Source organism: Rhododendron vialii, chromosome 2a (assembly GCF_030253575.1).
Source record: "Rhododendron vialii isolate Sample 1 chromosome 2a, ASM3025357v1".
NCBI lineage: Eukaryota > Viridiplantae > Streptophyta > Magnoliopsida > Ericales > Ericaceae > Rhododendron > Rhododendron vialii.
The window spans coordinates 15,253,258-15,323,931 of NC_080558.1; the positions used below are offsets into that span (position 1 = coordinate 15,253,258).

General features: G+C 37.8%; 8 protein-coding genes and 2 long non-coding RNA genes across 11 annotated transcripts; 6 read left to right on the forward strand and 4 right to left on the reverse strand.

Annotated features, from left to right (window-relative positions):
* Window positions 1-8,348: 8,348 nt before the first annotated feature.
* Window positions 8,349-11,456, forward strand: LOC131310550 (disease resistance protein RPM1-like). The gene has a single exon (XM_058337622.1). It carries the CDS (start codon window positions 8,920-8,922, stop codon window positions 11,125-11,127), a length of 2,208 nt encoding a protein of 735 aa, XP_058193605.1. The 5' UTR covers window positions 8,349-8,919; the 3' UTR covers window positions 11,128-11,456.
* Window positions 11,457-15,414: 3,958 nt separating this feature from the next.
* On the forward strand, window positions 15,415-16,285 carry LOC131317204 (putative F-box protein At3g10240). Its single transcript, XM_058346775.1, has 2 exons — window positions 15,415-15,792; window positions 15,953-16,285. Exons 1-2 carry the CDS (start codon window positions 15,415-15,417, stop codon window positions 16,283-16,285), a joined length of 711 nt encoding a protein of 236 aa, XP_058202758.1.
* Window positions 16,286-23,205: 6,920 nt separating this feature from the next.
* On the forward strand, window positions 23,206-26,163 carry LOC131310562 (disease resistance protein RPM1-like). Its single transcript, XM_058337649.1, has one exon. The coding sequence runs from the start codon at window positions 23,314-23,316 to the stop codon at window positions 26,107-26,109; it is 2,796 nt and encodes a 931-aa protein (XP_058193632.1). The 5' UTR covers window positions 23,206-23,313; the 3' UTR covers window positions 26,110-26,163.
* An 11,531-nt stretch (window positions 26,164-37,694) lies between these two features.
* Window positions 37,695-41,292, reverse strand: LOC131316587 (uncharacterized). The gene is made up of 3 exons (XM_058346008.1): window positions 41,241-41,292; window positions 38,480-38,871; window positions 37,695-38,397 (listed from the first exon to the last, which is right to left on the reverse strand). Exons 2-3 carry the CDS (start codon window positions 38,867-38,869, stop codon window positions 37,879-37,881), a joined length of 909 nt encoding a protein of 302 aa, XP_058201991.1. The 5' UTR covers window positions 38,870-38,871; window positions 41,241-41,292; the 3' UTR covers window positions 37,695-37,878.
* On the reverse strand, window positions 38,073-41,226 carry LOC131316586 (uncharacterized). Of its 2 annotated transcripts, XM_058346006.1 has the most exons (4): window positions 40,170-41,226; window positions 39,860-40,085; window positions 39,536-39,772; window positions 38,073-38,199 (listed from the first exon to the last, which is right to left on the reverse strand). In XM_058346006.1, the coding sequence occupies exons 1-3, from the start codon at window positions 40,704-40,706 to the stop codon at window positions 39,585-39,587; spliced, it is 951 nt and encodes a 316-aa protein (XP_058201989.1). In that variant the 5' UTR covers window positions 40,707-41,226; the 3' UTR covers window positions 38,073-38,199; window positions 39,536-39,584. The 2 variants fall into 2 exon arrangements, with proteins under 2 accessions (XP_058201989.1, XP_058201988.1); XM_058346005.1 differs by lacking the exon at window positions 38,073-38,199 and having other exon boundaries at window positions 39,221-39,772.
* Window positions 41,293-41,588: 296 nt separating the features above from the next.
* LOC131316588 (uncharacterized) lies at window positions 41,589-43,661 on the forward strand. The gene is made up of 2 exons (XR_009197188.1): window positions 41,589-42,223; window positions 43,293-43,661. It is a non-coding gene; the product is annotated as an uncharacterized LOC131316588 (long non-coding RNA).
* Window positions 43,662-54,449: 10,788 nt separating this feature from the next.
* LOC131316161 (uncharacterized) lies at window positions 54,450-56,328 on the reverse strand. The gene is made up of 3 exons (XR_009197021.1): window positions 56,030-56,328; window positions 55,680-55,868; window positions 54,450-55,579 (listed from the first exon to the last, which is right to left on the reverse strand). It is a non-coding gene; the product is annotated as an uncharacterized LOC131316161 (long non-coding RNA).
* A 230-nt stretch (window positions 56,329-56,558) lies between these two features.
* On the reverse strand, window positions 56,559-59,519 carry LOC131316062 (disease resistance protein RPM1-like). The gene has a single exon (XM_058345331.1). The coding sequence runs from the start codon at window positions 59,461-59,463 to the stop codon at window positions 56,662-56,664; it is 2,802 nt and encodes a 933-aa protein (XP_058201314.1). The 5' UTR covers window positions 59,464-59,519; the 3' UTR covers window positions 56,559-56,661.
* A 5,299-nt stretch (window positions 59,520-64,818) lies between these two features.
* LOC131317205 (disease resistance protein RPM1-like) lies at window positions 64,819-66,966 on the forward strand. The gene is made up of 3 exons (XM_058346776.1): window positions 64,819-65,273; window positions 66,150-66,458; window positions 66,543-66,966. Exons 1-3 carry the CDS (start codon window positions 64,819-64,821, stop codon window positions 66,964-66,966), a joined length of 1,188 nt encoding a protein of 395 aa, XP_058202759.1.
* Window positions 66,967-67,017: 51 nt separating this feature from the next.
* On the forward strand, window positions 67,018-68,401 carry LOC131317206 (disease resistance protein RPM1-like). The gene is made up of 2 exons (XM_058346777.1): window positions 67,018-67,264; window positions 67,350-68,401. Exons 1-2 carry the CDS (start codon window positions 67,018-67,020, stop codon window positions 68,399-68,401), a joined length of 1,299 nt encoding a protein of 432 aa, XP_058202760.1.
* Window positions 68,402-70,674: the final 2,273 nt, after the last annotated feature.

A 70,674-nucleotide genomic window follows, 5' to 3' on the forward strand; every position in this document is an offset into this window, starting at 1 on the left:
GGTTTTGGACAGTGTTCACACGTTGGAGGGTGTCCCCTTTAATCCCCTTCAATGAAACGGAATCAAGTCCATGTAGTAAAATAGGGATCAATAATTGGAGGGTTTGTTCAATTCTATTTCTAACCCAGAGTTTCTCTCTCTAATGGAAAAAGCCCTAGTAGTTTTCTTCTTTTCTTCCCCTCCCTCTCCCAAGGATTTTCAATAATCTCTCCTGTCTAGTGAGGCTCTCTTTTCTCGCTTTCAATAATCTCTCCTAAGGGTCTTTCTCTCTCAATCTCAGGTCTGAGAATTAATTATTTGTTTTGTTCCTTCTTTTTCATTTATCTTGGTTTCTCCTCCATGATCATCAAGATTTGTTTTGAGTTTCGACAATTGTGGTGGTGATTAGTTAGAGTATTGTTATGCATGCATTGATGTATTGTTAACCTTTTTGATGTATTGTTATGCTGAATGAAAGTATCGTACCATGTTGGAAAAAAAAAATATAGTAACCAATAATTGTGGAGATAATAAGGGATTCAGACTAACTTTAGAAGGTGACCTTCTCGTGGTTGATGAATTTTTCTTTTAGCTTTCAGGGAGAGTATTTAGAAATTAAGTGTCAAAAAATATAAGAAGATGAATCAAAGTTAAAAAAATTTCAGAAATGGCAAAAAAATAAAAGAATCCACTTGATTTAAGACAAATTTAGGCTGTAAATAAAAAAAAAACAAAAAAAAAAAAACAACGTGTCTCTTGGGTTATTTTTAACAACTACTCCAAATAACTCAAAATGAATTTGGCTGATCTTAGCAGGTTGGCCTCAACATAAACAAGCAACGGAAATTTCCTCAATTTAAGCGGCTGGTCATCGATAAGTGAGAAGGGCTGTAACTTCAAAAGGGGAAAAAAAAAAAAAATACTCCCTCCGTCCCTTATTTAGAGTCTAATATTCTATTTTGGGCTGTCACTTAATAAGTGTCCATTTTGTAAAGTTAGTGGGTAAAAATTAGTGCATTGTCTATTTTATCTCTAAAGTAGATTCCATTTTGAAAAGTTAGTTAGTAAAAGTGTAATGATGATGGGTAAGTAGGGAAAGTGGAGGAAAAAGTTGATGTGAAAGGTATAATGATGATGTCTTTTTAATAAATTGGAGTTACGAAACAGAAAACTTAAAAATGGACGGAGGAAGTACTGATTTGGGAACTTAACATAAACACCGATAAGAAACAAAGCAATGAGAAATGATATCTCAAGGTCCACCAAAACCCACGGAGAGTGTGTATTACTGACTTTGGAAAAAATTACTACTCCCTCCGTCCCTTTTTTAAAATCCAGTATTTCATTTTGGGTTGTCCCTTAATAAGTGTCCATTTTGTAAAGTTAGTGGGTAAAAGTTGGTGTATTGTCTATTTTATCCCTAAAAGTAGATTTCTTTTTAAAAAGTAAGTGAGTAAAAGTGTAATGATGATGGGTAAGTAGGAAAAGTGGAGGAAAAAGTTGATGTGAAAGGTATAATGATGATGTCTTTTTAATAAGTTGGAATTACGAAGCAGGACACTTAAAAAGGGACGGAGGGAGTACTAATTTGGGAAGTTAACTTTTGCTGAATCTTTTACTGATGCTGGTATATGTACATATATTTACACCAGTGTTTTTTTTTTTTTGATTTCTCGCGGGTACCCTTAAAATCACGTTTTAATCACATTGAGCGGCTTGGATCATCGAACTTCAATCGGGAAAAAAGAGGTGCCAATGGTCCTAACCGTAAAAGGTGTGGACTTGATCGGGGACGCAATCATTTTAAAACGAGAGCCACTCTATTTCTCCCATTTTCCATTCGAATTTCGATGATCCGAGCCGCTCAATGTATTCAGAACGTGATTTTAAGAGTACTGGCGAAGAATTGGCAAAAAAAAGACCAGGAATGGCTTCATCTAAGCAGTTTTTATTTGAACCGTTCGATAAAAAATAACCAGAAAGGGCTTCATCCAAACAGTTTTGTTTGTGCATGTGTTTAAAAAAAAAGAACCTAGAGAGAGTAGATTGATAGGTTGGACACCAAAGCTAATTCGTTTCTTTTTCTGTGTACTTTTGTTGTTGGTTTTTTTTGTTTTTGTTTTTGTTTTCTTCATCTTGCTGTAATTGTTTTAGTATTAATATAATATATTTTTGTTTCCTTAAAAAAAACGCAGAGAGGGGAGAGATATATCCGTGCATCACCCCAAGTCTTGAAAGCAAAATTGACCTCTCACCCACCATGTGGATTCTTTTCCACATCCTTCTCTGTTTTCACACTAGTGGGGTCCATTCCAGTGTTGTCAATTCCATACGGTACCGGCTCGTACCAATCATAAAATGGTACACATATCTTGGTGTTACGTATCGGCCAAAATACCAGTCTATATCGGTTGATACTGGGCATACCGGTCTGTACTAGGCTTGTATCGGGATCTCGGCCGGAACACAAGTACTTGCATGTATTTTTTTCTTTTGATAAAAAGACATGAATTTTAAGGTATTTTACCAAAATTTGGAGTTCATTTAATATTAATCATGTTAATTTGTTATTAGAACTAGTATTAAGGTGAGTCAAAATGTTAGAATTTATTTATTTCTCCATTTTTTAAGTTTTTAAATTGTATATAAGTATATTAAAAAAATCTAAAAATGTAATATTGCAATAAATAAAAAACGGTACCAAGATACAAGCCGATACCGGTACTTACCGTCCAAATAGAGAAAATAGTATGCTAGACTGTACGGGATTGATAACTTTGAGCATCCATCTCATTTGCCCGAAAATTTCTGCCATGCTCACGAGTGGTATGGGAGCATGATGCTCGAATTTAAGCTTGTTCATCCTCTTTAAAAGTGGGTAAACAGTACCCTCTTTCTTATTAATTGGTTGAAATGGTGTGAATCTCACTATAAAGTGATATCATGCTTATCAAAAAGTGTATTACAGAGATGAAACCTATAATATTTCAACCAATAAAAATGAGGGTTAACGTTCACCCTCTTTTTTGCACTCATGATGCTTACATTGTTTATGGACCCTTAGATTGAAAATTGTGTAAATCACGACCGTTAGATCAAAATCACGTACAAAAAGTAAGGTGGATATGTTAACAACAAGATGATTTTACTATTTTTCCGCCAAAAAAGCGCAATATTACTTATCACAAAAACAAGATTTATATACTCCCTCCGTCCCCTTTTTAAAGTTCAATATTTCATTTTGGACTGTCCCTCAATAAGTGTTTAGTTTGTAAAGTTAGTGGGTAAAAGTTGATAAATTTTCCATTTTGCCCCTGAAAAGTAGATTCTATTTTGAAAAATTAATGGGTAAAAGTATAATGATGATATCTCTATAGAAGGTAAGTAGGGAAAATGAAGGTAAAAGTTGATGTGAAAGGTGTAATGATGATATTTTCTTAATAAGTTGGAGTTACGAAGCGGGATACTTAAAAAGGAACGGAGAGAGTACCATTTACTTAGGCAATACTTACTATATGTATGGCTACACTTATTACTGAGATATTTTGACATTCAATGGTTGATATTAATTATTGAGATCAACTCGTCCAATTCAATGGTTTGGAACAATTGGGAGAGCATCATAGCCATTGCCCTTTGGGAAAATAACGGCCAAGGACGTGTTTGATAATTAATACCCTCCAAGGACATTTTCAGTATTAACAAATGTTCTCAAATGTTCTCAACATGTCCTTGGCGGGTATTAATTATCAAAACACATCCTGGGCCGTCATTTTCCCTTGCCCTTTTGCCCCCTTTCTGTCTAAGAATTAATAATTAAATCAACATTGTGCAAAAAAAAAAATACAGTACTCCCATACACTTCGAAAACAGAAAGTCTAGGATCACCGTTCCATGCATTTTACCCCTCCTTTCCACTTCTTCATGTGGAGCTCACTCTGAACTCCACAAAAATATCTATAAATTCTAAAATATTTTTTATTTAAAAATCATCTCAATCGCATGTCGGTTGGTATGTTTTCTAAATTCGTAGGCCCCTACGAATTCAGAAACATACATATTAATATGCGATTGAACTGATATTTAAAGGACCCCATAAAAAATGTTTTAAAATTTGTGGATGTTTCTTTCTAAAATTTATGGATGTTTTTTGTATTTTTGTTGGATCTGAAGTGTGCCCCACATAGAGCGGTGAACATAGCACTTTGCCTTCTATAACAGATAATCTAGGATCACCGCTCCATTACTAATGCTCTTATCAACCGCTCCATGTGAAGCCAACTCCGGGCCCTACAAAAAATTATGCCATATATAGCTTTGGAAGACATGATCAACCAGTTCTTGGAATAAGCTTGGCAACCACTCCCACAAGGAGCGGACAATATGGATGAAAAGAACTTGAAAAGGATAATTATTGATTTCCTAGTGCATGAAATGACTACAATTTCCCAAAGCAAATTAACCAACTCACAATGGCACCGTTCTTCATAAATTTTTGTTAGGTTTGATGTAAGATTTATAGGATTGATCATTCCCCTAAGCAAAAAAAGTCTACAAAGTAAATTATGGCTAGAATCATAAAGAATATATATACACTAAGGGTATGTTTGTTTTGATGGAATAAAAATTGAAATGAAATGGCCGTTCCAATGACATACTTATTCCTATGTTTGGTTGATGATGAAATGATTCTTCCAAATAAGATTACTATTCACCTTAGTAAAAGAATTGTCATTCCCCTAAAAAATTAACGAATTACCATTCCATTTCTTTGCCACTCCAAAAATTACTATTGTCATTTCAAAAATTACTATTGCCACACCAATTCATTGCGGATGAGAATATGACTATTCTTAAGTACAACCAATTTTCTCAACTTTCTCCATTAGAATGGTACTCTCCCACATAGATCTTGTCCAGGTACATCCCAGCAAAATGGTCGTGCTAAACGTGAACACCGCCACATTCTAGACACAGTTCGTGCTCTTCTTATCTTAGCCTCGTGTCCTGAATATTTTTGGGGAGAAGCAGCTTTCACAGCTGTATCTACCATCAATCGCATTCCATCCCCAATCATTGACAATATGACACCTTATGAAAGGTTGTATGGTATCTCTCCCAATTATGACCATCTTCGAGTTTTTGGATGTGCATGCTTTGTGTTACTTCAACCTCATGAACATACCAAGTTGGAGCCTAGAGCACGTCTTTGTTGTTTCATAGGTTATGGAATTGAACATAAAGGTTATCGCTACTGGGATCCCATTTCTCGTCGTCTTCGCATATCCCGTCATGTTATTTTTTGGGAACACAAAACCTTTTCTTCTCTCTCTATGTTTCACTTACGCACCACTGACATCGCCTCTTTTTTTACTGACTCGTCCATTGAGTTATTCCCTGATGAGCTTGATACAGGTTATCTCCACACGTCTTCTCCGCAGCCTATCCCAGATGCCTCTATTCTGTCTGCTGATTCTGCACCTGCATCTTCTGGCTCCTCCCTCCTAGAGCCTTCCGAGTCATCTCCTAATCATAATGTCACTGCTCCTCCACCTCTCCGTCGTTCTGATAGGATAAGGAAATACCTATTCATCTTCGTGATTACCATTGTTTTTCCACTATCCTTTCACATTATGAGCCACACTCTTATCATGAAGCTAGTACTAACCCTCTTTGGTAGCGAGCAATGACAGACGAGCTGTAGGCTTTGACTAACACTCCAACATGGGATTTGGTTGATCTTCCCCCAAGCAAAACTCCCATTGGCTCCAAATGGGTGTACAAAATTAAGACCCGCTCTGATGGCTCTATTGAACGGTACAAAGCTCGCTTGGTGGCAAAAGGGTTTAACCAAGAATATGGCATTGACTATGAGGAGACTTTCGCTCCAATTGCTCGTCTTACCTCTGTTCGGAGTCTAATTGCCGTTGCTGCTGTCCATAAATGGCAACTCTATCAGATGGATGTCAAAAATGCCTTCTTCAATGGTGATCTCGTTGAGGAAGTGTCTATGAAGCCCCCTCCTGGGTATACTCATCCTCCAAACAAGGTCTGTAAGCTTCGTCGTGCCCTCTATGGCCTCAAACAAGCTCCTCACGCATGGTTTGCCAAGTTCAGCACTACAATTCAGACATTCGGATTTTCATCTAGTCCACATGATTCTGCCTCACGCATGGTTTGCTTATGCTGTTCATCTTGTTAGCCAATTTTTATCATCCCCACGGACGACCCATTACGATGCTGTTCTTCATATTCTTCGCTATGTCAAAGGGACTTTGTTTTATGGTCTCCACTACGCTGCTCATTCATCTTTAGAGCTGCGAGCTTACTCTGATGCAGATTGGGCTGGAGATCCTGCCGATCGTCGTTCTATCACAGGCTACTATTTCTTTCTTGGTGATTCCCTCATCTCTTGGCGCAGTAAGAAACAAACTGTTGTTTCCCGATCAAGTACTAAAGCCGAATACTATGCTTTGGGAGATACCATCCAAGAACTCCTATGGCTACGATGGCTACTTACCGATATGCGTGTTCACCATTCCACTAGTACTACCCTTTGTTGTGACAACCAGAGTGCCATCCAGATTGCTCGCAATGATGTCTTTCATGATCGCACCAAGCACATCGAGATTGATTGTCACTTTGTGCGTCAACATGTTGCTAGCGGCACTCTTCGTCTTCTATCAGTATCGTCATCTGATCAGACTGCTGACATTTTCACCAAGGCGCACCCTTCTGGGCATTTTCATGACTTAGTTTCCAAACTCAAGTTGGTCTCTACTTTACCACCCTGAGTTTGAGGGGGGATGTTATAATATTCTAGATCATAAGATCAAATCATATATGATCAAATCATATATTATTATGATTTTATATGATACTGATTTTATATGATTGTGATTGTATTTTCCTTTATTGTATCATGGCTCACACTATATAAATGAGCCCTCTCATTTGTACAGAATATACAATTCAATACAAATATTATTTCTTTCTCTTACATCATAACATCCTCTAATTTCATTCCAACCTTAGTTTCATTCAATTTGGCAATTCTACTTGATCGAACCAAACATACCCTAAAGATGAGAATAAAATACCAAAGGTAGTTCGATCACCAGTCAAACCACACCTTGAATTAATCCAATCGAATGGGACTCGTTTGGAATCCGTCGCGATCGAAATGCCCAAACAACACGCAATGGAAATGCCCCAACAATTAAACATATCTTTTTCTTTAGTGTCGTTTTATATAATAAAAAATTCAACTTGGATCCGCATTTTATACTTTTTTGGCGACATGGGGACGTATAAGAGCATGTACACAAGACTAGTTAAACACCCAATTTTAGGTACTTTGCCTATGCAAAGTGAGAAAATTAGGGTACAACAGACTAGGTAAAAAGAAAGGTAAAATACATTTGAAATTTTTGCTCTGTAGTTTTGGCGATGTACTGTAGCACAGGTATAAGTAAAATACTATTGGTTCTCTCTCTCTCTGTGACTAGGTAGTCAGCACTTGTGTGCAGTGTGGGTAGGTAAAGTAGGAAGACTGGTGCAGTGTGGGAGAAGAAAATAAATAGGTAAAGTAAATATTGGATACTGTTCATAGATATTTTTGCTCACACCGGTGTACATGTTCTAAAGGGGGACAATGGACATGTATTTTCCACTCTCAGTCTTATCATTAATAAAAGAACACGGGGACGTAAAAAAGGGGACAGTAAAAAGGGGGACAATGGACATGTATTTTCCCACTCTGTTTTATCATTAATAAAAGGAATCAACGCTATGCCAAGAAAAGACAGACAAAGAAGACTTTCATCACGAGTAATGCTATATGTACCGATTGGGGAGGAGGGAAAATGTACCACCGGCCGCCGGCGGGCCATCTTCGGCCACCAGACGGTCAATCCGAGCAGTTCAAAAATTCAAAAAAAAAAAAATTGATGGGGCTTATCCGGGAATTAACGGCATTCGAGGTGTGTAGGATGCTTGATCCGAGCACCCCTTTTTTATGTATATACACGTATATACATATATACATGAAAAAGGGGTGCTCGGATCAAACACCTTACACACCTCGGATGCCGTTGATTTCCACCTAAGCCCCATCAATTTTTTTTTAGAATTTTTGGACGGCTTGGATTGGCCGTCCGGTGGCCGGAGACAGTCCGGCGCAGCCGGTCGGTACGTTTTCCCTCCCCCTTTTCGTACCTATATCTTTACTCCTTTCATCACAGACGGTCCCATGACATGCACTTGGACAATAACATACCGGTTTTCCCCACCATCCCCTTCCTCTACAAATCCAAAGCTACTCCGTAAACCACACACAAAAAAAAATATAAAAAAATGGCAGAGGCGGCTGTGCTCGGACTTCTATCCACCTTCGAACCCTATCTCCGAGAAGAGTTGAACTTGTTGAGCGGAGTACGGGAAGACATTGAATACATAAGAGCCGAATTCGAGCGCATGACACATTTCCTCAGAGTTGCTGATGCTATAGAAGATAGAGACCCGAAAATCAAAGTATGGGTGAAGCAAGTTCGAGAAGCTGCATATGACACTGCAGATGCTCTTGAAATGTACTTGCTTTGCCTCAGACATCATCATAGCATTGGATTCCAAGGGTTTGTCCGTAAGGTTTCTTTCTTTGTTAAGACTTTAAAAGCTCGCCACCAAATTGCTTCTGAAGTAAAAGGAATCAAGTCCAGAATCATCAATATTTCTGAGGGACATCAGTGATATAGGGACATATATGGCAAAATAGAGCAAGCCTCAAGCTCTACTCATTTAGACATAGCATGGTATGATTGTCGTGGTGATGCCCTTCTACTCCAAGATGCTGACCTTGTGGGCATTGACAAGCCCAAATCACACTTGATTAAGTGGCTAGTGGATGAGGATCCTCGACTAAAGGTGCTTTCTGTAGCAGGAATGGGCGGATTGGGCAAAACCACCCTTACAAAAAAAGTATATGACAACACAACAGTGAAGAGGCACTTCCAGAACCATGCTTGGATAACTGTTTCTGAATCATTCAAGGTTGAAGAGCTTTTAAAAGACATGATTCGAGTTCTCTTTGAAGATGTTAGGCAACCACTCCCACGACGAATGGACAATATGGATCCAAACAGCTTGAAAGGTACAATTAATGCATTTTTGCAGCAAAAGAGGTATGTGCTTGTTTTGGATGATGTATGGGGAATTCACGCATGGCAAGTTTTAAGAATCATACTTCCTGAATGCAATTGTGGCAGTCGAGTAATTTTGACAACAAGAAATGTAGATTTAGCTTCTTTTGCTAGTGAAGAATATCATGGCATGGTGTATAATCTCAAGCCCTTGCCTCTCAGAGAGTCATGGGCCCTGTTTTGCTCAAAGACATTCAAGGAGAATTCTTGTCCTTCATATTTGGAAGATTTGTCAAAAGACATCTTGAAAAAATGTGAGGGGTTACCACTTGCAATAGTAGCAATTAGTGGTCTGTTATCAACAAAACATAAGAGTTTGAATGAGTGGGAGAGGATTTACCGTGGCCTTGGTGCAGAACTAGAAGGAAATGACAAACTCATGAGCATGACTAAGATATTGTCCCTTAGTTACTTTGATTTGCCTTACTATCTCAAGTTATGTTTTTTGTACTTAAGTATTTTTCCAGAAGATTGTCTCATTGATTACTGGAGATTAATTCGGTTGTGGGCAGCGGAAGGATTTATAGAAGTGAAAGAAGGAATGACAAGAGAAGAAGTTGCTGAGGGCTACCTCAATGAGCTAATTAACAGAAGTTTAGTTCAAGTGGTAGAGGTGAGGAGGGACGGGAAAAGGTTCAATGCTTATCGAATCCATGACCTTTGGCGTGAAATGATAATTGCGAAGTCAAGAGAGCAAAACATTGTCATAATAACAAGTGCAAGAAGCCGAGCATGGCCTGAGAAATTGCGACGCCTCTCGGTCCACCACAAATTGGAAGATATTCAACAAAGCATTTGTTTCACTCGCCTTCGTTCTTTGCTCGTGTTCAGCGCAACAGATTCGTTGTCCATGTTGTCAAAGGTTGCATCCTTAGGCAAAGGTGTAAGGCTACTAACTGTGTTAGACTTGAGAGGAGCACAATTAGAAACATTCCCGCATGAAGTTGTGAAACTCCTTAATCTTACTTATTTAAGTTTGAGGGGGACAAATGTAAAAGTGATCCCGAAAGCGATTGGAAAGCTCAAGAAGCTAGAAACGTTGGATCTGAAAGGTACGAATGTCATTGAGTTGCCTGATGATATCTTGAAGCTCCAACATCTTCGCCATCTCTTGTTGTATCGCTACAACGATGCCCATTGTTATTCACCATTTCATGGTACAATTGGCTTCAAAGCCCCGGCGGGAATAGGAAGTTTGTTGTACTTGCAGAAACTATGTGCTGTTGAAGCAAACCAAGGGAGTAATAGTGGCATTGTGCTAAGAGAGGTGGGGAAGCTAACTGAACTTAGGAGATTGTTCATTTTAAGGCTACAGAAGGAAGATGGGACGGTGCTATGTTCATCCCTTGAGAAGCTAAACAACCTTCGCTCGTTGTGCGTTGTGGCAATAGAAGAAGATGAGATCATTGATCTAGATTCTTTGTCTTTGCCGCCTCGACTTCTTCAAACACTCTATCTAAGAGGACGTTTGGATAAGATACCGCACTGGATACCATCTCTTCATAACTTGAAAAGGTTAGGGTTAGGGTGGAGTAAGTTAAAAGATGTTGTTCCACTGCAATCTGTTCAAGATTTGCCCAATTTGCTTGACCTTGAACTTGGTTCTGCGTATGAAGGAGATGAATTACTTTTCAAGGCTGGTTGGTTTCAGAAGCTTAAATATTTGCGGTTGGTTCACTTTGTAAGATTGAAATGGGTGAGAGTGGAGTCTAGCTCGATGCCTCTTCTTGAAGAGCTAGTTCTCCAAGACTGTAAATTGATGATGGAGTTGCCCTCGGGTGTTGAACATCTGGCCAACCTTAAATATCTTAACTTGAGTGATATGTGTGAAACATTCATTTCGAGCTTGAATAAAGACTTACAAGGTGGGGACTATTGGAAAATTGCACATGTCCTTGAGGTTTGGATTTGGGACTCAAAATCTGGTTTTTGGACTGGTGGTTATCTATAATAAGGTTGACAGCTTGTGCAGCGACATACATACTATTAAGAAGTCTTTTCTACTCAATAAAGAGCTTATCAAAGTTGAAAATTTCTAGCTGAGGGGAGAAAGTGAACTTTGAGAATTATGAACATGTAGCTCTCCTCGGTTGTATTGAGGTGAGGTATTATCTTCTTGCAATACACCTGAAACCAGCTTCCACAATCTTATAAACATAAATTTGCTTTGTGAAATCGTAGATAAATAACACATGCTGCAAATTGTGAAATGTTCACCTTATAGGGAAAGACAATTGAAATGCATCACTAGTATACATATAATGAACTAATTAATTTTTATCTCGCTGCAAGAGTAGGCTTGAACTAAACATGACAAGTTAACGATGGATGCAACTAGAAACAGAATCAATAGCTTATTGATTTTGATTAAGTAGATTTTTTTGGTCAAACAGAAATGATTTCTATGTGATCAGGTGAGATCTCTTCGAATGAGTGGCTCTTGTGCATTGAACTTATGAGGGATTGCATGCGGAAGATTTGACGTATTCTATGAATTTGGCTTTGTTGGCCCTTGGTATGGTTCTGTCTTTTGAATTAAATGAATCATAAAGCTACATAATATTAACAGGCTTGACTCCTTTTACGGAGACGTGGCAGGTGGGGCTGTGATTGTTCGATCGGTAAGAAATATATTTGTTCATGAAATTTCCTTTTTAAAGTTTGTTTCTGCTCCTCGGAACTTATTCAAAAAGGTTTAGAACTGTTAGTTAATATATCTGATGACACCGTGATTTTACTGTAAGAATTAAAATCAACTTGCATCCATTTTGATGTTCGATCAAGCACTTAAAAAAGATTATTATTACTGTAGTTGATTGGTTGTTTCTCACATATTTCCTTTGATCTGGATAGTGGTAAATATCAAAGTAGCGAGACGCATTTAAGTACATAGTTAGCTTAAAGCATTTTCCTAATTCGAATATGCAATGTTTGTTTTGCATCAGATCTGGCAAGGAATTTGACATCACAGCTCAGCGAGTTGCAGCTTCAAATCCACTTCTTAAGGATGCATTTATCGAGGCATTGCACCAATCCCAGTGAAAGTCTATGAAAACTGAAAGCCTCATCAAAATGGTTTTCAGAAATTGAGTTACTGAGAGGATTACTAGGCGATTCTAATTATTGTTCATTGGCCCGGGGACTTAAACCATTGCCAAATTATCTGTTAAAAACCCAATTGATCTGACAAATTCATAGCTGATAATAGCACTATGAGTTTGTGGTATTTTGAACCATTTTGAGTCTGATCTTACATTAGACTTCCTGAAAGTTATCATATTTCACGTACAAGTCTTCGCCGCCGAATTCCGTTTGGTGTTTGAGCTGTGGTTTTCAGAGTACAGATTGCAGTTCCTATAAAAAAAATCTTTTGCTTTGAGACCTCTCTCTCTCTCTCTCCGAAGTTCACAAAATCGAATAGACTAAACCTAAGTTTTGACTCTGATACACTATCAAGGCAGATCAACCATCATAATGAAATGTAAAGCTTCCTTTGACTTTTTGCAATCGAAGAAATAATAAACTACTGCCGTAAAGCCAATTATCAAACCTTGACCATGTGCATGGAAGTACGAGGGAGACACTAACTGCACTTTACTCCATTTGCATCCATTCCCCTCCCCAAATTCCATGGAATATAGTAGATTAGGTTTAACGAATGAAAAAGATGAAGAAGAAAAAGAGCCAATTATCAAAGCAGTCAAACGCATCAAAATAGCAAGCTAGTGATCAAAGGTTAATATCAAAGTGAAATACATTCGGTTTTTTACCTGTGGGTCTAGGAAAACCGAAAAAATATTTCCCATTATGGAATAGCGCACTTTTTAATTACGTGCATGCAAGCAGTGATGTACGCACAATGGGGCACGTGGGGTCATGTGCGCTCACTCAATAGGTTTTTTTAAATACAAATAATCAAAGCTGTTCGATTTGTGTAAATGTATTTTTAAGAAAACCCAAAAAAAAAAAACTCATTCAAATATCAGGAAGAGCTTATCAATTTTCTTTCTTGAATTTGAAGAGACAAAAAGTGAATGAATGGATACCTAGTCAATATTTAAATGAGCTGAATTTTTTAAGAACTCTTAAAAAAGTATCTTTAAAACAATTAAACGGTTCTAATCATTAATGTGAAATCTCAAAATGAATATGACTCAATATGATGTATATTTGGTGTGTATCCATAGTTGTACTACGGGAAGGGAAAGCACATCTATCTAAATATTTAAAAGGCGCTGCTATTCGAAGCCCTTTATTTTCTTTTATAGCTCATTACATTTCGGTAAATGATTGTTGAAAATCATACATAATATTTCGGTAAATAGCTGTTGAAAATAAGATTATATTTCGGTAATTACATGTCGAAAATATGTTCAACTTTCGGTAAACAACTGCCGAACATACATTTTCGGTAAATAGCTGTTTAAAAAAATATTACATTTCGGTAAATAGCGCCCTATTTAAAAAGGGCGCCGCTATTCGCAGCCCTTTATTTTCTCCCGTAGCCCACTACATTTTGGTAAATGGTTGTTGAAAATCATAAATAACATTTCGGTAAATTGCTGTTGAAAACAAGATTATATTTCGGTAACTACATGTCGAAAATATGTTCAACTTTCGGTAAACAACTGCCGAACATGCATTTTCGGTAAACATCTGTTGAAAAAATATTATATTTCGGTAATTGGATGCTGAAAATATATTTCAATTTCGGTAACTAACTGTCGAGTATAATTGAAAATTTTTAACGGGCTATGGGAGTAAATAGAGGGCTGCGAATAGCAGCGCCCTTTAAAAAAGGGTAAAAGTCACTAAGGTTTTTTTGTAAGTACAGATTCTCCCTCCAGGTTTGAAAAATAATTTTTACCCCCCTGAGGTTTTGTGGCGCATTTCAATTACACCCAATCATTCGAAATGCTTTTACTAAATTGTGTTAGACCCATCTCGGAGTCCCACATAAACGATTCAAGCCATTTAACATTTTATAAAACCTGATTTTAAGGATCCTCATAAAAAATTGGCTTAGTCAAATATCAACAAAGGTTGGATTGACTTGTCAAATTTTTACTATCTAAATTTGCGGGGCCCTTAAAAAAATGTGTTAAACAAATTCAATGAGTCTGATAATTTGTGTGGAATTCTGAAGTGGGTTCAATCAACGCAATCCAGTGTAAGCATTTCAAACATGTTAGAATTTCAAACAATTGGGTGTAAGTGAAATGCATTACTAAATCTCAAGGGGTTAAAAATTACTGTCAAACCTGGAAGGGGAATTCTGTACTTAAAAGAGAGACCCTAAAAATACTCCAACTGAACACTGAAGTCCAGACCTGGAGATTGAAGGAGAAGGTCCCTGCTTGCTTTCCCGCCCGATCAACGAAAGGCCCCAAAAAGTTGGCCCCGCTCATATTTACCGATTGCGTATTTTCTGTGTGTCTTAGCGAGAGAAAACCCTACCCTCGCGCAGCATATTTACCGATTGCATATTTTCCCGGGATCTGCTCTACGACCAAATCCAGTGGGTTCGTCGATAGATTTCGCAAGAATAGGTTGCGTCGCCCAGACAGTACGCCGCCCAGACAGTACGCCGCCCTTTGCCGCTTTCATCTTCGCATTCGAGTAAGAGAAAACAAATACCCCTTGATTATTCCGTTTCTAGGGTTTAATGTGTTTTGTGGTGAAATTCAGATTTTATGATTCATGGGCCTATAAATAGTTTACAGCTAATTTCTAGACTCTGTTCGTATAACCAAAAATCTTTGATGGGGAAACAAAAAAACCAATGCTCCATCTTTGCTTTTATTTTGTTTTTGTTTTTGTTTTTGTTTTTTGTTTTTTGTTTTTTTTTCTATTTCGTTTCGATAGCAAATTGCTCAACTTATCCCAACTATCTCTTGTAGCAATATTTGATTGGAGAAGAAGACACGAACTTTGTTATCCCTTGATTTAATAGTACAAGTTTGATTACAGGATTGGAGATCCGCTCTTGAGATTTATAGACTGTTCCCTCTTTCATGATTCTTGCTTAATCACGAAACGACTTTACCATAGTCCAGACCCCCCCCAAATGATGCATGAGTTGAGATTGAGACTGTTTCTCTGTTTTATGACCCCACCCCCTGCCCTGCTTATTATGAAAACTTTTTGCTTTGCGTTCTATTATGTGTCCGTTTGCTTTCTGGCTATTTTGAATTTTATTCTTCCTTTTGGTTACTCGGAAACATAATAGAAATTGATGATGAAGAAGAAGAGGATGTTGATGACTACTAGTGGAATTGCTTCATTGACGGATGGTATATTAGTGGACATTCTATCGAGACTCCCAGCAAAGGTGGTTGGCCAATGCAAGTGCATATGCAAGCATTGGTGTTTACTGATTGAGGACCCCTCTTTTGTGCATTCGCACTGCGCTTGTTCCAAGTCTAGACAGGACTGCCGCTACCTTTTCATCTCCATAATTGACTGTCACAGAAAAAATGTTTATTTTTATTCGGCAAATTACCATGGAGGACCGGGCCACCACTTGCGCACCGACTGGGATATGGGACATGCTTGTTTGAAGCAGTCTGTCGAGGGCCTAATATGCAGGGTTCTTGCGCTTGCGCGGTCTAAAACTGTCTTCATCACGAATCCAACCACCAAAGAATTTTGTTACCCTCCCCCCTTTTGGTTTAATATCGTATGAGAATACCTGTTAGGATACCCCACTTTTATCGTTTGGGTTTGATCCTTCCACTAAACAATACAAAGTGTTGAGGATGAATTGTGTGGAACAGTGGACCAAAAGAGACCACCTTGATTTGCCGATCAAAAAAAATAAAAGAGACCACCTTGATGGCTTCAAGGAGATGGACGACAAGGTCTACGACTACGAGTCTGAGCTTGATGACTTTGACAAGCTCTACGACTACGAGTGTGAAGTTTTCACTTTGGGCACACATTCATGGAGGAAGCTTGATGATGTTCCCTTCCACTTTGAATTTGGTGCTGGTAGTCGTTGTGTTGATGGTGTCATATTCTGGAGAAACACTAGAATTAGGTTGGAGGAGAATCATACTCCAGGGGAGGATGTGACGGTGGCGTTTGACCTCAAAGATGAGAAATTTTGAGTAATTTCAGTTCCTAGCGGTCTCTCATGCATGGCTCGTCTGATAGAACTTAATGGCCATTTGGCAGTTGCCAATAGATACCGCCTAGATGGTAATTTGGAGGAGCTTTGGGTATTACAGGACTATGAGAAATGGATTTGGGTTCAAGAAAAGATCAGGCGTCCATGATTGGGTTCGAGATGATGATCCTTATACCGCTTGGGCAATGGACAGCAGTATTAGCAGAAGTTCGAAATGGAAGTGTGGAAGATGAAATGTGGTAATTTCTTTCTTCATTTAGCCGGTATGGTAAATGTAGCTGTGGATGACTTCAATTATGCTTACTCTTTTACATATTTCGTGGCTACGGCTGTACTGTATATCCAGTTGTTTTATTGCTATGCAACAAGCAAATCAAACTAAACCTAAAGCACATTACCCCCACCGCCCACCAGAGCTGCTCCGGCCCCAGCAACCATCAGGCACCACCTTCCCCTCCCCCGGCCCAGGCAACCACCCCGCCACCATTTTGATCTCCTTCCTCCTCCTTTCCAGGCAACCACCCCTCCACCATTTCGATCTCCTTCCTCCTCCTTTCCAGGTAACCAACCACATCTCCTCCATGTCCATTTGCGATCTCGAAGGAGAGAGATGAAGAACCACCATGCGAACAAGATATGTATTGTCAGCATCCAGTCGAGATAACGAGGGTTCTTCCACTCATAAGCCCTCTCTCATATCCTCCAACAAACCGAACATATACATACCCTTCTACTATCACTTATCCCTCTATTAATAATCGAAAAGTCTGAGGTTCCTGACGGGGAAATTCGGACCAAATTCCCGACGGCCCGCCGGGCCCACTCTGGCCACTGGACGGATGATCGGAGCCGTCCAAAAATTCTATAAAAAAAAACCGAGTGGGTCCACGCGAGAATCAACGGCATCCGACATGTGTAAGTAGTCGATCAAAACACTCAATTTTTGTGTGTATATGCATAGGAATTCGGTCGGGATTTCTCCGTCGGGAACTGTAGCACCACTAATTAATAATTCTCCATTTTACTACAAGTCTATATCACCTGATTTTTATATCAGAAACAAAGAGCATATGAAAATAGCATTCTGAAAAAGATACAAATGAATGGAAATCATACAAATTAACAAAAAAAAAAGGGGCAAAAACATAGGCATAATGTAAAACAGGGTTAATTTATTAAAACCAAGCTTAACAAATTCATGTTTTTAGCACAAAGAATGAGACTCTTCTCAGAAGACACAAAAAACAACTAGGATTTAAGCAAAATCTTTTACAATGCATAGGCATCAACAACAATAATGATGTCGAAACAATCATGATCTCGAGTTTGTTTTCTGCACTTGTGGGAGTTGCATTGACTTGTGCTCCATTGGTCTTTCCATCTCTTGTCATCTTATTCCGAACTTCTAAAATCAGCAAGGTAAGCATGATTGCACCGGAGATAGAACCATATCTGATCATCCATCCCTTTGCAAGCTTCAAAATGGTAAAGCCTACCCATATGTTGACCACGCCCAAGAGAAGAACTAAGTAGCCAGTGAGATGGTGTAACCAATTCCAAATATGTCTGCGCTTGTGGTCCTTTGCAGGTCGTAGAAATAGAGCAGAAATCTAAACCCAAAATAAAGAAATTTGTTAGCATGACATATACAAGTTACAGAGTAGAAAATTTTATAGCATTGTGCATTCAGAGGATAAGAATGGCATAAGTTTCGATACCTGAAGTAGTCCGAGGGTAAAAAGTGAGATCCCAATACCCATGTGGCAAGGATGATGATTTCCAGATGACATGCTGCCAAGAACAAGCCCAGTTGCGCCTCCCGCCATGCCAAGAAAATAGCCAGAGAGCTGAAGAGATACGTGAGTGTAGAACCAAAGAGGGTCTGCTCATGGTCTGAGGGCCATAAGATACCTTGCCGCCATAAATCCCAAAGGCATCATAATACCCCAACTAACAGCATTTAGAACTCCATGTGCCTACAAAATTAATTCAAAATCACCATTAAAGAAATTCAAGCTACTTTTTTTAGGAAAAAGAAACAGGCTGCTCCTATTACATAATTCTAGAGAAAGATGACCAAGATGTTTCCATGCAGTACTCAACTCATAATCTCTCACTGTTGTAGGCCCTCTACTGGAAGTTCTTTAGTTAACCTTTCTTTTTTTTCAAGAATGTAAAAGGAAAGATTAATCCTGGTTTTTAACTCATGTATGTAAACAGTAAAAGTGACGCTGGCTACCATTCGTTAATATCAAATCTTATAAAGCAACTAACCGTGTAGCAATAAAAACCGAGAAGGTTGATCAACTTACTATCTTCAGTTTTGTTTTTGAATTGCCTTCATGAGACCCAGAGGCTTGTCCTGATGAGAGATTCAGATTTCCCATGGATTGGAGGTGGTTTCCAGATACACCATGCATTCCAAGATTTTCACCCGAGACTGGTCCGTCTTGCCAAACATGATTAACGCTCATAGTGTTTTTGGGAAGCTCGATGGTTGCGAATATAACCATCTCGTTGTCTAAAAGCATGGCTGACAAATCAGAGACAGGGGCCTTGAGATACCTTGCCGCCATAAATCCCAAAGGCATCATAATACCCCAACTAACAGCATTTAGAACTCCATGTGCCTGCAAAATTGATTCAAAATCACCATTAGAGAAACAGAAACAGCCATAGTATTAACAAAATCTAGAGAAATATGGCCAAGAGTATTCCACGCAGTAACCAAGTCATACTCTCTCACTATGTTTGGGCCCTCTACTACGGTATTTCTCCATTTAGTTTTCTTTTTTCCAAGAATGTAGTAAAAGGAAAGATCAATCCTGGCTTTTTTAAACCATGTACGCATTAACAGTAAAAGTGATCAAATGAAGAAATACTTAAAACTACTAGCCATGTAGCAATAAAAACTGAGATGGTAATGTGTAAAGGCCTTAATTTTGGAAGGGCTTAATAACTTAATTTTAGTCTTACCCGAGCAGCTACCCATTGAATGATAGCCCACCTGGGGACATGTCTTTTGAACCACACTAATTTCCACCAAAGAACTTCAGAATGAGGCTTTCTGAATCCTTGCCAGGCTGACTTGATAGAGAAAGTGCCCTTAGGATGCTATCAATTATTTTCTTAACCACTAGATTTCTCCTACCAGGCCACATCCAGGAATTGTTGCTAATAATAGATGCAACTTTGGATTGAAAAGTCCTTACTAAATTTCCAGTTAGTCTACCCTCAAACCTGTCTTTGAGAGGTTACTATGAGGCCAATCTTTTTCTTACTTTGTCACTCACAGGTTTCCTTGTTGACTTCAGTCTCGGACTGACACCCAGAGGCATTCCCAAGTACTTTATAGGAAGTGATTGGGCTTTTCATTTGAGGGCATTAGCGAAAGATTGAACTTCAGCCTCCTTGACGCCCACACCACACACGGCAGTTTTGTGGTAATTTATTCTCAAGCCAAACCTCACTTCAAAAGTTCCAAGTAATCTCTTCCCCATTTGAATGTCTTCCAAGGTTGCTTTGCAAAATATTAGAGTGTCATCTGCAAAATGCAGACGATTTATCTTTGGACCATCTATTTCAAATTCCAGCCCACTTATCAGACCATGGGCCTCAGCTTGTTTAAACATCCATTTCAGACCTTCAGCTGCAATAATAAACAGAAAGGGGGAAAAAGGGTCCCCTTGTCTAACACCCTTGCGCATTTGAAATTCCTCTGTGGGGGAGCCATTCACCAATAGAGAAATCCTTGCAGATTTTATGCATTCCTTCATCCATAGTATCCATTTATCAGGAAGACCCATAAAGTTCAGCATTTTTAGGATGTGTACCCAGTTGAGGTTGTCGAAGGCTTTTTAAAAATCCAGCTTGATGATTAAGCCTTGCTTTTTATTTCTTTACCATCCATCCAACACTTCATTGGCAATCAAAATACTGTCTTGAACATTTTTCCCTCCCGAAAAAGCAGATTGCATCTCGCCCATACAACCACCGGAATGGTAGTTTTGAGTCTGGTAGCAAGTACCTTCGACAGAATTTTGTACATACATCCTAGCAAACTGATAGGTCTGTAGTCTTTCAAGTCAGTAGGATTTTCCACCTTTGGGATTAATGTTATAAATGATGAGCTGATTCCTCTTGGCAGCTTGGAGTTCTTTTGAAATTCTCTAAGGAAATCCATAATATCCTTTTTCATGAAACCCCAACCTTTTTTTATGCTCAGCATGTTCAACCCATCAGGACCAGGGCTTTTGTTTCGATAACATGACTTCATCACATTCCAGACTTCTTCTTCTGAAAAGCTTTGAATAAGAGAGGATCTCATTCGTTCATCAATAACAGGACCCCATCTTTCAGTGAAAGTTGGTCTGATCTCCCAATCCTCCACACGTATTGAATGTGCTTCAGCAAATGCAAAAGCATGTAAATGTGCTTCAGCAAATGCATATATATCATCTGATTGCATTAATCATAAAGGGTTTTTGGTCATTTTTTTTTTCACATTTTACGTTATGTATATCAAAAGATAAATGATTAACTCAAAAAAATGATGCGAATCCCACAAAATTTCAGAAAAAGTGACCAAAACGGCGTTACTGACTATATTAAAAATTCAAGGAAAGATACAATTTTAATAAAAAAGCTAATATACCGAAGTGGAATGTGATGGCCGAACCATGATATGTGGGGAAAAAGTCCACAATGAAACATTAATAAAAATTGTAATGAACATGCATCCAACAATCATTTGAAAAGTAGAAAGCCCTGCAACTGAATGGAAGAAATAAAGTGGCAGTATTAGAGTGGCAGGAATCTTTCTGGAATCACATTCCCATTCCACCCGAAGATGCCTGCCATCCAAAATCAGCCATGGGGAACGGGGCCTAACTTTCTCTTTTGCTTTAATTTCTACTAACTCTCTCTGTGGACCAAGAAAATTAGTAAGCTTTTCCTAAAAAAAAAAAAAAATGCAACATCCTCATGATTTTTAAATTTTTTTTGCCAAAAGGTTAACCAGTTTCATTGGTAATCAAACAAATAAGGAAATTATCAAAGAGCATGTCTATACTTTATCAAAGGCGTGGACAGCCACAATGGCGGATATGCTTCCCACGTGCAAACACCTACTCCATAACCTTCACTAGCCAAACAGTGAGCTACACCATTACCATTGCGTCTGACAAAACTAAACTCACACTAAAGAAAATTACACGCCAAACTCGTATCTTCCACAAGAATCCCAACATCCTGGTGAATAATCTGCTCCCCCTTAATCATCCTAATCAAATTCAAGGAGTCGCCCTCCAACTGGATCCGGCTAAGGCCTAGCATTGACACGAACAAAATACCTTCTCTGGCTGCCATCTTCAGCGACCAACGGGAGAGAAATTCCTTCAAGTGGCATAGATCTAGCAGCAACGAAATCCCCATTCGACCCTCACACTACCAGACCCACACAACCTTGACGAGCACGGACATCAATCCCCGCATCAAAATTAATCTTGAACACCCCTAATTTGGTTGTGTCCACCGTTGAAACTCCTCCTAGAGACCGCCCCTTCAAGCATCCGACGTTGACCAATTAACTTCTGAGCCTCCAAAAATTCTGATGAATCCCGGATAGCCACTGCAAACACATGATCACATGTCTTTCCAGAAAAATTTGCATCATTCCTGCATTTCCATATCCGCCATACAATTGCATAAATCAACGCTATCTGCCTCTCGTTATCACGCCTGCCTGCCTTTTGCGCCTGCCTTTCGTTATCGTGCCTGCCTTTCCACCTTGCCTTTCATTATCGCGCCTGCCTTTCCACCTTTCATTCCCCCTCCAAGTACAGAGTCCAAAAGAAGGGGGAGAACTTTCACATGGAATCTGTGATTTCTTCAAGTTCATATTCAAATATTGCAGTGGCAATTTGGAAACTAAATTCTTAAATAAAGCATGCTGCAAGATCTTTCAGTTGTGTAACTTGGAAAATTATTGAAAAGGATAATTAATGATTTCCTAGCGCATGAAATGACTCCAATTTCCCAAAGCAATTAAATTAACCAATTCACAAAGGCTTCGTTCTTCTTAAATTTTTGTTTTCGTACTTTTGTTTGTCTTTTATGAATTTTTGTTTAATTCACGTTAGATTTTTTTTGGATTGATCATTTGTTTCTAGAAGAAGAGTCTAAAAAGTAAATTATAACCAAAAGAAAAAAAAAACTAAAGACAAGAAAAAAAATACCAAACAATGGATATTTTTTTCTTTGGTGTCATTTTATGTATAAGAAAATATTCAACTTTGGTCCACATTTTCATACTTTTTTTATAACTCTTGCCAAGTTGAATGATTACTCAAAAAGCTAAACAAAAATTTGGAAAAATTACAAATACCAAATAAAAATTTAGGGACAATGGACATGTATGTCTATGTGAGTGCTTGATCTGTGTCATATATACCTTGAAGGTGGTCCCCTTCAACAAAGCAAAATCAAGTCTTTCTACTAAAATATGGACCACTAATTGTGGAGATGATAAGGGGTTCAGACTAACTTAAATTCTCGGTATTGATGGTTAGTTTCTCATGGTTAACTAATTTTTTATTTTAGCTTTTAGGGAAAGTTTTTGGAAATGAAGTGTCGAAAAATGAAAAATTACGAATCAAAGTTGAATTTTTCAGAATTTGCAAAAACAAAGAGAGACTATCCATTTAATTTAAGATACACCCCGTGTATTTTTTTTCCACATCCGTCTCATTTTCCCACTACCTATCTAATAATTGATAGAAGAATCAACATTTTGCAAACAAATAGGGGACCATTAAGGTCCAGTGGAGAAACTGAAATAACAAAAGAAAGATACAGAAGACTTTTCATCATAGACTATTCCATGCATATAACCATCAAATTCAGGACTCCCCTCAAGAAACTAAGACCATCCCAGTTTTCCCTCGCCATCCCATTTCTCTTTCAAATCCAAAGCTACTCCGTAAACCAAAAAAACAAAAAAATAAACAAATGGCAGAGGCTGCTGTGTTGGGACTTCTATCCAACTTCGCACCCTATCTCCGAGAAGAGTTGAACTTGTTGACCGGAGTACGGGAAGACATCGAATACATAAGAGACGAATTCGAGCGCATGACACATTTCCTTAGGGTTGCTGATGCTATAGAAGATAGAGACCCGAAAATCAAAGTATGGGTGAAGCAAGTTCGAGAAGCTGCATATGATACTGCAAATGCTCTTGATATGTACGTGCTTCGCCTCAGATTTCATCATAGCACCGGATTCCGAGAGTTTGTACGTAAGGTTTCTTTTTTCATTATGACTTTGAAAGCTCGCCATCAGATTGCTTCTGAAGTGAAAGGAATCAAGTCCAGAATCATCAATATTTCTGAAGGACATCAACGATATAGTGACATGCATGGCAAAATAGAGCAAGGCCCAAGCTCTACTCATTCAGACATCACATGGTACGATTGTCGTGGTGATGCCCTTCTACTCCAAGAAGCTGACCTTGTGGGCATTAACAAGCCCAAATCACACTTGATTCAGTGGTTAATGGATGAGGATCCTCGACTCAAGCTGCTTTCTGTAGCAGGAATGGGCGGATTGGGCAAAACCACCCTAACAAAAAAAGTATACGACGACGCAACAGTGAAGAGTCACTTCCAAAATCATGCTTGGATCACCGTTTCTGAATCATTCAAGGTCGAAGAGCTTTTAAAAGACATTATTCGAGTTCTCTTTGAAGAAGTCAGGCAACCACTACCACGAGGAGTGGACAGTATGGATGCGAACAACTTAAAAGGTATAGTAAATGTCTTTTTGCAGCAAAAGAGGTATGTGCTTGTTTTTGATGATGTATGGGATATTCATGCATGGCATGTTTTAAGAATCATACTTCCTGAATGCAATTGCGGCAGTCGAGTAATTTTGACAACAAGAAATGTAGATTTAGCTTCTTTGGCTAGTGAAGAATATCATGGCATAGTGTATAATCTCGAGCCCTTGCCTCCTAGAGAGTCTTGGGCCTTGTTCTGCTCAAAGACATTCAAGGACAATTCTTGTCCGTCATTTTTGGAAGATCTTTCACTAGACATCTTGAAAAAATGCGAGGGGTTACCACTTGCAATAGTGGCAATTAGTGGTCTGTTGTCGACAAAAGAGAAGAGTGAGAATGAGTGGGAGAGGATTTACCGCGGCCTTGGTGCAGGATTAGAAGGAAATCACAAACTCATGAGCATGACTAAGATATTGTCCCTTAGTTACTTTGATTTGCCTTACTATCTTAAGCTATGTTTTTTGTACTTGAGTATTTTTCCAGAAGATTGTCTCATTGACCACGGGAGATTAATTCGGTTGTGGGTGGCCGAAGGATTTATAGAAGTGAAAGAAGGAATGACAAGAGAAGAAGTTGCCGAGGGCTACATCAATGAGCTAATGAGCAGAAGTTTAGTTCAAGTGGCAAATGTCACGAGCGATGGAAGGTTCAAAGCATATCGTATCCATGACCTTTGGCGTGAAATGATAATTGTAAAGTCGAGAGAGCAAAATATTGTCACAATAGCAAGTGAAAGAGGCAGAGCGTGGCCTGAGAAATTACGACGCCTCTCGATCCACCATAATTTGGAAGATATTCAGCAAAGTATTTGTTTCACTCGCCTTTGTTCTTTACTTGTGTTCAGCGCAATAGATTCAGTGTCCGTTTTGTCAAAGGTTGTATCCTTAGGCAAGGGTATAAGGCTACTAACGGTGTTGGACTTGAAGGGAGCACAGATGGAAACATTCCCGCATGAAGTTGTGAACCTCCTTAATCTTACTTATCTAAGTTTGAGGGCGACGAATATAAAAATGATCCCGAAATCGATCGGAAAACTCAAGAAGCTAGAAACATTGGATCTGAAGCAAACCAATGTCACTGAGTTACCTGATGAGATCTTGAAGCTCAAACATCTTCGCCATCTCTTGTTGTGGCGCCTCAACAGGGACGCCTATTGTTATTGTCCTTTTAATGACTTTGTAATTGGCTTCAAAGCGCCGGAGGGAATAGGAAGTTTGTCGTACTTGCAGAAACTATATGCTCTTGAAGTAAACCAAGGGAGTAATACTGGCATTGTGCTAAGAGAGATAGGAAAGCTAACTCAATTGAGGAAATTGTATATTTTAAGGCTACAAAAGAAAGATGGGACGGTGCTATGTTCATCCCTTGAGAAGCTAAATAACCTTTGCTCGTTGACCATTGCGGCAATAGAAGAAGATGAGATAATTGATTTAGATTCTCTGTCTTTGCCGCCTCGACTTCTTCAAGCACTCCATCTACATGGACGTTTGGAGAAGATACCGCACTGGATACCATCTCTTCACAACCTGAAAAGATTAGAGCTATGCTGGAGTAAGTTAAAAGATGTTGATCCACTGCAATCCCTTCAAGATCTGCCCAATTTGCTTACCCTTGGACTTCGTGATGCATATGAAGGAGATGGATTATTCTTCAAGGCTGGTGGGTTTCAAAAGCTTAAAGAATTGTGGTTGGCTGGCCTAGTATGTTTAAAATGGGTGAGAGTGGAGTCTAGCTCGATGCCTCTTCTTGAAGAGCTATATCTCAAAGATTGTAAATTGATGATGGAGTTGCCCTCAGGTGTTGAACATTTGGCCAACCTTAAAGATCTTAAGTTGAACGATATGTCTGAAACATTAATTTTGAGCTTGAATAGAGACTTACAAGGTGGGGACTATTGGAAGATTGCACACGTCCCTAATGTTTGGGTTGCAGACTCCAAATCTGGTAGATGGACCGGTCGTTATCTATGATACGACAGAACGAGAGGGGATGAGGATCTTCGAGATTGGTTTATCCCCACTATTAATGTGCCATTTTTTCCTTATAAATTTTTGGCATTTGTACATGAGAGCTTGAAAACTTGTTTGTAATCTTGCGTACTTTTTTGTTATGAATTAATTACTTTATCGGTTTGCAGCAATCTTTATTTTTTGAGGAAGATTAGGTGAAGTTCAACACATCTCTAGAGGAACCTAATTTCCCTTGGTGCTGTTTAAAAATATTTGATATGTTATATCATTTATACCGTTAATTTTTCCCCACTTTTCTATGTACGCAAAAAGCATTTGCTTTTTTGTCTAAAACTCTTTTTCATTAATTTTTATTTTTCATAACTTTTTATTAAAAACCCAATTGATCTGACAAATTCATAGCTGATAATAGCAATATAAGTTTGTGGTATTTTGAACCATTTTGAGTTTGATCTTACATTAGACTTCCTGAAAGTTATCATATTTCAAGTACAGTGGTGCTAGACGTACAGCAGAAGCTGTACACACAGCTTGCACAGATCCATTTTGGGCCCTATTCGGGTCCTGCAAAGATGATCGGAGCCGCTCATTTTGTTCAAAATTTGTTTTTAAGGGTCCTTGAAAGGTAAGGACGTTTACGAATCATCCAACTTTGCTTCAGAATTTAGGACTGTAAAAATCATCTCAATCCGACATCGGTAAGGGCGTTTACGAATCATCCAACTTTGCTTCAGAATCATCCAACTTTGCTTCATAATTTAGGATTGTAAAAAATCATCTCAATCTGATATCGGTAAGGGCGTTTACGAATCATCCAACTTTGCATCAGAATTTAGGCTAAATTCTGAAGCAAAGTTGGATGATTCGTAAACGCCCTTACCGATATCGGATTGAGATGATTTTTTACAGGGACCCTTAAAAACAAATTTTGAACAAAATGAGCGGCTCCGATCATCTTTACGGGACCTGAATCGGGCCCAAAATGGATCTGTGCAAGCTGTGTGTACAGCTTCTGCTGTACTTATATCATTTCTGTTTCAAGTACAAGTCTTTTCCTCAGTGTTTGATCAGTGTTTTTCAGAGTACAGATTGCAGTTCCTATAAACAAGCTCTCTCTCTCTCTCTCTCTCTCTGAAGTTCACAAAATCGAAGAGAATAAACCTAAGTTTTGACACTGATACACTATATATCAAGGCAGAGCAACAATCAGAATGAAGTGTAAAGCTTCCTTTGACAGTCTATATTTTCTCTTGTAGTACAAGAAATAACAAGTCAAGGTCACTGTTTTAAAACATTTCTCAGAAATAATGTTAGTCCAAATTCAAAAGTTCTAAATATTCCAAATACCTTTACAGTTAATGTTCAGAAGTATATATCACAAACAGAGAGCATACTAATATAGCATTCTGAAAAGAGACAAATGAATGGAAATCATACCAACTAAAAAAAAGGCAAAAACATAGGCATAATGTAAAACTAGGTTAATTTATTAAATCCAAGCTAAACAAATTCATGTTTTTAGAACAAAGAATGAGACTCCTCTCTAAGAAGACACAACAAACAACTAGGAATTAAGCAAAATCTTTTACAATGCATAGGTATCAACAACAATAACGATGCCGAAACAATTATGATCTAGACTTTGTTTTCTGCACTTGTGGGAGTTGCATTGACTTGTGCTCCATTGGTCTTTACATCTCTTGTCATCTTCTTCCAAACTTCTAAAATCAGCGAGGTAAGCAAGATTGCACAGGAGATAGAACCATATCCGATCATCCACCCCTTTGCAGGCTTCAAAATGGTGAAGCCTACCCATATGTTGACCAAGCTCAAGAGAAGAACTAAGTAGCCAGTGAGATGGTGGAACCAATTCCAAATATGTCTGTGCTTGTGGTCCTTTGCAGGTCGCAGAAATAGAGCAGAAATCTAAACATGAAATAAAGAAATTTGTTAGCATGGCATATACAAGTTACAGAGTAGAAAATTTGATAGCATTATGCATTCAGAGGATAAGAGTGGCGTAAGTTTCAATACCTGAAGTAGGTCGAGGACAAAAAGTTAGATCCCAATACCCATGTGGCAAGGATGATGATTTCCAGATGACATGCCGCCAAGAACCAGCCCAGTTGCGCTTCCTGCCATGCCAAGAAAATAGCCAGAGAGCTGCAGCGATATGTGAGTGTAGAACCAAAGAGGGTCTGCTCGTGGTCCAAGGGCCTTGAGATACCTTGCCGCCATAAATCCCAAAGGCATCATAATACCCCAACTAACAGCATTTAGAACTCCACGTGCCTACAAAATTGATTCAAAATCACCATTAGAGAAACAGAAAAGAAACTGGCTGCTCCTATTAACAAAGTCTAGAGAAAGATGGCCAAGAGTATTCCACACAGCAATCAAGTATCTCTCACTATGTTTGGGCCCTCTACTACAGTATTTCTCCATTTAGTTTTTTTTTTTTCAAGAATGTATTAATAAGAAAGAATATTAATCCTGGCTTTTTTAAATCATGTTCGCATACAGTAAAATTGACTTTTGGAAGGGTTTAATAGCTTCCTATCATCAGTTTGGTTTTTGAATTGCCTCCATTAGACCCAAAGGCTTGTCCTGATGAGAGATTCAGATTTCCCATGGATTGGAGATGGTTTCCTGATACACCATGCATTCCAAGATTATCACCCGAGACTGGTCCGTCTTGCCAAACATGATTAACGCTCGTAGTGTTTTCGTGAAGCTCAATGGTTGCAAATATAACTATCACGTTGTCCAAAAACATGGCTGACAAATCTGAGACAGGGAAAGTTCGGCTGGTTCGTACCGGAATTTGAGGGTTCCGATTCGGATATAGGCCGGTATAACGGGGAGAGTGGAAATCACAGGTGAACCAGCCGATTTTCGATACGTATCGGGCTTTAACAGATTTTGTGGACCGGTTCAGGGAAAAATGTTCAGGAAGAAGAAAAAATTTCAGAATTTTAGCAAAACGTGGGCTTAAACCGTAGTCATTCCATATGTTGATCATTAACTACCGGATAATGATGAACTTATGGGCTTAGCAAGGTTGGTGAGTTTTGGGCCGATCCCTGTCTGGCATTGATGACTGGGACCGTTAATTTGGAGTTGGAGGTTTTTATCGGATATTGTTAGCGATATGAATGGATGAAATTCAGTTTCCTCAATACGGACGGTTTACTTTGAGAATTATACTTGTCACCCAGACATGTCATACGGTCGTCAAACTACATATATATATTTGATCATTATTTTTTTTTAAAAATGAATGATCATATGAAAGAGCTCTAGAAGTGAACGATTCGTATCACAATATTGAGCCTAGAGGAAAACTAGGATAGACCTACTAAATTCTACTAAATTGAACTTTATGGTAATTTACTCCTTTTTAAGCTTATGAACAAATCTATCACATGCCGCCATGTCATTGTCTTAGTTTTAGAGTAGTGGCGAACAATGCTGCTTCGGTGCCGGAGATGCCCGCCTGTAGGCCCCGGCTTACTTCCCACCCAAAAGAAGTGCTCACTAGCTAGCCAGACTAGTTGGGCCTGATCGACGAAAGGTCCAAGTTACTAATATCAAATATGTTTATATGCCGGCAAATGGATAAGACTTCAGGTGTACATATGTGGAAAAGAAACAGGCTGCTACTATTACAAAAGTCTAGAGCAAGATAACCAAGATTATTCCAAACAGTTATCAAAGCCATATTCTACCACTATGTTCAGGTTCTCTATTGCTCATTGTAAGGCTACAGAAGGATGATGGTACTGTGCTATGTTCATCCCGGCCTTGAGAAGCTAAACAACCTTCGCTCGTTGATTTAGATTCTCTGTCTTTTCCGCCTCGACTTCTTCGAACACTCTATCTAATAGGACGTTTGGAGAAGATACCGCACTGGATACCATCTCTTTACAACCCGAAAAGATTACAGTTAGGGTGGAGTAAGTTAAGAGATGTTGATCCACTGCAATCCCCTCAAGATTTGCCCAATTTGCTTCACCTGGACTTGCTACTGCATATGAAGGAGATGGATTATTTTTCAAGGCTGGTGGGTTTCAAAAGCTTAAACAATTGGTGTCGGTTAGCTTATTAGGATTGAAATGGGTGAGAGTGGAGTCTAGCTCGATTCCTCTTCTTGAAAAGCTATATCTCGAAGACTGTAAATTGATGATGGAATTGCCCTAATTAAGGTGTTGAACATCTAGCCAACCTTAAATTTCTTGGCTTGAATGATATGTCTGAACATTAATTTCGAGCTTGAATAGAGACTTACAAGGTGGGGACTATTGGAAAATTGCACACGTCCCTAAGGTTTGGATTTCGGACTCCAAATCTGGTAAATGGACCGGTCGTTATCTATGATACGGTAGAACGGGAGGGGATTAGTGAATTGAATACATTCTTTCTGAAAGTATAACAACTACCTCTCTTACAAATTGTACAATATGTACCATATAGCCTGTATGGGAAGACAAGTGAACTAATGCATATAAGGAACTAATGATGTCTTATCTGACTGCGAGGGCAGGCTAGAACTAAACCTGCTATGTTAATGGTGGATGCCACTGCAGAGAGAATGAATAGCTAACTTTTCAAGGTAAAACCAGAACATGCAGGTGCAAGTTGCTGAATATGTTGGCAAACAGAATTAAGGGTACTACTTTGTTGTGCGATCAGGTGAGATCCCTTCGGATATATTCAATCATCTCAAGAAAAACTTCCCTAACAATATGGTTACCCCTCGTGAATTTTCAAATAACTGAATATGTTTGGTGAAAGTATAGAATGGGCGCTTAATATGGCAGTGCTGTTGTGTACTTTGACTACTTTCACAGACTGGTTTCTCACGAAAATCCTGCGTGGATAGTTGATTCTGGTACTTTATATATTCATACGAGCTTATCTCTTATGAAGTACTTTTAAATCCATTTTTACAGGCCACACGAAGTAAATACGTGAAGAACTTAGTTTTCTTCTCTGAAGTTTTCGTGAACTCTTGCGCCACTTCAGCTACAGAGATTTAGAAGTCACAAACTATTTGACTAACGGTTGTATATATTTATTTACGTTCAAAATTTGGGATATTGTGATTATCGGGCTTTGACACTTCATGTTGTTCAATTGATACAACTCGTGCGAGTTAGAATGAAGATTGTTTGGTATTTATAGTTTTGAAAATGAAGATTGTTTTAGATAAGAGGCCTTAGGAGGATGTTAATCACCTGGCCAGTCGGGTATTACAACCCATCAATTGATTGATTGATGCCATATAGCTTTCAGAGACATGATCCATTAGCTCTTGGAATAAGCCTGGCAACCGCTCCCACAAGGAGCGGACACTAAATGGATATACAAAGAACTTGGAAAGGATAATTAATGATTTCCTAGTGCAGGTTCATCTTTTCTGAATTTTTATTTGACTTATGTTAGATTTTTAGGATTAAATTCTTTTTTGGTACTTAGGAATGATATTTTTAGGATTAATGATCATTCATCTCAGAAAAAAAGTCTAAAAAGTAAATTATGAAGAGAAGCAAAAAGAATATACACTAAAGACGAGAATAAAATACCAAATAATGGATTTCTCTTTCTATAGTGTTGTTTTATGTAATAAAAAAATTCAACTCCACTCCGCATATTATACTACTCTTTTTATTACTCTCGTTGAGATTAATGATTAATCCAAAAAAATTTAACGAAAAGCTAAACAAAAGATTAGAAAAAACAAAAAGCTAAACAAATTTTTTTTTGTAGGGACAAGACAATGGACATTTACTTCTATGTGCGTGATGTGTGTTCATACCTTGAAAGTAGTCCCCTTCAATAAAACGAAATCAAGTCTGTGTAGTGAAATATGGACCACAAATTGTGGAGATGATAAGAGGTTCAAACTAACTTAAATACTCGGTATTGATGGTTAGTTTCTCGTGGTTAATTAATTTTTCTTTCAGCTTTTAGGGAAGTTTTTGGAAATGAAGTGTCGAAAAAATATTAAATTATGAATCCAAGTTGAATTTTTCAGAATTTGCAAAAACAAAGAGAGACTATCCATGTAATTTAAGACGCAGGCTCTAAAATAAAATAAAAACAAACAAACAACGTGTCTCTTGGGTTATCTCTAATCAAATTCTCCGAAATTACTCAAAATGAATTTGGGTCTTAGAAGGCTGACAACAAGCACTATTTAGCAATTTCCTGAATTTTGATTAACTTCAAAAGAAAGGAAAAAAAAAACTGATTTGGGAAGTTGAGATAATTAAACACCCATAACGCCATAACCATAAGGAACAAAGCATTTCGAGAAAAGTGAAAACAGCCCAAGGTCTGCCAAAACCCACGGAGAGGAGAAAGAGAGAGATATTGGTGCGTCGCGCCAATACCATCAATGCAAATAACAAATTTTCCCACTATCTAGCCGTCTCATTTTCCGCATCCTGCTCTGCTTTGACACCTACTAGCCGTATCATTTTCCCACTATCTACAACTAATAGGAGTAATAGGGCCCGGACCATTAAGGTCCAGTACTGGAGAAACTAAAATAACAAATTAACAGAGGGTACTAGAGAAGACTTTTCGTCATAGACAGTCCCACATGCTCCCAGTTTTCACACTCTATCCCCTTTCTCTTCAAATCCAAAGCCACACCGTAAACCAAGAAAAACAAAAAACAAAATGGCAGAGGGTGCTGTGTTCGAACTTCTATCCAATTGAACACCCTATCTTCGAGAAGAGTTGAACTTGTTGAGCGGAGTACGGGAAGACATCGAATACATAAGAGCCGAATTCGAGCGCATGACACATTTCCTCAGAGTTGCTGATGTTATGGAAGATAAAGACCCGAAAATCAAAGTATGGGTAAAGCAAATTCGAGAAGCTGCATATGACACTGCAGATGCTCTTGACATGTACATGCTTCGCCTCAGACATCATCTTAGCGCCAGATTCCTCGAGTTTGTACGTAAGGTTTCTTTCTTTATTAAGACTTTAAAAGCTCGCCACCAAATTGCTTCTGAAGTAAAAGGAATCAAGTCCAGAATCATCAATATTTCTGAGGGACAACAGTGATATAGTGACACATATGGCAAAATAGAGTAAGGCTCAAGCTCTACTCATTCAGACATCGCATGGTATCATTGTGGTGATGATGCCCTTCTACTCCAAGAAGCTGACCTTGTAGGCATTGACAAGCCCAAATCACACTTGATTCAGTGGCTCGTGGATGAGGATCCTCGACACAATGTGCTTTCTGTAGTAGGAATGGGCAAATTAGGTAGAACCACCCTTACAAAAAAAAGAGTCTACGACGACGCAACGGTGACAAGGCACTTCCAGAACCATGCTTGGATCACCAGTTCGATCTGAATCATTCAAGGTCGAAGAGCTTTTAAAAGACATGATTCGAGTTGTGTCTTTGAATAAGTCAGGCAACCACTCCCACGAGAAGTGGACCATATGGATACAAACAACTTGGTATAATTCATGCCTTTTTGCTGCAAAAGACGTATGTGCTTAATTGGATGATGTATGGAATATTTATGCATGGAAAGTTTTAAGAATCATACTTCCTGAATGCAATTGCAGTAGTCGAGTAATTTTGACAACAAGAAACGTAGATTTAGCTTCTTTTGCTAGTGTAGAATATCATGGCATGGTATATAATCTTGAGCCCTTGCCTCCCAAAGAGTCATGGGACCTGTTATGCTCAAAGACATTCAAGGAGAGTTCTTGTCTTTCATATTTGGAAGGTCTTTCTAAAGACGTCTTGGGAAAGTGAGAGGGGTTACCACTTGCAATTGTGGTAATTAGTGGCCTGTTATCAATAAAGGAGAAGAGTTTGGATGATTGGGAGAGAGTTTATCGCGGTCTTGGTGCGGAACTAGAAGGAAATGACAAACTCAAGAGCATGACTATGATATTGTCCCTTAGTTACTTTGATTTGCCTTACTATCTTAAGTTATGTTTTTTGTACTTGAGTATTTTTCCAGAAGATTGTCTAATTGATCACTGGAGATTAATTCGGTTGTGGGTGGTGGAAGGATTTATAGAAGTGAAAGAAGGAATGATAAAAGAAGAAGTTGCTAAGTGCTACCTCAATGAGCTAATGAACCGAAGTCTAGTTCAAGTGACAAACGTCACAAAAGATGGAAGGTTCAAACCTTATCGGATCCATCACCTTTGGCGTGAAATGATAATTGCGAAGTTGAGAGAGCAAAACAATATCACAATAGCAAGTAAAAGAGGCAGAGTGTGGCCTGATAACACTACAAGAAATTACACAATTGCCGACTAAATTTCCCGACTAAATAAAATTTAGTTGCCAATTGTCAAACCATTACCGACTAAATAAATTTTAGTCGGGAAATGTAAATTCTAACTCCGACTAAAAAATTTTAGTCGGTAAATATTAATCAATTCCGACTAAAACTATATTTAGTCGGGGAATATCGATTTTTTCTGAAATTAAAAATCCAATAAATGAACTAAATACGCCGACTAAAAAGTTTAGTCGGTAAATATTAATAAATTCCGACTAAAACTATATTTAGTCGGGGAATATCGATTTTTTCTGAAATTAAAAATCCAATAAATTAAATAAATACGCCGACTAAATATTTTAGTCGGTGACGCTATTAAATGCCGACTAAAATTATATTTAGTCGGGGAATATCTATTCTTTCCCTAAATTAAAAAATCAATAATTGAAATATCCCAACTAAATCATTTGATCGGGAAATGTAATTTTTTGCCGACTAAAATTATAATTTAGTCGGGGAATGTATATATTTTTCCTTTTTTAAAAATTTCAAGAAAGAAGTATTTGTTCGACTACATTGATCACAATGCAACCTTCCCGATCGAAACCATTCATTTTTTTTTCCTTCTTAATCATAACATTCTCGTAAAATTTTGGCTCGATCGGGAAAACAAGTTCCCCCTTTATCGAAGACAAATTCTTACATAAAAAGAATTTTACTGTCCAATCAAGTGTCTATCCATATGTGGGTAACTTCATTCTTAATACGAATGATCTAATTTGTATTACGTCCAATGTAGATGATTTCGATTGCCAAAATAGACCTCAAGCGAGGCTCGGTTAGTTCACTATAACACTTAAACGTCTCTAAATGCATTAAATGTCGTTCAATCATGTGGTCGCCGATATCGAATGAGCTTTGATTTTTGTGTGACAATGCTATAATCGGTAAGATGTGAAATCCTAACGGTTCAGATTGAGCATTATAGAAAGTGACTAAGCAGTTACCTTTACAATATCTACTTTTGATCTACATAGTAGTCAACTAAGTCTTATGTTGCACTTGTTGTTGCAGTAGCCACACGATCACAAGACCATCATGACAATCGAGATCATTGATTTTGTTGCACTTGTTGATTTATTCACTCTCGTAAATTTGTGGTTTGACCAGGTTTAGAAACCCCTTTTATCGAGACATTTTCTAATTAGAAAAATAGTATTTTTCATTCAATCAATTGTCTAACGAAAAGCAATCAATTATAATCTCGGTAAGAATGATCTAATCCTTAATAAATTAAAGATAGATAGTTCTGATCGCACAAAAAGACCTCAAGTGAGGCTCGGATAGTATGCTATAAGACTTTAATGCTTCCAAACGCAATAAAAGTCTTCCGATCATGTGGTCTCTGATATTGAATGATCTTCGATTTTGGCGACACTACTTTGTAATCGTTAAGACGTACAATTCTAACGGTTCAGATTGAACATTATAAAAATATCCATGTCGATAAAGTTTAGAGTTTGTATGCAATAGTGGCGCAATTAGTGCCCACTAAATATTTTTCCCTAAATCCTAAATGGAACAGTTGCCGACTAACTATGTTTTGGTTGGGGAAGATCAAATTTTAAGCGCCAAATCAATATTTCACGAAATGTTGGCGGCTTTTGTGGTATTATTTCCGACTATTGGGTTAGTCGGCAATATGTATATTTCATTAAACGACATCGTGTGTGCTGTAACACCTGATATAAACCCACCCCCAAATCAGGGTCTACATCGATATCTTTTCTGTCTTCGTTCATCCATACCTCTCTCTCTCTCTCTCTCTCTCTCTCTTCGTTCGTCCCTCTCTCTCTCTCTCTCTCTCTCTCGTACCCCTCTCTCTCTCCTGCCATTGTTGATCTCTCCTACAACGCGAGAAGCTCTGTCTACGGTATTCCACACTCTCTCTCTCTCTCTTCGATTGGTTTTTTTCCCCCAAAAAATCACGTGCCTACCTCTGTAAACCCCCAAATGTCTGTAATCGTTTTCATATTTGTTGGTCGTTTTGCGTGTATTTATGTGTCTATAATTGTTTTCATCTCTGTTGATCGTTTTAATCGGTGATATTGATTCTGCAATTTTTACTGTTGTAATATGTTGTGTATTTTAGGTTTTCGTCTTTTTCTTTTGATTTTCTATTTATGAATCCCCAATGTGCAGATTCATAAATTGTTGAGGTTTTGAACTATAAGTGTCCCTGTTGATTTTTTTGTTGTTGTTGCTGAATCTCTTTCTTTGGGGGTTTACCTCTTAATTTCTACTTATTCCTCTTTATTTGATCACATTCATAAGCTAGGTTCTTCTTTGTTTTTGTGTAGATAGATCTTTCTGCAACTTCAGTGCACAGCCCTAGATTCTGTTAAGATTTTGATATTTTTATTTTTTCTTGCAGCTATGTCATCATTTTTTGGGTGCTTGGTATAACTGAAGGTATCCATTTTTCTTTTCATTGTGTACACGATTGAGCATGTCTGTATGAATGTGTATAAACAGGAATAGACATCAGTTTTTGCTTCTTTGTATACCTATAGGCCTCGTTTGATTTGGGGACTAAAACAGACAGGATTAAGAGTCCTGGGATTAGTAATGCTGGACTATTTGTCCTGGTACTAATTTAATCCTGAATCCTATACAATCCCCTGTTTGGTTCGAGCAGGATTAATATTGGGATATCCCATGCTGAGGCCAATCCCATGTTTTGTTCTGTCACTAAATTTCGGGATTAATTTTAGGACTATTTCTCTCTCTCCCCCTGTCTCTCTCTCTTAAGCAATCCAACCAATTTATGGGCATTCCATCCAATTTCTCAAGCAATTCAACTAATTTTTAGGCATTCCAACCAATTTCTCAATCAACTGCTCTAATTCATGAGAGTGAGCTGATGATTGATGAGAATCATGAGAGTGAGCAATTGGTGGTGTTCCTTCTCTTGTCATTTTGTGGGAGCAGTAATATATGATACAGCCAAAAGAAATGAATCTCGACAGAATCAAGGAAAAACATCTACAACTACACTGGTGTATTTTCTTGAGGCCATAGACCATATGTACACATATTTTTAGGCCAGATGAACCTATTGTAGATAAAGATAAATAACAAGAAAGAGAGGAAAGAGCACAACAAAACCAAAAAAATTTACAGCAACCAGAATTCCTCTCAAACCGAAATTCATAACCTGGGCATGCTAACCAACAAGATGTGATATAACTTGTGCATTGTAACATGCTAAAGCCAACCAAACAAAAACAAAAACAAATCTGTAGACAGCTAAAGCCATCACATAACATGCTAAAGCCATCACAAAAAGGCATAACATAAAGTTACGCTCCTGTTCCAAAAGTGCATCACAAAAGGCATCATATTTGTTAAAAGTGCACCCCACACTGGCCAACAAAAGCTAAAATAAACATAGTTTTAAGTTTTTGTTCCCAGTAGACTTGAAATTTAAGGACACAAGTCACACAACTTCTTCACCACCCAACTTCTTCACCATTACCATTTTTTCCTCATCATCAAGGCTGAAAAAGTGATCAACCTTTTGTGCATCTTGGGTGATTGCCATTCCGACAACGACCCTAGACTCAACTGTGATTGGAAGTTTCCTAAGTGCGTCATTAACTTCACCTCTTTTCTTTGAGAGGTCATGTGCATAACCCATCCTACCTCCAAGCATCTCAATCTTAGCATCAGACCTCTCAAAATATATCCCCAACTTGTCGGCAAAATTATTCATTCCAGCCAAGATGTTCTCAGAAACCTTAGCCTTTTTCTTCGAATGCTCTTCAGGTGACTTGTCAGTGTTGTTCACCGTGGTTGAATTACCACCACCTTCATTGGCAGCCTCATCTAAGTTCTCAACCATATCTGCTGCACTCTCAGCCATCTCTCCCGTTGCTCTGTCATTCCCAAAAATCATGCACCAATCATCATAGTAAGGGAATGACTTGAACCTTAGCCCCTGCGCATTACTGTCTGTCTACAAAAGATTTAAAATGCAATGGTTATTTACATGATTAACATGCTATAAATTGGTAGACTTGATAGGGAAAAAAGATTACCTTGCAGTAGTCCTCCCAAATTTTATCGTCTGCTACTTCTATCATATGTGTTGAGTCATTCCATCCGAACCCACTAGAGCCACGCATAGCCTTTACAGAGTAATAGTTTTTTTTCCAAACCTTCAACTTAGACGAAATATGAGGACTGGCACGAATGCTAGTGCCAGGCAAAGCAACAAGTAACATTCCCTCAACTTTCCTCAAGTATCCAGATTTGAAAGAATTTTCAATTCTTTCACCTTTGACAACCATTTCCTTCATTGCATTAAGAAGTGCATCTTCCAACCTTTGATTCCATGAACGCCTAGTTGCATCAGCAATGTTTTCTTCAGCATTCCCTCCTTCCTTTGCCTTCCCTCCCTTCTTACGAGACTTAGTAGGCTTCTCCATCCCTAATATAGTCAATGCCCACATTCATTTTTACACAATTCAAGGATTGGTATTCCAAATTCTCAATTCAAGGATTCAAAGAATTTGTCCTACCATTGTTTTGGATCAAAAAGCCTTCTCAATTATAACATGCTAAAGCCAACCAAACAAAAAAAAAAATCTGTAAACAGCTAAAAGCCGTCACATAACCAAACAAAAACTTATACTGAAGCCATCACATAACATGCTAAAGCCATCACAAAAAGGCTTATAATAAAGCCATCACATTACATGCTAAAACCATCACAAAAAGGCATAACATAAGGTTACGCTTCTGTTCCAAAAGTTCATCACAAAAGGCATCACAGTTACATAAAGTCGTACAAATAGTATGTGATCAAAGCCACCGATAAAGTCTTACAAACAAATACATGATTAATGACATGATGTTACAAATAACAAGGGCACTCTAATTTCCACCATGGCCCCTTCGTGCTTGCCACTCTTGATAAATATGTTGTGCAAAGGCATCCCTCCAATCAGTCCATTGACCTGATGTCTCGACTGTATCAATGTAGTCATCATCATTATCTTCCTCTTCGAGATTATCAAGTTCATGTTCATGTGGGTCAACACTCATCTCTTTTCTAATGTGATTATGGACTAGACAACATGCCGTAACAATACGAGACTGCGTTCTAATGGGGAAGAATGAGTAACTCCTAAGAATAGCCCATCAAATTTTTAACAAACCAAAAGTCCTCTCAATGACGTTACGGGCTTGGGCATGCTTCATATTAAAGTACTCCTCATGGTCCTGAGGAGCTGGACCATCCCATTCTTTCAAATGGTAACGCTTTCCTCTGTATGGAGCTAAGAATCCTTCTGCATTTGTGTAGCCGGCGTCAACAAGGTAATACGAACCTGTGTATGATTGATTTACTAAGTTACGTACTTTTTATTAAGAAATATGTTGATAAAGTTACATATGTAATAAAAAAAAATGCTTACCAGTGGGAATTTTTAGCCCATTAGTCCTAGTAATAGCATCGCGCAAGATTCTAGAGTCTGCTGCTGATCCTTCCCAACCAGATAAGACATAGATTATGTTCATATCTGTGTTACAAACACCCAACACATTTATAGCCAACTCTCCTTTTCGATTCCTATACCTTGGTCTGACAGATGGACTAACTCGAACATCAATGTATGTGCCATCTAGTGCCCCCAAACAATTCTAAAAATATTGCAAGAAGTTAATTATTTGTACTTAGAAACATAAAATAACCGTACGAGTTATGTACTCAATTTCAAATGTTACCTGAAAAATTTTCCACCTATCATCTGTGCATGCTTGAGTTATAGGCTCAGGCTTGACGAGTAGTTGACCTTGCAGGCGTATGACAGCCTGAAGAACATCATTGAAATGCCTACTAACAGTTTGACCTGACCGGAAGAAGTGGTGCTTAACAACTCTATTCTTATGGTAGTGCGCTATGGTGTACAAAAACATCGCAACTTTCTCCTCCAAACAAACTGACCTTGAATGGGACAACCCTCCAACTGTTTCAATTAGGTTACACAGACGCATAAAGCAATTCCTATCCATCCGAAGTTGCTCCAAACAAGTTACGTCGCTACGACGCACTAACCGATTGATGTTATCTATTTGTTCTTGGAATGGGTTCGGTTCCATAAACCTAGATTCATGTCGAGAGTAATATCTCTCAAGAGCAACTTGGACCACAATTATAGCCAAACCACACACCACTTTTTTCTGCCTGATCAAATGCGTCACTATGGTGAACACCTCGGTCTCCTCCGAAGTATAATCCAACTCATTTCCAGTGATATCCATCTACTAACAAAATATCAAAGCAGAAAAAAATATTAGAACCCGTGAACCCCCCCTTTTTTTATACTTTGTCATGATCTTGTTTGCACAAATTTTGACTGCTCATAATTAGGAGCCAAGGAATCAAACCCATTAAAATATCTTGTTTCCTTTTGCGACACGACCAGAGACTTTGAGGAAATCAATATGAATTTTTCCAAAATCCCTCTTGCTTCGAGCATATTTTGTTTTGATTACTAGATACTGGTGTTAGAACAAAGTATACAAGTGTTCTAGATCTGGACCCGCCTACACTGGTCCGTTCGGAAGTACCATATTCTAGGGTTTCAAAAAATCAACTGAAACAGATTCTAGGGTTTAGAAATAGTAGTGACTAAAAATTATTAAAACTAAAACACATGAAGCAGAAATCAAAGCAAAAATCTCAAGATCTCAAACGAAAACAAAGCAGGTTTCTCAAACGCACTCATCTCCAGAAATCGAGAGAGAGAGAGAGAGAGAGAGAGAGAGAGAGAGAGAGAGAGAGAGACGAAGTACCAGGTTCGGAAGACAATCGCCACAAATCGCTTGCTCTGGTATAGAGAGAAGGTCGGCGAAAGAATGGGAAAAGTGAAAGAAGCAGCGTGAAGCGATGCTTTTATAGCAGTGGCAATTTTGCAATTCTTGAGAAGTTCACTTCCGTGTTTTTTTTTCGTCCGGGATAAATAATCCCATCCCCCCCCCCCCCCATGGTATTATATAATACACCCCATATAAGGATTAAAACAATCCCAGGATTGCTTATCCCAGCGCGCAAAACGGGAACCAAACGAGGGAAAATACGGGATTAGACGCGCTTAGTCCAATCCCATGCAACTAATCCCTGAATCAAACAAGGCCATACATTACATAATTCTTTGTACATAGGTAGGTATACATTACCTGATCACCACATGAGTGTGGGTGCTCTTTTTTGCATAGCTATTGGGTTTCACCTCTTCTAGCTTGGTATTGAAGATTCATAATACGAGTAGCTTGCGGGGATCTTCAATATACCATTATTTGCCATCTTTTTAACTTATATACAATTGAAACTCTTGGACTCCTGGGGCATAAATTTTTACTTTCAAAGGAAAATAAGAACAGAGAAGAGTGTTCTCTACTTGTTTTTCCTTCCGAAGGTTTTAATAATAGTGAATTAGTTTACATATTTTTAGTTTGTTGAACCATTTTCTATGTTTGTTCACCACCCCCACCCTAGCCGATAACACATATATGCCCAACCTGATAGTTTCTTCCATCCGTGCACAACCCGTGCTTTTGGTTTTTATGCATAGAAAATGGGTGATAGACTGATGAACTGGTGAACATGTGTTATTGCCTATATGCTTCATTACTTTTCTTTTTTTAATCTATAGCTTTGATCTGGTTGATCAACTAGATGTTGTGGTCTAACTTGTAACTTTAAGATCTTCACTTATTTAAAGGATTGAGCTCATGTTGATCAACTATTTGCTGTGGGGCTTCAACTCTTTGTGACGGTATCTTTTTGCTCCGACTAGCTTAGTCCCAATTAACTCTTACGTGCTCAGTCTATACAAGGTTTTATTATGCCTTTAATCAGACTTTCCTCTAGGGGAGGGTGAAATTTCATCTCTAGAGATTCGTCGAGGTACACATTAGCTAGTCCTATTACCCTACATTTATCAAAGAAAATTCCAAAATTAATGCATTATATTCACGCTATGGGAGTCATGACAATTTGAGGGGCCAATCACCTTCTTACACCCCTTTGGATCATCAATCAGTGGTTACCGAATAATTATATGATAGGGAAGAAAGAATGGGCATGGCCAATGCCATTAGGTGCTGGTTGCACTAAATAATATGTTTTGCAGTTAGTAAACCACTCCCTCCGTCCCCCCTTTATTCCCACCTTTATTCCTTTTACTTATTAAGTACTATATTCTTTTAATAATCTGTTAGGATAAAGTATGCCATGCTTCTATTTTTTTTCTCCGTGTCATCTGAACATAAGAGAAAGGACCTAAACTGGTCTGGGTCACCGACAATGTTTACTTTTTAGAATGGGAAATTTAATCGTGAAAAATTTGGTATGTGTCATCAATTGAAGTTGCCATAAAACTATGTTTTGATAAGTGCATTTTGGCGGACCGTCATCAGTGAAAGTGGTAGTCAAAATTTCCAAGAGATTGAACTGTTGGCTTTTCTTCCGTTATCAGCCAAAACAGATAAAGTCAATCTCACCACTCGTATAAGAACTATTGGCTTTGCTTCCTCCCTTCCTCCTTACCCACCCAAAAGGTCAAGCCCTATCTCGATTTTCTAGGTTTGTGTGTAGTGGTTCATCATTGGTTGTTTTTTTGGTGTCTTGGTGCTTAAAGGGTGGTTCCTTTGGTATTTTAGTCCTATTTTGTTTCCTGCAATTTCTTGGGTGGTGTCTTGGAATCTATATTACTGTTTTTTTTTTGGGATTTGCTAATGTGTGAATCTATGTTATCTCTATGGATACCTCAGTTAATTGTGATGATGCCAATCTTTACTGTGCTTGATGTTGGTTTTGGATTGCTGTTGTTTTGTGCTTTTCAGATGCTTATGGAGCTTTTATTCAAGCCTTTGGATGCTATTTTGAAAGGCCTAACTTTGCCTCTATGGTTACACTTTGGAGTTTTTTTGCTGCAACTGAGTTGCTAATGTGAAGTACCTTCAATTTCTACTTCAACTGGGAGCAACACTCTAGTGCTAAGTTTTAAATCATTCTGTTTCTTGCTATTTGTAAAGAACTTGATGCTTATTTGTCTTGTTCTCTCTCTTTCTTTTTAGATGCTTGGATTTTTTATTTCATACTTTTTGTAGTACGATTTTTCTTTATTTTGTACTTTACGAATTCGAATAAAGTTTGTCAAGTATTTGGTGAACACTTTTATTTATGGAAGTTATGAATGGATTATTATTGAATTTATGTTCTTAATTACAATAAGTTGGTGAATAGTTGGAAAGAACAATTGGTTGCTTGATTTAATTTACCAAGAATTAGGGGGAAAAAAAAAATTAGAAGCAGGTTTTGAAATCATTGTAATATTACATTTGCCAATCAAACATTTAGTTGGAAAAATTAATAAAATGCCGACTAAATCATTAATCGGGATAAGACATTTGCCGACTAAAAACTGTTAGTCGGGAAAATAAGCCTTTTACCGACTAAATAATTAGTCGGTAATTAATTAATCATTTACCGACTAAATTTTTGGTCGACAATAATTTAAATATGACGACTAAATAATTAGTCAGGAAAAGTGAACATTTGCCGACTAATTGTATTTTAGTCGGCGGTAACATTTGCCGACTGCGTTTCATCGACTAATTTGCCGACTAAAATTTTTAGTCGGGAAAGCCTTTTGCCGACTAAAATGCCTACTTTTCCCGACTAACCGTTAGTCGGGAATGGTATTTTTTCTTGTAGTGCTCGAAGGAGGGTGCATGTCGTTCTCTTTCATCTAGCTATTTCGCGACCAATCCGTTGTCTGGATTCTGAACCCAATGTTTTCATTCCATCACCAATGGTGATCGCAACACTGTAATACCTGTAACTCAATCTCCTGCTCTTAATCTATATAGAAACCATTGGCTTAATTTGTAGAATAAAGACGATATGTCACAACTGGGTTGTGGCATTGTTGGTTTGATGTGATGTGATTCATGTAACTCTCGTCTTCATCCTCTCGAAAACGGAAAATCCGATTCAGTTTTAGAGAAAAACAAAACATAAGTGTGTTATTTGCATTCAATACTGTCAATTTGTACCTAGACAACGGGCTAAGCGGAGATCGCTGTCTAGAGAGAAAATGAGATGGAAGGAAAATGGACATGGAATGTTGGATGGAGGTGGATCTCGTGGTGGGTCAAAATTTCGGGGATTGACGGTGGGGGTAATCGAAGCAAGAAAGCCGGAGAAGAGAGGGAGGAGATGGAGGTGGGTATGCCCTGGTTATGAGCGGCAAGGAACGGACGGAGAGAGAGAGAGAGAGAGAGAGAGAGAGAGAGATAGATGGCCATGGGTGAAATTGTAAGATCACTTCATTTGTAGTGGCATTAAAATTAAGGCTCGTGGCATTAACCACACCTTTTTTGTTTTTGTGTTTTGGTCATTTTTTCTGATTTTTTGTTAAATTTGCGTTATATCTTTTGAATTAATCATTCGCCTCGACAAGAGAAGTCTAAAGATTGAAAATTATATGACAAAGCAAAAAAAGATTTACTAAAGACGAAAAAGTCAAGCAATTGTGGTTTTTTTTTTTTTTGGTGTAAAGTATTGTGTATTATGAACTTTTTTAAATATCGGTCTACAGTTTTATACTTTTCTGATTCATTTTGTTGAAATGAATGATTAACCCCCAAAATTACGATGAAAAACTAAACAAAAAGTTACGAAAAGTAAAAATTACTGGAAAAAATTTTTAGACAAAAAAGTAATTTTTAATCAGCACCAAGGGAAAGTAGGTTCTTCTAGAGATGTGTTGGACTTCACCTAATCTAAATCGACATTGTTGCAAACCGATAAACTGAAGGCATGCTTTGAAGTTCTAAATTCTGTCAAGCTGTTTACATCAAACTAGCTAGTAAATAGCACGTGCCTTGCACGTGGCGTTCTTCCCATTAAACGGTTTTCTACTTTGAAAAAACCCTAATTTAGTGCCTTTAGGATTTTTGAATTAGATCTACAAAAGCAAGTGGTGATTGTGGTTTCATCCAATGTTATGGACAAGAAGAGTATTGACGAAAGGTACATTGTCTACTTGAATGATTCCCAAACCAGCACATCAAAACCATATTAGTAGCGGGATAACGTTTTGATACAAGAGTATTCAAGTTCATGTTGAATGCAACAAAACCCATTAATGTCCCAATTGCAATCAGCAAGTTAACAAAAGTAATCATCCAGGCATAAAGCAACTTCAAAATCCAATGAAAAAAAAAAAAGCCTTTCTTCCTTCCATTGCTTGGATTTACAGGCACCTAAAGGTGTCAACAAGAAATTCGCGGTGAGCACCATGAATGCCAAAGCTTCTCTCCTACAAAAAAAATATATCAAGAACCACAGAACCCAATGAGTACACACAACACTGACCTTCCATTTTTACATGCGTCCCGATTTAGGTTACTCAAAGCATTTTTTCCCTCCAAAAAGAGTAAAGGAACCTCCATTTTCTTATCTCGAATCCGTGGGGTCAAACTGGTATGCCTTCAATTCTAACCACATTGCATTTTTTCCCTCCACATTGCATTTGAATAGTCTTCAAAACATAGTGCAAAGCAAATTGAAGCAATTGTTCATCGTGCAAAACAAAGGGAAAAAATGAAACATAAATATATCCAGAGAATTGAGTGTCATTCCATTACCTTACATATCTCAATGTCTAGGTTCATTGTGCTGCCAATGATACTTTTAAGTAATTGGATCTTGCACCGATATCAAAGCAAAAAGATCACAATGAATAATCATGTAAGAGAAACACGTTAAACCGATGAGAATTATTCATCAATAGATGGAGGTGATCGAGGAGCTAAAAAATGAGCTATTGACTGCTATTAATTGTGGAAATTAAATATCATTACTGTAGCAGTTCCTCACGTGCACACTGCTGTGTATTACATTGCATTTTCCTTTTATTAAGCAACACAAATGAATATGCAAAGCAGCATAGAAGGGTACAGGAGAAAGAGAAAGGCATGAAATAAACAAACATATTTAGAGTTTTGAACTCAAGTAATAGTTAGCTCAAAATCTTACGGGAAAAGAGAAGTACTAATAAGCCATTGCCAAGAAAACTGAATCATGCATAGCCCTATTTGAATAATATATTCATATCTCTTCCAACAAACAAAAGCCCGATCGATGAGGCTTTGCCAGTAAACCAATAAAGATTCAAAGAATTAAATTAGGACCCAATCAGGACTAAAACTATAAGAAGAAATTCAAAGTAGAACCAATAAGCCAATGTGATTGTTTAGATCAGCTAACTATCTTCCACCAATTTGATTCCTCTGCAGCGACCAAAAGTTCTGAACCGCAGAATTAGAGATACTTCCGAAAATCCTACCCAAGAATGAAGAAAATAAAATACGAAACTTGCAACGATAAAATATTCTTCGATTTTTAAATTTCATTGGTTTGATCCGAGGAAATAGCATGGACTGATAACTTACATAGTAGTTTCAAGTACATATTGATGCACCCTCATACTGTGAGCCACAAAATAAGTTGTCGAATAGATAACTGAATTATGCATAATCCTATCTGAACAAAACATGTGCCTCCTCTGGCCAAGAAAAGTCTAATGATGCTTTTCCAGTAAACCCAATGAAGCTTCAAATTAAGAATTAAACCATGACTGCATTAGAATTAAGTATAGATAGAAATAGAAATCTGAAGGAGAACAAATACGTAAATGTGCTTGTTTAGATCATATAACAATATTTCTTGAGTTTGATTTCTTCGAAGCGACAAACAGTTATGCACCATACAATGATCGATCCTACAGAATCTTACTCGACAATCAAAACAAATACATGGCAAAACTTGTGCGGCTACAACATTCTTCAATTTTGAACATTGTAGGGATTTCTCCAAAGAAATTAGCCTAGATTGATAACTTCCATAATAGTTTGAAGTTGGTAATGGTCCCTAATGCCGCAGACCAGAAGGCCATAACATTACCATGCCTATGTAAAATAGAAATCAAGCATCGATACACTAAGAGATACCACACATTGGATATTGGTAAACTTGACAGAAGTTTTTGGTTCCCCATCCATTGATTAGGAAGAAATAGGAGCATAATCCATTAACATCCTACTCAACAGTTTCAACTTATGGCCTTACCACAAAGATATCCATACTTTACGGTAACTTGTGGTCTAATCCTCATAGAGGCAATACATCGAACACCTAACTTGTAGTAGTACGTCCATGAATCACAGACGTGCCTCCGTAGAAGAAGATTCCTCAATCATTTCGATAAATTGATACTTTACTATCATCTGATATAGTTCGATCGTATTGTACCTGATATTTTGGGGTCACAATTGCCGGGAATACACAAATTGGAAAACGCAAAAGAGAGCCAATGAGTGTTGGTTATTGGTGATGCCAGGAGAGATGTCAGTCAAGGGCACACTTCCACACCCTCACCGGAACAAGACTGATTGTCGAAGGCTGGTGTTACGGTACATCTTCGGCGGATGTTTTGTGAAGGAAAATTTGACAACAACGTTCCATGGTCTCATGCCCTGGGCAGTTAGAGAGAGGGAGTGAAGTTACCAGGAGAATAGACGTAGAAGGAGAAATAATGTGTACCGCATGGAAGAAGCTAAAGCTGAAGCTGCAGCATGAAAAGATTCTGGGTGGTGGGCAATGACGAACGTAGAGATTCTAGTCGTCGGAGGGATCTTCAGTCGAATTGAGTCTAGAGGCGTTGCTGTGAGAGACGTGCGCACCGCTTCAATTTAATTTAAAGGTCCGGCAGATGAGAGTTGCCGTTGGTTCATTTTTGGAAAAGTGCGTCATTAGGAAGCAAAAACGGTGCAGAGAGCTTTGAAGTGGCGTTAATTTCCATTTGGGGTGGGTCAGTTATTTCAAGTTTTTTGAAGCGGCATTTTTGGAATGGAAGACAAAAAGTAAAAAACACCTTCGTGCTTTTAAAAGAAGTAATATAGATAGATGACAACAATTAGAGTCAATACTGTTCAAATCTCATTTCTAGAATCATACATTTTGTTAACAACTCATTGCAGAATGCATGCGAGAACCACAAACAGAACAACAAAACCTTTTTTGTTGATGTATTGTTAACGCTCATACATCATTAGGGTAGACATATATTCCAAGAACTATGTTAAAAACAGTGCGCTTGGTAATTTATTGCTTAGACATTTTGTGAACATCTGGTGAACAAACTATGGACGACGAAAATTCACCGATTAACTCAGCAATAAACCAATGGTAAACTTTAAATAAGAGCGAGGGAGAGCAAATAACATGAATAAGATGCAAAAGTGCTACAATACACACCCCTTATTTGGGTGTGTATCATATGCACCCTCTTTAATTACCATTAGATGCTTTAAAAATGATCTGGACCCTTTAAAATGTTACGATAAGTTACTAACAAAAACCTATTACCAGTGCAACTGCACTGGTAAACCATATGAATTAATAGTTGGGCCATAAGTTTGGGCTGAAAGAAAAATTAGGCCCAATTTTATTTTTGATAATTAATTTATGTTAAAAATAATAATTTTATTTTTTATAAACTTTGAAGCTAAAATTATTTCAAGTGAAAATAATTCACTTCTTTAAAATAGGTTCTCAATAATTACTAAAGGAAAAAGATACTATCATTATCATAATGTAATAAAAAGTCAAGTTAAGGCATTTTTTATAGGATTTTTAAAGTGTTTCATATTTGTAGCCAATTTTTTTTTTAATTTTTTTGAAATATTATGATGTTTAATATTTTTCACAATATCTTTAATTGCATAGTGAACTTTCACATAAATGGTCCAACTAAAAGAAATAATGAAGTCAATCATCTGTATTAATAAGTAAGAAATACTAACAAAAAAAGTTAAAGGGTGATCAAGAGAGTGATGGTGACGAGATAAATTTACCAATACATTTTAGGTTATTTGTAAAAGATAACAAATATTTAGGACGTGCTATTTATTTTTTGGTCAATAGACGTACTACTAGTGTTTTGTGAATTAGTGCAAACATCCAAATTACAAATAACTAATACTCGTATTTGATAATGTAATCGATTACAAGTGTTATCAATACCAATCAATTACGTAATTGAAACCACAAAGAAATATAATCTATCATGTAATCAATTATTTGTGTTATTCAGAACAATTGATTTTTAAATCTATTGCAATGTTTTTTTTTAACTTATTTCACAATTGATTAGAGAACTTACTGAGGCCCATCAATTAGCAAATCGATTGAGTAATCGACTTCACATTGTTACCCAATCGTACTCAATTCAATTACAAAATCGATTATATTGTCTAATCGATTACATAATAGAATTTATTATATATTCGATTATGATGTCTAATCGAATATGTAATCAATTGCAAAATCAATTACTATATATTTGATTATAATGTCTAATCAATTGAAAAATCAATTATAAAGTCTAATCAATTATGGAATTGAACATTCACGTAATAGATTAGATATTTGATTAACTACCGTTCAAAAAAAAATTGATTAAGTAATCGATTGCACAATTGATTATAGAAAAATCATAAAATGGACTAAAATGTTACGATTCCGTAGTGAAAATGTTACGAACTAAAAATGTTACGATTTTTTTTTATAAAGTTATGAAATATACCAAAACGTTATGATTCTAAAAATGTTATGAATCTGTTGCTAAAAAGTTACAATTCATTCGTAAAGATTACGATATACACTAAAATGTTATGATTCAAAAGTTATGAATTTTTTGTATAAAAGTTAGGATAGACATAAAATGTTATGAATGACTGGTTCAACAAGTAATTTTTTATGAGGTGGCACAATATAGACCACACAATAGGTGTATATGATATGCATTTTAAAGGGGTGTGTATTGAAGATTTCTCATAAGATGTATTGTTGCGTATCTATTCAAAATTAAACCACAGGTAAATAAAAAGACAACAATACCGACAATCTTTGTGCTGTGTTTCGAGAAGTTGGAATTTATTGGTCAACCAGCCGGTCGTGCGACGCACTTGACAATGAGGTGACTGGTTGCCGGAAAATGCGGAGGAGGGGTGAGAGATGAAATAGTTGCTAAGTGGAATGCCCTTGGTCTAAACGGATTATTCAATTCAACTCTGAGTCCCATTCTAGAGGAACACTATGCTCACTGAAGAAGAGGTTTTGCTATCGAAAAAGATGCGTTCCAGAAGGGCAACAGAATGTGGCAGTTGCAACCAAAACTGCAGTTGCTATTAGCATTTTTTGTTTGTCTGTTTTCTTTGGGTTGCGGCGGTTGCCGAATCGTTAAGGTTTTGCTTTGGCAAAAGACTCGTGCTCTTCTTGGGACAAGGAGATGCATCTGTTCCGGAAAGAGGCGGTCCTTTGGCGTCCCTTCGCTTGTGTGGGAAATTGAGAGATGCGTGGCTTTAGATACGTTTGTGATTTGATAGACATAGCAGGGGCATTTTTGGAAACAAAAGTGTTGGAAACGCATGGGTTGCTTCCGACAATTTTAAAGTAGGAGTAGATGAACAAGGGTATTATTGGAAATGAAAAAGTAGAAAACACCTTCGTACTTTTAAAAGGAACTAGCAAGTGCTCAAGTCACTTAAAACAAGGGTATTATTGGAAATGAAAAAGTAGAAAACACCTTCGTACTTTTAAAAGGAACTAGCAAGTGCTCAAGTCACTTATTTTCTTGTACGCAATTGTAAAAAAAAAAAGGACAACAAAATAAACAAGCTCTTGAGGGACAGCACAAGTTAAGAGCCCGTTCTAGAACACCTTCTTAAAAAATAAGTACTTATTTCAAATTTTCAAACTCAAAAATAATGCAAATGAAAATTAATTTTTCAATTTTTTTTGCACCGTATTAAAGATCTCAATGAGATCTTTCAAACAAGATCCATATTGTATATTTTTAGATTTCAATAAACCTATCATTTTTAAGCTTGAAATTGCCTTCTTAAAAAATAAGTACTTATTTGGCGTTGCGGAACGGGGCCTAAGTCAGCTTCTTACTTAGTTGCAATTTCATTTGGTGGCTCTTGCAGGACTCTAATTTCTACAAGGCTTGTGCTTCGAGTTTAGGTAAGTTGTCAGCACATCCAGTGTAACGCCCCAAAAATTCGGAGACATTAAAAATAATAATGAAAAGATTATTTCCACAAAAGAAATTCAAAGATTTACTGCGTCACCATTTCAAAAGCAAATGTCATTATATCACAACCGTTTTGAATAAATCAACATATTACAATTTTCAAATAAACTTAGAAGCTTCCAAAATAAAATCGACTTAAATTAATCAGAGCAACTATGCGCACGGAAACCAAGATTTTCAGCTTCTTCCTCGATAGGATTGAACTCTTCCGAATCGTACGACACTTCTGTTCCATCTTTGATACCTGGCGTTCGAGTTACCAGGGCAACATAGTACCGTGAGCGATGACGCTCAATAGCCAAAACCCACCCGAACCCATAACTTACAAGCAATAGGAATATAATTGGTACACATTAAAAATAACATTAAAAGAGGGCAATCAACTTTTCTTTCATTACTATCCTTTAACTTATGTGAGATCTCGAATCCTATCCACAGATCCGTTCCTACCCATAACCTTCGGCGTAAGGCACTGATGTGATCCGACTCCCCTTTTTCAGATCCGGATGAAAAATACCTAAGTTATATACCCGGTATCCCACCCGTGACCATAAGTTCGGATAAAACTTCCCGGGTGCGCACGCGAGCACACTCTGTCCCGGTTTGTGACACAAGCACAATACCACCCTTATGTCCCGTCCTAAACATCCGAGAGCCGATCACCACCATGCCGTACCCAGGGTTCGTAAATCCATACTTTCAACAAATCACCACCAATCATTCATCAATAATACAACACCACGGGTTCCAAACCAGGATTGCCCGGAATCCAAAATCACATCCTCTCACATTATCCATTAAACCTACTTTCACGTCTAATATGTTAAATCCGTACATCGCAACCAACCTCGGGAACCTATTTGTCCAATCTATCAGTACAATAACATTTCACAAATTCAACATTATCATGATACAGGCTAACATGCTAATAATGTTCAATCGAGCGATAAAATTTATTTCGCTATAGAATTAATCATGCCACAGAAATAATCTAGCGATACAACTAACAATGCCAAATAGAATAATCATGTGATGCCACAACAATGCCATAAAATAATCATGTGATACAACTAATATTGCCATAAAAATAATCATGCGATAAAATTTATCTTGCGAGAAAAATAATTTAAGCGGTTCCTTTATTTTCTCTTTTCTTTATCAAAACTAAAGTCTACATTTATTCTTAATCGTCGTGGAGTATTGTCGGTACTAAAATAATTCAGGATCACAATAAAAACTAGGATTTAACCAAAACTAGTTAACTTGAGGTTTATAGTATTAGCCTTTAAGACTCAAGGGTTGGATTTATAAGCTAATAAACTTGAGGGACCAAACTGTAATTAATCTAAAACAATTTTTATATAACAAAAACAGTAGCCATGGTCAACGGAGGCAGCGGCCAGGGATTTCGGAAAATCCAGCGGTTTCGGCCGGGTTACGATCAGCGGCGTCAGGTTCGATTATTTTCATACCAAAACACGAAACAATCAATACGGAACATAGAATATATTTAGAGAGGTGAGTTCGGACTACCTCTCGTCCGACGAACGGTTTTTCGGAGAGATTCGGTGGCAGGTCGAAGCGGCGGCGGAGCTCGGATGTGCCGATACGGACTGGTTTTCAATGCGTTTTCATGAGCTGTTCAGGAACTAACATGCAGCAGGTTTCAGGGGCGGAAAAGGGCTATTTTTGTGGCTGTTTGGGACCGGCTTTGGGAGCAGATTTTCCGGGTTGTTTCGGAGCCGATCCAAGGTGGGTACGGGGTTGCTTCGGGGCTGATTTCTGGACTGAAATGGGGCTGGTTTTGTGACTGGTTCGGTGGTGGTTAATGGGTGTTTGAATGGTGGAATGATGGATGAAGATGGTGGCTCCGGCGGTGGTGATGACTGCTCCGGTGGTGAGAGAATGTATGGCGATGGAGGTGGTTCCGACTGGTGGAGGAGGTGTTGGGTTGCGGCTGCCGGTGGAGATGGTGGAGTGGCGCGGTCCACGGTGGTGCCTCTCTCTTTCTTACAGTGCCGAATGGGGAAGGATTTTGGCTGTCTGGGAAAAAAAATGAAATGGAGGAAGGGTATTAAAATGGGTTGAGTTTTGCACGGGGCTAATACCCAATGGTTAAAAATGTGCTGTCAACAGTAGAGGAAAATAGGGAGGGAAAAGGGGATTTGGTCTCTCCTCTCTCAGCCGAATATTTTGAAGGAAAAGGTGAGGGTTTGTTCCGGAACAACACACGCACACACTACTAAAATTACTCGCTGGACACATGCACACACAATCAATTATAAAATAAAATTTGGTGTGACGACATAAATAATTTTTCGCATTAAATAAACTAACGGGCAAAATAATATTTTTGTTTTGGAAATTATTATTATTTATTAAAAAATACCGGGTCTTTACATCCAGCAGCTTATCTGAGTATGTTGATGATGGACCTTTTCAGCTTCGGTTCACAGTCATATATCAAAGATCTATACTTCTGAGTTGCATGACCATCCTTCATGATTGGCTTGAGACTGTATTGCTGAGTTTAACTCCTTTGAATCATTTGTTCTCTCGTAGCTTTGGGCCTTGAAGAATGCTTCTAAGTTCAGCCTCAAAGCTTGTTACTTCCTCCAATTCCCTTTATAGGCTATAATCCACTTCCATGTATCCCTCATGCCAGCAGCACCAAGACCTCCTTGAGGACTTCCATTAGTTTTAAGCTTCAGTTTTCTGCAGATGGATAACCTGATTTGATTAAAATGGGTAGTCTCACATTACTGAATACCAAAGTGTCACCGAGCACCTAAAGATAAGTAGCAATCATATCATTTGATTGGTAGCTAGTGGCATGTGAATCATCAAGAATATCAGAGAGTCAACTTTACTAACTAATCCTTCTTTTAATGTGCATAAACTTTTTTTCCTCAAGAAATTCAATCTCTTCTAAACTTCGTCTTCCAACGCTTTATTTCTATAATGAAAATGTTGTCTAACTCTAAAAATCTAAATGATTTGAGCCCTTCCAATGACATTGAGCACATAGATTGTGTTCATGCCATGGATCTATGAATGGAGTTATTAGTCAAAGAAACATGGTAAGGAAGCCTAGGAAATTTTTTTCGCTACCTTTCTTACTCTCCGTAAAAGGCAACAAATTCATGATCAAAACACATCAAATGCATAGACTTCCTTTTGATCTTCCCAAAATTTTCATACAATGCCTTAATACAACCAAAAGAAAATGTGTATACTTCCTTTTTTTTTTTTTTTTAGCTAGAGGTACATGCTCAGGCTATGCAAGTAGTCTTGGATTGTGGACTATCCTACCCCATTCATATGTTGAGGTAGGAACCGCATTTCTTCTTAATACAACCAAAAGTAGCCGAGCAAAAAAAAAAAAAATACAACCAAAAGTAAATGTCAATTGTTGAGTACTTTGCAAAAAAAAAAAAAAAACAATGGAAAAAGCCTTTTATTGCTACAGCTTTGCTCCACATTTCAATGTATTATCTTATAACCTATCTCCACTTGTCTTAATTAGTTCCTTGGTACTATGAAACTTGAATTTACCCAACAAAAATATAGTATCCAATATGGTAAAACGTAGAGAACAATGTTGCCTGCCCCATAGCGTAAAAGTTTTGGAGCGCTTTCCCCACTAAAGCTTCCTACCCTTTGGAATCCCTAAATATAGCATTATCTCCGCAGTGGGAATAACACCCAATTTCAGTGCTAGAGTAAAGTTACAGTGCATATTCTACACTAAAACACAAGACATATGCATATGCATTTTATGTGACCAAGAAAGTTGCATTATTCAGAAAAGGATTAACAAATTCACAGTATTTTTACGGAAGTTTGGGCCCCCAAGATATGATTTAGCTTGGAATAGATAATCTGCAGGCAGGGGATGGAGCGGATATGCTTTACCTTGGCATGATTGTTCCTTGCCAACGTTTCCATCCTCAAGCCAACCTCCTGCAATAAACAAAGCATACCAAACTTGATTTTGAAATGATAAGTCGAAGTGGAGTTGCGATTCACAAAATGGTTTATTATTAAAAGAAAATCAGAATACCTATTTGCTTTCCGTAGCCTGATGGATGTATTCCCCTTCATAAGATCAAAGTGCCAAACTTCATTTTCTGTAAAAGAGAAACCATTCTCTCCCTTTCTTGTTTTCTTGTAATGTTAATATCCAACGCAAAGACACCAAACACAGTAAGAGAAAATCTGCAAGGGCCACTCATATGTGGCATCACCTGTACTAAAACTTATACCAAGTAAATGAATCAAACAGTTGATGTACGTGACTCCCATAGCAATCTGTCTGTGTTTCAGGGATATTATTTTGGGATGTCCGTTCCATTACAGAGGACAACAAATAATGGTTACAGAAGTGTGAACAATGGAGAAATTTTAACTTACTATGTCATGTTTGTCTATAGAAGTTTTCATCTCCTTGTTGAACCCATCCATGGAGGACTCTTCTATACATGGAAATTGTGGAATATATAATTACTTTTAGATACATTTGTCATGTTTCGAATACATGTGTTACCTATCTTGGGCTTCTGTTCGAATACTCAGTTCGGTATGCTTTTGTAGTATCAATTTGCCGGAAAGCGGAGTTCAGTGGATTAGGAGATTGGACTGACTGAGCGATTTTGGTGTGAATGACGCAACATTTTTGGGAAGGCTGTTTTTCCCTGCCCAGAGAGGTGTGTCCTTTGGAAGCCAGGGGAGGCCTTTGTTGTTTTGTATCATTTCATTGCAGCCGTTGTATTGTGTCAGTTGGGAAGAGATGTAGGATAAGATAGGTATTAATTGCAAGTGTTTAGGGCATTTGTGGAAAACAAAATGTAGAAAACACCTTCGTACATTTAAAAGATGTAGTATAGATAGTATAGATATGATATTCTCAATAAAGTAATTAATTCCAGACAAAAAGTACGCAAAAGAAATATCTAATTCACAACATGATTACACAAATAATTTTTCAAGCTTCCACAAACACCAAAAAATTATGAGGAATAACCACCGGTCCAAAAAAGGGCACATCAATAGCAAGGATAACCATCAGTCCAATTACCAGATTTGGAGTCCCCAACCCAAACATTAGGGATATGTGCAATCTTCCAATAGTCCCCACCTTGTAAGTCCCTATTCAAGCTTGAAATTAATATTTCAGACATATCAGTCAACTCAAGATATTTAAGGTTGGTCAAATGTTCAACACCTGAGGGCAACTCCATCATCAATTTACAATTTTGGAGATATAGCTCTCCGAGAAGAGGCATCGAGGTAGACTCCACTCTCACCCATTTCAATCCTACTAAGCGACGCAACAACAAACGTTTAAGCTTTTGAAACCCACCAGCCTTGAAAAATAATCCATCTCCTTCATACGCAGTAGCAAGTCCAAGGTAAAGCAAATTGGGCAAATCTTGAAGGGATTGCAGTGGATCAATATCTTTTAATTTACACCACCCTAACAATAACGTTTTCAGGTTATGAAGAGATGGTATCCATTGCGGTATCTTCTCCAAACGTCCTCTTAGATAGAGTCTTTGAAGAATTCGAGGTCGCAAAGACAGAGAATCTAAATCAATGATCTCATCTTCTTCTATTGCACGAACCCCCAATGAGCGAAGGTTGTTTAGCTTCTCAAGGGATGAACATAGCACGGTCCCATCTTCCTTCTGTAGCCCAAAAATGAGCAATCTCCTCAATTGAGTTAGATTCCCTACCTCTCTTAGTACAATGCCACTATTATTCCCTTGGTTTGCTTCAATAGCACATAGTTTCTGCAAGTACAACAAACTTCCTATACCCACCGGGGCTTTGAAGCCAACTGTAGAGTGAAAAGGAAGATAATAATGGGCGTCGTTGTAGCGATACAACAAGAGATGGCGAAGATGTTGGAGCTTCAAGATCTCCTTAGGCAACTCAGTGACATTTGTTTGTTTTAGATCCAATGTTTCTATCTTTTTGAGTTTTCCAATTGATTTTGGGATCATCTTTATATTTGTCCCCCTCAAACTAAGATAAGTAAGATTAAGGAGTTTCACAATTTCGTTGGGGAATGTTTCCAATTGTGCTCCTCTCAAGTCTAACACTGTTAGCAGCCTTACACCCTTGCCTAAGGATGCAACCTTTGACAAAATGGTCAACGAATCTGTTGCGTTGAACAAAAGTAAAGAACGAAGGCGAGTAAAACAAATGCTTTGCTGAATATCTTCCAAATTATGGTGGACCGAGAGGCGTCGCAATTTCTCAGGCCACGCTCTGCCTTTTTCACTTGCTATTGTAACAACATTTTGCTCTCTTGACTTTGCAATAATCATTTCACGCCAAAGGTCATGGATCCGATAAGCTTTGAACCTTCCATCTCTCGCTACTTGTGTCACTTGAACTAAACTTATGTTCATTAGCTCATTGAGGTAGCCCTCAGCAACTTCTTCGGTTGTCATTCCTTCTTTCTCTTCTATAAAGCCTTCCGCCACCCATAGTTGAATTAATCTCCAGTGATCAATGAGACAATCTTTTGGAAAAATACTCAAGTACAAAAAGCATAGCTTAAGATAGTAAGGCAAATCAAAGTAACTGAGGGACAATATCTTTTTCATACTCATGAGTTTGTCATTTCCTTGTAGTTCTGCACCTAGGCTGCGGTAAATCCTCTCCCACTCGTCCACACTCTTCTCCTTTGTTGATAACAGACCACTAATTGCCACTATTGCAAGTGGTAACCCCTCGCATTTTCCCAAGATTTTTTTAGAAAGATCTTCCAAGTATGAAGGACAAGAATTCTCCTTGAATGTTTTTGAGCAAAACAAGGCCCATGACTCTTTGGGAGGTAAGGGCTTGAGATTATACACCATGCCATGATATTCTTCACTAGCAAAAGAAGCTAAATCTACATTTCTTGTTGTCAAAATTACTCGACTGCCGCAATTGTATTCAGGAAGTATGATTCTTAAAACTTCCCATGCATGAATATTCCATACATCATCAAAAACAAGCACATACCTCTTTTGCTGCAAAAAGGCATTAATTATACCTTTCAAGTTGTTTGCATCCATATTGTCCACTCCTCGTGGGAGTGGTTGCCTGACTTCTTCAAAGAGAACTCGAATCATGTCTTTTAAAAGCTCTTCGACCTTGAATGATTCAGAAACAATGATCCAAGCATGGTTCTGAAAGTGCCTCTTCACTGTTGCATCATCGTAGACTTTTTTTGTAAGGGTGGTTTTGCCCAATCCGCCCATTCCAGCTATAGAAAGCACCTTGAGTCGAGGATCCTCATCCACTAGCAGCTGAATCAAGTGTGATTTCGGCTTGTCAATGCCCACAAGGTCGGCTTCTTGGAGTAGAAGGGCGTCGCCACGACAATGATACCATTGGTTGTCTGAATGAGTAGAGCTTGAGCCTTGCTCTTTTTTGCCATGCATGTTACTATATCGCTGATTTCCCTCATAAATATTGATGATTCTGGACTTGATTCCTTTCACTTCAGAAGCAATTTGGTGCCGAGCTCTTAAAGTCTTAATAAAAAAAGAAACCTTATGTACGAACGCACAGAATCCGATGCTCTGATGATGTCTAGATCTGAGGCGAAGCATGTACATGTCAAGAGCATCTATAGTGTCATATGCAACTTCTCGAACTTGCTTCACCCATACTTTGATTTGCGGGTCTCTATCTTCTATAGCATCAGCAACTCTGAGGAAATGGGTCATGCGCTCGAATTCGGCTCTTATGTATTCAATATCTTCCCGTACTCCGCTCAACAAGTTGAACTCTTCTTGGAGATAGGGGCCGAAGTTGGATAGAAGTCCCAACACAGCAGCCTCTGCCATTATTATAATTTTTTTATTTTTTTGTGGTTTACGGTGTTGCTTTGGATTTGAAGAGAAAGGAGAAGGTGAGGTAAAACCCGTATGTGAATATTGTCCTGAACTGGATAGCTATATGGAATATTGTCCAAGTGTTACGGGACTGTCTATGCTGAAAAGTCTTCTGTGTCTTTCTTTTGTTATTTTAGTTTCTCCACTGTACCTTTTAATGGTAAGACAGAGAATAGGAAAATGAGACTGATGGACCCCCCAGTAGATGTGAAAACAGAGCAGGATGTGAGGGAAAAATACACGGGATGACTGAGAGGTCAATTTTTGCATTCATGATTAGAGGTCGGCAATTGCCTAATGGAGGTGGTAAGTAGAATTACTCTCTTATCTTGTCGTGTGGAAAAAAAAAAAAAAAGAGACTTGGGGTGATGCACCGATATCTCTCTTTCTCCTCTTCTTTTTGTTTGATAGCCCTTGGGGTTATTTTCTCTCTTCTCGCAAAAGATTCAGCAAAAGTGAATCTTTTCCCATTGACTTGTTCCTTATGGATGTTTATGTCAACTTCCCAAATCAGTTTTTCTCTCTTTTTTTTTTTTTTAAGTTTATCAAAATTCAGGAAATTGCTAAATAATGCTTGTTTATATATATTGAGCCCAAGCAGCTAAGAGCCAAATTCATTTCGAGCAATTTGGAGTATTTGATTAGAAATAACCCAATAGACACGTTGTTTGTTTGTTTTTTTCCCCTAACTTAGATTGTCATAGAGCCTATTGTGCAATTAAATCTGAGCCTATTGCATTTGTTGAAGTGTCGCAATATCTGAATGTAAAGTATGAACCCACTTGTTTTATTAATTAAAATTAAGGACAATCAGTGCAGAATTAAAAATCCTTAGGAGTAACTTGAAAGAAATTTGCCATGGATTTAGATAATATTTGTATGACGGTGACTACCAAATAAAATATAAAATGAAATGCGCGCATCTGTCTATTTAGAGATTTTACATTTTTAGGGTGACCTCCTACAGTTTATGCTTTATGAAAAAAAATAAAAAAGGAAAGAAAGAGAAAGGGAGATGGTAACTATTAAAGAATTAACAAACATTTAGGGCTTTGGGGAAATTTTTGTCAGCCGAATATGAGCATCACATTCGAAAAAATGTCTTCAGTCATATGTGAGGAGTTTCAATTGTGCAGTGAGATCGAGGTCGATTGTAATCACATGATATTATTCATAGTGTTTGATTCCTTCCCTGAGGTTCATGAGCTCTAGGCGTTGGGCAGGGTTCTAGCTAGTAGTGTGGGCTGTGGAGTTGTCATAAATTTTTCTGAATTCAACTTTTGTTGTTTTTGTGTTATTTGTTATCTGCTTAGAATTTCATGGAGCCTATCAGGGGTAGTTAGATTCTTTTTTTTTTCTTTCTCAATCGATAAAAGAGATCATTTAATTTACATCAGATATGAAGTATAGAGTACAAATCCAGGACATTACATCAATTATGAGAGTCCACAAGACAATCAAGCCCAATAACTCAACTAATAAAAGAAAAAAGCCTATTTATAGGGTAGAAACAAAGAAAGAAGCTCTCTAAGGGAAGAACACCCACATACAGGTGCTGAGACTCGAACTCCTTACCTTCTAGTAATATGCAAGTGGGTAGTTAGATCTAAGCCAATTGCATTTCCGTGAAGAGTGTCAGCATCTAAATGTGAAGTGTGAACCCACTGGCTTGTTAATTAGGGAGACAATTAGGCCACGTTTCTACTAAAAATTTTGCACTACAACTTATTGTATTTTGTGACGTTTTTCATACTAAATGAAATTTCTTTGTCAAAAGTTAAGTTGTTTCCACTAAATTAAAACATCCAACACTTTTTCTTCTACTAACCCAACACATTTTCTACAACTTATAATTTACTGACAAATACTTGATGTTTATGGGCTACGTACAAGAAATAGTAGTTTGTAACTTAACGCTTAGCAGCAACGCATGCACAGTTTTTTTGTTGATAGGAAAAATTTATTAAAACGGGGAGAGGTAAAAGGGGAATTCAACAAAAAGTTGGACAGTATATCACATGAGTCGAAGACCAGCCCCAAAGGTCTAAAACGGAGCCTAAAAATAAAACAGTCAAGTACACCCATTACCCAAATAAACAACAAAGCCCAAATAAATAAACAGACCCAAAAGGACCTGCCCGACAGACTTAACCCCACAAAACCCTAACCCGCTTCATAACCGCCGACGCACGAAACACCGTAGGCATCACCACTCGGATCAGCACCACCACCTAATCGCCTCGCCGTTAAGCAGATCCGGTCACTCCCAGATATAGATGACCGGCGGCAGGAAGCAAATCAACAGACCCACCAAGGTAATGCAAACAGCATGCGACAATAGAGAGGAAGCAAAGATAGGGCAGTGGGAGAGCAAGGAAATTCTGCCTATCACCACCTCTCCACGAACCCCAGGATCACGATCGAGAACAATAGTTGGAACCATCATCGCCAAGTCGACCCGCGCTATAACACGAAAGGGCTATAGCGAGGATTTAGTTTCTTCACAAAAGCACCTGATTTCCTCGCAAAATGTATTAGCGAGAAAAAATTTTGTCGCCAATTTTCCTCGCTAAAACACTGTCGCAAATAGTATTAGTGAGGAAAATAAATTCCTCGCCTAATTTGACGTGTTGCGAGGAATTTTTTCCTCGCTAAATGCTTAAATTCCTCGCTAAATGTTTTCCTCGCAAATACCATTTGTCGTCAAATAGGCTACGAATTTATCAATAGGCGAGGAAATTTTTTCCTCGCTAAACAAAAAGAATCCCAAAATAGAAGTTCTCTCCATGCTTTTTGAAGCTGTTGGTACTCGAACCTTGGACCTCTCCCATAAGACACGAAGCAACTACCAACCAAGCTACATTGTACTTTCTGTGAAATAGGTGAAACTTTATTTATATATTATCTCTTTCACCACTCCAAATTAATTTTTTCAACATTAATTTTGGCCTTTCTACTTTTTGTAGTTTTATAGGGTCTGAACTTTATTTGAACAAGTTAATTTTTTGCTAGCACAACAATTTTATCTAACAACTTTTGAAGAACTAATAATATGTGTTATTATTCTCATTTTTTTATGGGATAATCCTAACTTTTATGGAATGAGATTAATTTTGTCGTCATAAGCTTGAGATATATTTCAACGAAAAGTTCCCCGAAAAGAGCAACTAATGGTTGAGATTCAGTTTGATGTGTGGGACCCTATATATCAAAGTGAATCTCAACCACTAATTGTTATTTTCAGGGTAATTTTTTTTGTACTTAGTACTAATATTTTAATATCAGATTATGAATAACAAGAAGCATCACCCTCATTTTCTAATTTTAAAAGTGAGTTTGACCTTCTTTTTTGCCAAATACAAAGGGTATTATAGACTTGTAATTTTTTTCATCATCACTATAATAATATGAACAAAATTTGTAAATATTCATATAAGATCATCCTAAAAGCACTAAAGAGCATACTTTTTTAATTTTTTAATCTTTAATAAATTTTTTAAAATTTTAAATTGCCCCTCTCTCTCTCTCTCTCTCTCTCTCTCTCTCTCTCTCTCTCTCACACACACACACACACAATATGTATATGTATAAATAAAATTATCCATGATACTTACAAAATTGCATTTGAAATTAATACTTAACATATTTATCTGGTTATAAAGGAATGCCATTACAATCACCTAAGTTGGCTTAAATAAAAATCAACAAACTATTTATAGGGGAAAAAAAATTACAGCATGAATGCACGATACATATGAAGTAGTGTATTTTTTGTGAAATAGTGCATTTTTATGTAGATGTTCTGAAAATATAATTGTGATGATCCAACTTTGAGATATTTTAAATACAACATCAGTAACTTAAGATATTTTTAACTTTATCTTCTGTTGAGTTTTTCACTATTATGAAAAAAATCATTGATACCTACACTTCAAGATATCTTTCATTGCTAATTAGAATAAGAAAAGTTACAAATAAGTGGTTTCTTCACCAATTCAATGCGATTGGTGATGAAAACTATTTGTTCCCTTTTAACACTTTTTTATTTTAATAAATTTCATAATGGTATAGTTTATTATGTCATACCGTCGTGATATTACAAAATACATAGGAACATAATTAATAATAACTTATATATAAAAAAAATGAATCCTAAAAAAGGTGACGAAATATTTTCTCATCGAAAAGTTACATTTGGCGAGGAAAATAAATTTTCCTCGCCAAATGTAACCTTTTTGCGAGGAAAACTATTGTCCTCGCTAAAAAAGGCTTTTTGGCGAGGAAATTTGTTTCCTCGCTAGAAAAGGCGACGAAATTGAATTTCCTCCCAAATAATATACTTTTAGCAAGGAAATTCATTTTTCTCGCCATATTTCCTCGCTATAGCCCATTCGTGTTGTAGTACCCATCGTCCGGGCTGCACCTCTGAAAAGATCGCCGGCCGAAAATTGCACACAAAACGACCAGAAAATACAAATCATTGGGGTCGCATACCCTTCACGACCATGCCTCAAAACTGCCGCTAACCACTGCAAAACAAAACCTTTTTGACTATCAGATTTTGGAAAAACCTGCAGCAAACAAAACGTTAGAAAAAACAAAGCTACAACGACATCCCACCTCCGCCCACACCCTCCACAGCAACCGAGCCACCTGACGCCACAGCCCCCCAAACAAACGGAACACCTCCCTGTACCACAGCCGGCAACCACCAACAATTAGAGAAACTCCGGCAGCGAGCACTGAAGCGAACCTGAGAAGAGGAGTACACTCAGAGGTTATGGAGAGGGGGAGGAGAGAAGGAAAAAAGAGGTAGTGATGGTGACTTGCTCGTGGTTAATGAATTATCCTTTTAGCTTTTAATTAGGAGAAGTTTTCGAAAATTAAGTGTTGAAAAAATATAGAAGTATGAATCAAAGTTGAAATTTTTTCACAAATGGCAAAAAAAAAAAAAAAACTATCCACTTAATTTAAGACAAATAGGCTCTAAAATAATACAAATACAAACAAACAACGAGCCTAGCAGGTTTGCCTCAATATAAACAAGAAATAGCAGATTCCTGAATTTTAATTAACTTCAAAAGGAAAAAAAAAAACTGATTTGGGAAGTACTTAACGTGAACACACATAAGAAACAAAGCAAGATATTCACTTTTCCTAAATCTTTTCCCGGAAGAAAGAACATATCTCAAGGAGAGGATAGAGAAATAGCGGCGCAAAATTGACCTCTCACCCACCCCATTTCTCTTCAAATCCAAAGCTACTCGGTAAGCCAAAAGAAAAAAAAAAAAAAAAAAAACAGAAGAAATGGCAGAGGGTGCTGTGTTCCAACTTCTATCCAACTTCGCACCCTATCTCCGAGAAGAGTTGAATTTGTTGAGCGGAGTACGGGAAGACATCGAATACATAAGAGCCGAATTCGAGCGCATGACACATTTCCTTAGAGTTACTGATGCAATAGAAGATAGAGACCTGAAAATCAAAGTATGGGTGAAGCAAGTTCGAGAAGCTGCATATGACACTGCAGATGCTCTTGATATGTACATGCTTTGCCTCAGACATCATCATAGCACCAAATTCTGCCAGTTTGTTCGTAAGGTTTCGTTCTTTATTATGACTTTAAAAGCTCGCCACCAAATTGCTCCCGAAGTAAAAGGAATCAAGTCCAAAATCATCAATATTTCTGAGGGATATCAACGATATAGTGACATATATGGCAAAATAGAGCAAGGCTCAAGCTCTACTCATTCTGACACCGCATGGTATGATTGTCGTGGCAATGCCCTTCTACCATAGTTTTAAATATCGGCCGATACGGTACGTATCGGCCGGTTCGTACCGGAATTTTCGACTCCCGGTTCGGATATAGGCCGATATATCGGTGAGATTGAAATTCACAGGCGTATCGGCCGGTTCCCGATACGTATCGGTCTGTAACCGATTTTGGACCGGTACGGCCGATACAGCCGTTACGGCCGGTACGTATCGGTTCTGAAAAAAAAAAAAAAAACAGAAAAAATCAAAAAACAGAGCTAAAAAAAAAAATAGAAAAAATCAAAAAACAAAGCTCCTTCCACACATATGTATATATTTGCTTCCACGTCATTCATGTACGTATCGGTATCTCCACGTCATTCATTCTGGCATTGAAGTTGTATTAGCAAAATTATGTTTGACTTAAAAGCTATGAGCTTGAAACTAGTTGTGGCTAGCGATTATGTAATGTAAAACCTCTATGGTGTGTTTATTTTAATGTCTTCATCTTATTTTTGCTATTTATGTCAATTATATCGAAACTTATAATGTTGCATTTTTCTCATATTTGTAAAATCTTATTGACTTGCGAGTTTTGATAAATTATCGGATATTTCACATGAAGAGAATGGGCTATTACATGTCTTAAACTAATTAAAATGTGATAATTTAAGCCAATGTTTGGGGCAACAGTATATTTTTCAAGTTTTATACATGTTGCTGATAATTTTTAAAAATTCACGACCGCGACACCCGATTCTCGCGACGTATCACCGATATGTCCCGATACCGATATACCGCGACCGATACCGCGACGGCGACCGATACCGCGATTTAAAACTATGCCTTCTACTCCAAGATGCTGACCTTGTGGGCATTGACAGGCCCAAATCACTCTTAATTAACTGGCTAGTTGATGAGGATCCTCGACTCAAGGTACTTTTTGTAGCCGGAATGGGCGGATTGGGCAAAACCACCCTTACAAAAAAGGTCTACAACGACGCAACAGTGAAGAGGCACTTCGAGAACCATGCTTGGATCACTGTTTCTGAATCATTCAAGGTCGCAGAGCTTTTAAAAGACTTGATTCGAGTTCTCTTTGAAGACGTCATACAACCACTCCCACAAGGAGTGAACAGTATGGATGCAAACAGCTTGAAAGGAATAATTAATGCCTTTTTGCAGGAAAAGAGGTATGTGCTTGTTTTGAATGACGTATGGGGTATTCATGCATGGCAAGTTTTAAGAATCGTACTTCCTGAATGTAATTGCGGCAGTCGAGTAATTCTGACGACAAGAAATGTAGATTTAGCATCTTTTGCTAGCGAAGAATATCATGGCATGGTGTATAATCTCGAGCCCCTTCCTCCCAAAGAGTCACGGGCCTTGTTTTGCTCAAAGACATTCAAGGAGAATTATTGTCCTTCATATTTGGAAGATGTTTCAAGAGCCATCTTGCAAAAATGCGAGGGTTTATCACTTGCAATAGTGGCAATTAGTGGTCTGTTATCAACAAAAGAGAAGAGTGTGGATGAGTGGGAAAGGATTTACCGTGGCCTTGGTGCGGAACTAGAAGGAAATGACAAACTCATGAGCATGACTAAGATATTGTCCCTCAGTTACTTTGATTTGTCTTACCATCTTAAGTTATTTTTTCTATACTTGAGTATTTTTCCCGAAGATTGTCTCATTGATCACTAGAGACTAATTCGGTTATGGGTGGCGGAAGGATTTATAGAACTGAAAGAAGGAATGACAAGAGAAGAAGTTGCTGAGGGCTACCTCAATGAGCTAATGAATAGAAGTTTAGTTCAAGTGACACACGTCGGGAGAGATGGAAGGTTTAGAGCTTATGGGATCCATGACCTTTGGCGTGAAATGATAATTGCGAAGTCGAGAGAGCAAAGCATTGTCACAATAGCAAGTGAAAGAGGCAGAGCATGGCCTGAGAAATTGCGACGCCTCGCGATTCACCATAATTTGGAAAATATTCAGGAAAGTATTTGTTTCACTCACCTTCGTTCTTTACTCGTATTCAGTGCACTAGATTTTAGTGTCCGTTTTGTCAAAGGTTGCATTCTTAGGCGAGGGTGTAAGGCTACTAACGGTGTTAGACTTGAGCGGATCAAAATTGGAAACATTCCCGCATGAAGTTGTGAACTTCCTTAATCTTACTTATCTAAGTTTGAGGAAGACCAATGTAAAACTGATCCCGAAAGCGATCGGAAATCTCAAGAAGCTGGAAACATTGGATTTGAAACATACGAATGCCACCGAGTTGCCTGATGAGATCTTGAATCTCAAACATCTTCGCCATCTTTTGTTATATCGCTACAACAACACCCCGTGTTATTTTCCTTTTCACAATATTATTGGCTTCAAAGCCCCTACGGGAATAGGTAGTTTGTTGTACTTGCAAAAACTATGTTGTATTGAAGCAAACCAAGGGAATAATAGCGGCATTGTGCTAAGAGAGGTGGGGAAGCTAACTCAACTAAGGAGATTGCTCATTTTAAGGCTACAAAAGGAATATGGGATGGCACTTTGTTCATCCCTTGAGAAGCTAAACAACCTTCTCTCGTTGTCCGTTATGGCAATAGAGGAAGATGAGATCATTGATTTAGATTCTTTGTCTTTGCCGCCTCGACTTCTTCGAACACTCTATCTAAGAGGACGTTTGGAGAAGATATCACACTGGATATCATCTCTTCACAACCTGAAAAGTGTAATCTTAAGGAGTAGTAAGTTAAAAGATGTTGATCCACTGCAATCCCTTCAAGATTTGCCCAATTTGCTTCACCTTGGACTTAATAGTACTGCATATGAAGGAGATGGATTATTTTTCAAGGCTGGTGGTTTTCAAAAGCTTAAAGACTTGTGGTTAGTTAGCTTAGTAGGATTGAAATGGGTGAGAGTGGAGTCTAGCTCGATGCCTCTTCTTGAAAAGCTACATCTTCGAGACTGTAAATTGATGATGGAGTTGCCCTCAAGTGTCAAACTTTTGGCCAACCTGCAATTTCTTGACTTGACTGATATGTCTGAAACATTAATTTCGAGGTTAAATAGAGACTTACAAGGTGGGGACTATTGGAAAATTGCACACGTTCCTAAGGTTTTGATTGGGGACTCCAAATAATGGACTGGTGGTTTTCTATGATACGGAAAAACGAGGCGTAAGAGGATCTTCGAGATTGGGTTATCCCCGCTAATGATGTTCGCTTTTTCCCTCATTTTTTTGGCGTTTGTGAGAGCTTGAAAACCAGTTTGTGTAATCATGTTGTGAACAAGATATTTCTTTTGCGTACTTTTTTGTCTTGAATTAATTGCTTTATCGAGAATTTCATATTTGATGTATTCAGCTCGACATAATTTAGAACTTCAAAGCATGCCTTTGTTTTATCAGTTTGCAACAATCTTCTTGGTTTAGATTAGGTGAAGTTCAACACATTTCTAGAGGAACCTAATTTCCCTCGGTGCTGATTACAAATATTTGATATGTTAATTTCCTTAATTATTTTTTTCAATTTTTACCTATGAAGAAAGAATTTACTTTTTTGCCTAAACCCTTTTTTTTCAATAATTTTTACTATTCGTAACTGAAGATGAAATCAACTTCGAAGGATAAGAAATCGAAATTGAAAAAGAAATGGCAATGATCTGAAACGAAGAAAAAGAAAGGAAGGAAAAAGGTAGAAGTTACTATGCTCAAAATCGGATAGATCTGGGATCACGTACTTCATTGATTCCTTTGTTGGCTGGGCAAGGCCTGAACAAGAAATAGACCTCTTGTTGGTTCGTCCCTCCTTCCTTTGTAACCGGTATAGCTTTTTGTTTAGTTTTTCGTCGTAAAATTTGGGGTTCATCATTCAACGAGATGAATCAAAAAAATATAAAAATGTGGACCATCATTTAAAAAAGTTCATATAATACGATACTTTAGATAAAAAAAGAAAGACAACTGCTTCGTACTTTTTTGTCTTTACTGAATTTTTTTTGCTTGGTCATAATTTTTACTTTTAAACTCTTCTCGTCTAGAGAATTATTATTTTAAAAAATATAACGCAAATCTAACAAAAAAATCAGAAAAGACGAACAAAACACACCAAGTGAAAAAGACAAAAAGTTAAGAAAAATGGTTAATAAAGTGTAATTAAGACTTGTTTTTAGGACACTCAGGCCATTATCACTTCCAAGTACCGTAACACCCCAGTTCATCTCCATAAAAAATTTAACCCTTCTCGCTCCCATCACTTCAGTTTACACTTTACACCACAAAATAATTGTTCTCGTCTTCAGCTTTACAAGAAGAGGAGAGATTATTCCCTGTCCCAAGGTATTGCTCCTCCCTGCAGCAGAACTCAGTGGGTGGGTGGAGTAATTTCTCAGAGCTCCCTACTAAAATTCAAATTTTAGTAGGGCAGAGCAATTAAACTATTAAATTAAACTGGGATTAGTAACAGTCAAATGCCAGTCAGATGCTAACGAGCAAACCCTTTTTACCTACGAATCATGAGAAAAAGGCATTCATCTCTGTGGTGATTATCGACCGCTCTCCAACAAGGCATGGTGCCTAGTTGGAGTATGAGATTTGAACCTCAACTTAGTTTAGGTCCTTGGCTGGAAAGACCATTTTAGCAAGGATGAAAGCTGGGAACTCCACACAGCTAAATCCTGTACCTCAAAGGCTCAAATGCTCCAAGAGTTCTCTCATTTGGATTCTAAATCAATCACCTTCTAGGCAAAAGATGGCAAACAGAAAGATGCTGCGTGAATCCTGACGGGAAAGAAAATAGATAAGAGAGAAAATGGACCTAGCTTGTCATACTACATATCAGAAAATACTGATCAGGACCCAGACTTTGTATATTCTCTGCACTTGTGGGAGTTGTACATATCAACTTGTGAACCATTGATATTTCCTTCTTTTGTCATCTTCAAAGTATCTAAGAGAAACAACACTCCTTTTTTTTTCATTTCTCACCTAAGCAGCCGAAGGGGCTGTTAGAGTATATACGATCCAAATAATTATCTTCTCTTCGTTTCCCAATATAATGCTGGTTGAATTAGTCATAGAAACAGATCAGGCATGTGAAATTTTGTATTCAATTATCTTAAGAAAAACTTCCCTAACAATATGGTTAAACAGCGCGAATATTCCAAATAACTGAATATGTTTGGTGAAACTTCCCTAACAATATGGTTAGCAGTGCTGTTGTGTACTTTGACTACCTTCACACACTTGTTTCTCACGACGAGGAATCTACGTACGTATATAGTGTATTCTGTTGACTGGGCAACAAGTTTTGTGCGTGGGTATAGTTGTCAGATTTTGTAGCCAAGTTTGTGAGAAATCATTGCATCTTCTGTATTACCAACAGATTATATTCAATGCTACATGCAGGTAGGGCT

Excerpts from the sequence above, each read along its gene's own strand:
- LOC131310550 (XM_058337622.1), top strand. The coding sequence starts at position 8,920 with ATGGGCGGATTGGGCAAAACCACCCTTACAAAAAAAGTATATGACAAC.
- LOC131317204 (XM_058346775.1), top strand. The coding sequence starts at position 15,415 with ATGAAGAAGAAGAGGATGTTGATGACTACTAGTGGAATTGCTTCATTG. Across the intron at positions 15,793-15,952 it reads CGCTTGCGCGGTCTAAAACT|TGGACCAAAAGAGACCACCT; the intron begins GTCTTCATCACG and ends TGTGTGGAACAG.
- LOC131310562 (XM_058337649.1), top strand. The coding sequence starts at position 23,314 with ATGGCAGAGGCTGCTGTGTTGGGACTTCTATCCAACTTCGCACCCTAT.
- LOC131316587 (XM_058346008.1), bottom strand. The coding sequence starts at position 38,869 with ATGGAGAAGCCTACTAAGTCTCGTAAGAAGGGAGGGAAGGCAAAGGAA. Across the intron at positions 38,398-38,479 it reads TTTGGGAGGACTACTGCAAG|ACAGACAGTAATGCGCAGGG; the intron begins GTAATCTTTTTT and ends AATCTTTTGTAG.
- LOC131316586 (XM_058346006.1), bottom strand. The coding sequence starts at position 40,706 with ATGGATATCACTGGAAATGAGTTGGATTATACTTCGGAGGAGACCGAG. Across the intron at positions 40,086-40,169 it reads ATAGGTGGAAAATTTTTCAG|AATTGTTTGGGGGCACTAGA; the intron begins GTAACATTTGAA and ends CAATATTTTTAG. Across the intron at positions 39,773-39,859 it reads TGGGCTAAAAATTCCCACTG|GTTCGTATTACCTTGTTGAC; the intron begins GTAAGCATTTTT and ends AATCATACACAG.
- LOC131316062 (XM_058345331.1), bottom strand. The coding sequence starts at position 59,463 with ATGGCAGAGGCTGCTGTGTTGGGACTTCTATCCAACTTCGGCCCCTAT.
- LOC131317205 (XM_058346776.1), top strand. The coding sequence starts at position 64,819 with ATGGCAGAGGGTGCTGTGTTCCAACTTCTATCCAACTTCGCACCCTAT. Across the intron at positions 65,274-66,149 it reads ACTCATTCTGACACCGCATG|GCCCAAATCACTCTTAATTA; the intron begins GTATGATTGTCG and ends GGGCATTGACAG. Across the intron at positions 66,459-66,542 it reads GCCTTTTTGCAGGAAAAGAG|TCGAGTAATTCTGACGACAA; the intron begins GTATGTGCTTGT and ends TAATTGCGGCAG.
- LOC131317206 (XM_058346777.1), top strand. The coding sequence starts at position 67,018 with ATGACAAGAGAAGAAGTTGCTGAGGGCTACCTCAATGAGCTAATGAAT. Across the intron at positions 67,265-67,349 it reads TTTGGAAAATATTCAGGAAA|GCGAGGGTGTAAGGCTACTA; the intron begins GTATTTGTTTCA and ends TTGCATTCTTAG.